Here is a 72,089-nt window from a genome sequence, read left to right as displayed (position 1 = left end):
GAAATAATTGACATTGCGCTGAACAACATCAAACGTGCCGCAGAGCGCCGGAGAAGACAACAAAAACAGGTTTGTACATGCCGTGACTTTCACGTTGGACAGAAGATATTAGTACGTACACACCATTTATCTAATAAAGGAAAAGGTAGGTGCAGTAAATTTGAACTTCTACACGCAGGTCCATATCGGATTCGCAGCATTCCTCACCCCAATGTTGTACACGTCGAAACTTTGAGAACCAAGAAATCCAAAGGGAACCACCACGTCTCCAACATCAAACCTTTTATTGAATGAACATACTTTATGATTTATCACACTGTAATGCCATTTCCTAATTTTTTTATGACCACTTATGCAATTATATTTATGTGACTACTTACTGATGATTATCGTATTTTTTATTGGCAAGTGCCCGGCAAGGTAAGGTTAGCAGGTCGCTTTTCTTGTCGTTACACATCAGACCGTGCATATTTGTCCAAATGAATTTACACATTATATGACCATTTATGCAATTACATTTATGTGATTACTTACTGATGACTGTCGTATTTTTTCTTGGCAAGTGCCCGGCAAGGTAAGGTTACCAGGTCGCTCTTCTTGTCGTTACATATCAGACTGTGCACATTTTTCCAAATAAACTTACGTATCTTATGAATAATTATGCAATTTTATCTAATGACATACTAATTTTATTAAATTCTCTCTTCATTAAAGTCTTTAATTCTCGCCTCTACTAACTACACAACATACAAGCTGAACTCAAAGAAGGTCACATTTCCTGTCATCATTTTTTTATGTATATACGATTCTTTCTATATTTTGTTTCTATGCACTATGAAATAGTTAAGATGTAACACACACCAGTTGACTTGGACATTTTTGCCCTATGATATCTCAACATCGTGACTGTTTTAAATTTTTTTGCTGCTGCATTGTGATATTCTGTGTACATTTTTGCATTTGAACACTGTCTATATTTTTTTCACATATTACGTTTTCTGTCATGTTATGCTGTATGCTTGATTATGTTACCATAAACCAGTCATTATTTAGTGAATATATGATGTAAATGAAAGATATTAATCTTTGTTCATCAAATTCAGAAAGAAATGGTGCGTGTAAAGGAAATAAATTAAACAGAAATGGAATTTCACCTACGGAATAAACGAAAGAAGATGCAAACCTTATGAGGAAGAGTAAATGAATCAGAAATAAAAAGCATTAACAAGAATATACTATACACGTCGTAGAATAGCAGTCTTAACTAATTTTTTCTTTCAGAATACGAGGCGATTGATGCAGGCTGTCAGACAGAACTTAACATATAGTTTTAGTGATGAAATATGATAGAAATAAGGAATAGTTGTATAATGAGTAATGAAGTGATTTTTTGCAGATGATAATGGATGATGATGAATAATGATGAAGAATATGCTACTATGGATAATGAAGTTTTTCTTTACAGGTGATGATAATAATGGAATTATGATAATGAAGAGATGGATAATGAAGTTTTTTCTTTACAGATGAGGATGATGTTGAGGTTTATGTATTTATGCTATGTAGTTATTTAAGTATTTGTTGCGGTTCGTTTTGACAGTATATGTTATATTGCATAGTATGATGACTGAAGGTTTTGGAAAGGACAGCTATGGAACACAATTTTATACACATTTCATTACCTGTTAATTCGAAGTTCACTGCTTTCAGGATAAAATGCGTTTCTTCTTTCAGTCTAATAATCCATTTTTGTATATTTTGCAGGAGAAATTATTCATTAAATTATTGTGGTATAAATAGTTGTTTATTAAACCTATGTCGTTTATGAATGTGATCACATATACTCTACTTGTTTCATAATCTTGCTACAGCTGACTCATGACGAATGACGTTACACATTTTCATTTACAGCAGCAACCCAAAAGCATTTTTTTTTCTATCCCCTGTAATTACGCAACGCAATGCATTGCTAGCAAAAAAAAAAAAAAAAAATATAATAATACTTTGTAACTAGGAAATGAGTGCCTATGTTCTCTGTAAATCATTATATGAAAATTATTATGTAATGACTCTTGATGATTTGTAATTAGAAAATGAGTACCAATGTTGTGTGTAAAGCACCACATGAATATAATGACTTCTGATTATTTGTAATTGGGAAATGAGTACCAATGTTGTCTGTAAAGCACCACATGAATATTATGACTTCTGATGATTTGTAATTAGGAAATGAATGCCAATGTTCTCTGTAAAGCACCACATGAATACAATGACTTCTGATGATTTATAATTAGGTAATGAGTGCCAATGTTCTCTGTAATACGCCACATGAATATTATTATGTAATATAATTAGGCAATGAGTACCAATGTTCTCTGTAAAACGCCAATCTATGAACATTATTCTGTAATACTACATACATGGTACAGAAATGTTCAATAACTGGGCAATGAATGCCGCAAACTACTAATGTAATTCTCAGTGAAGTCTAGTATGTAACTTAATGTCCTTCACCTTCTGGCCTGACTACCCTGAATTACTGCAATATCCGTTTGTCCTGTACATCCTCATGCTCGTGCAGCACTATATTTGGTTCTTGCACTAATTCTACGTTGGTGTACCTTACAAGGTCGTGGTGTTGACACGACATGCTGTCCACCACCTTGAACGATGGAGACGTTATTATGGTCCCACTGTTTGGTGTACCTAATGTAGTACCAAAATGACAACATTAAATTACTACGACAGATCAGTGTCGTGGATACACTGATTAATGCTTCAAGGAAAAGAACTGCAGATTGTTTCACTTGGCGTTGTGCTACAGTAGAAAGATATGGACTTTCAGTGCACTTGCGTGTAACCTAAAGTGCTACAACCATGATGCAATCCTTCCCTTTCCTATCCTAATGCTTGTAACATAGTAGAAAAAAGTATATACAGTCCATGTACATTTGTGTCATTTGTTAGTATGATTTGTATTCATTGCCTTTACATTTTGTGATTTCCTGATATGTTCACTACTTCAGTGCGTGTGCACCTTTGTCATTTTTCTAACATGATTTCTGCTCATTGTATGTACATTTTTTTTATTTGCTGATATGTTCTAAACTACAGTGCATGTGCACTTGTGTCATTTTGTTAATATGATTTGTATCCATTGTCTATACATTTTTTTGATTCGCTGATGTGTTCTGTATTACAGTGCGTGTACACTTTCGCTATTTGTTAGTATGATTTGTACTCATTCTGTATACATTTTGTGATTTCCTGATATGTTCAATACTTCAGTGCGTATGCACTTATGTCATTTGTTACTTTGAAAATCACTAGCCACATTCATCCCCCAATAGCAGAGTTCCCAGACACTTCCTATACTTCGCCCATGTTCATCTAGATGAGGTGGGACCGCTTCCTCCATCAGATGGCCAGCGGTACATATTTACAATGATTGACGAACATAGCGATGGCCTTAAGCAGTACCTATGGACAACATTTCCGCGATAACATTAGCAATCACTTTCATATCACCCCGGCTGGCGAGATTCGGCTCTCCGCTCCATATCACCACAGACAGAGGCTGACAGCTCGAGTCAAATTTGTTCACACAGTTGGCGAAGTTCTGTGGCATATTTCCATCACAAAACGACCAGTTATCATCCGGCCAGCAATGGCATGCTTGAACGTTGGCATCGAACGCTGAAGGCTGGGCTAATGTACCATTGGACATCTTGGATGTCTGCACTACCCATACTCCTGCTGAGTCTACGAGCGACATACAAACCTGATATAGAGTCCTGGGCAGCTGAATTGGTTTACGGCGAGACACTGTGCCTATCAGGGGAGTTTGTCGACACAGGCCTACTGTCAGAAACGGACGATCGACCAGAGTTCCTTCGCAAGTTACGGGGACATGTAAGCCAAATCAAATCAACAAAGGTTTCCAGGCATGGTTGCCCAAAAACGTTTCTGCATAACAATCTCAAAAGCTGTTCGCACGTTATGTTACTTACAGACTGCTTCAACCCACCACTGCAGCTACCGTATACTGGACCACATCGCGTCCTGCGCAGAGACTCACACACGATGGTCATCACAGTAAATGGCCAACAGGCCACCATGACACTTAGCAGAGTGGGGCCGGCTTACATTTTCAAGGCGGCATCACCCACCTTATGGTCAAGAGCTGAACGTCTGACAGGTGCAACACCTCGTTTCAGCACCGCCGCCATCCACTCCAGAACTTCTCTTTCATTTCCCTCACTGCTTCTTGGATGTATAAATTGAACAGTTAAGGCGAAAGACTAAATTCTTGTCTTACACTCTTTTTAATCTGAAAACCCCTGTTGGCTGTTATGCATATTGTATATTAATCTGTTTTCCATATAGCGTATCCTATTTTTCTCAAAATTACGAACATCTAGCACTATTTGCATCATTGAACCCTTCCTCCACGTCGCAAATATTTTGAACGTGTCTTGATTTTTCTTTAGTCCTGCTCCCATAATCAATTGCAACATCAGAATTGCCTCTCTGGGGCATTTATCTTTCCTAAAGCCAAATTGATCGTTATCTAAACATCCTCAATTTTCTTTTCCGTTCTTCTGTATATTATTCTTGTCAGCAATTTGAATGCATTGGCTGATAAGCTGACTGTGCGATAATTCTCGCACTTTTCAGCCCCTGCAGTCTTCAGAATTGTCTGCATTTTCCCAAAAGTCAGAAGGTACACCAGCAGACTCATATGGTCTGCACCCCAATTTGAATAGTCGTTGTGTTGCTACTTTTTAGAGATGTCCATTTCTCTTCAACTGATCTGTCTACTGAGCTGTTCATTATCGCAAAATTGATAACCTCAGAGAACTTCCAGTGTCTTTCCATATCCCACTTGTTTGCAGATTGATTCTTACCGACTAGTCTCTTCAACCTCAGTCTGTTCTTCATTATTTCTAAACTGTGGTCAGACTCTACATCTGCTGCTGTGTACGCCTTACAATCCTATTTCCGATTTCGGAATCTCTCCATGACCATGATGTGATCTAACTGTAGTTTTCCGGTACCTCAATATGACATCGAAAAAGTACAAAGAAGGGCAGCTCGTTTTATATTATCGTGAAATAAGGGAGATAGTGTTAATTGGCAATCATTAAAACAAAAGTGTCTTTCATTGCGACGGGACCTTCTCATGAAATTTCGATCACTAGTTTTCTCCTCCGCTTTTGAGAGGCTAGATCACCGTCACAATGGTAGGAGGAAGTAGAACTCGCTGAGGCCAGGTTATCACCTGTGGGTTAAATATGTTCATCAGTAAGCCGGAGGCAGGCTGTAGGTGAAATAATGTACAAATATGTGTGAAATCTTACATCTTACGTAAGCGTGAAAGATTGAGTGGGCGTGTTAGTAGGTTTCTTGCTCCTTCACGCTGAAACTGCCGAACAGATTTGGGTGAAACTGGGAAAGGAGATAGCTTATACCCAGAATTAGTAAACAGGCTATTTCACATATACCTACACATCGAACAATGGGGTGCAGTGATAATAAAGTGTAGCCATACTTCATTAATCCAGTAGTTGACAATGAGAGCACTTAATGACTTGCAACAGACTCTTCACATAATTTCAACCCCTTAAAAACTGTTTCTCGCTGCTTATTCCCAAGAAATGATTACAGAAAAGCAGCATACTGCTTACTACATTTTGCTGTAAATGCAGTAAAACTGCCGCATTTTAAGCTTGACATTTTAAATTACCACTTCTTTATTACTAATTGTATTCGTGTCATATTTTGCAGATAGTATACACATGTACCACAGAAGGTTCCAGCAATATATCATTTCACAACACATAGTTGAGGAGATATGACGTCAAATATTCAGATGCGTGAGAAACTGCAGCGTCAATTATGAAGTTTTAATTTATTACTTCATTAATCCATTCGATACATATTTCGCAGAGAGTATTCTTTGTCACTTGTCGGGAATTGTGACCATCAACAAAACAAAAGCACAATCATCATCCACGTCTAACTTAAAAAGCCCTACTATGGTGGTGATTCGCAGTTCGACGATGGGAGCTTCTCGTTCAAGAAAAATGAATGTCCATTCTTTGCACTGTACTTCTACAATAATAATTTATATAACCTGACACAGATACCATCTAACTTTCTGTGTAATTAAATTCAATTGCTGCAATGAAATCTCTGTCTCCCTTGTGAATCGCACAACAATAAAATTTAATCATTTAAGTTCCATACATTACCACTGAATCATTTTTCCGCTCATTCAGGTCCAATCCGGATACCTTTGTTTTAAGCGAATGTAATTTCACATGTTCAGCGATACTGTGCTCCATGAAGGCTGAAATGACGTAATCAAAGTACTTTCGCAAAAGCATTCACTTTTCAGTTCTCTGTTGTGACTATAAATAGCAGGGAATCTGCATCTTGCCATTGTGGTGCTGTACGCGTCTGTGCCCCTGTATTTGCTTTTGTATTTGTATACCATTGTGACGTAGAGCTCCTGAAGCCTCAGTCACTTCTCGCCATCCTTCAAACGCCGGCCGGGGTGGCCAAGCGGTTCTAGTCGCCACAGTCTGGAACCGCGCGACCGCTACGATCGCAGGTTCGAATCCTGCCTCGGGCATAGATGTGTGTGATGTCCTTAGGTTAGTTAGGTTTAAGTAGTTCTAAGTTCTAGGGGACTGATGACCTCAGAAGTTAATTCCCATAGATCTCAGAGCCCTTTGAACCATTTGATCCTTCAAACTAGTCAGCCAGCATAGAAAAAGGTGGTCTATTGCAACTTTGAAAGATTTGCCAAATAAATAAGGCCAGCCAGAACTTGGTGATGGCTTTAACAACTCCAAAGCAATCTCTTCTGGATTTAGTGACTATTGTAAAAGTGTACCTTTTCAGCATCTTCCTGACTTTGGACTAGAATGGCACCTATTCCATAATCGTTTGCATTGTTTTGTTTTGTCTTCGCATTCCTGTTATGGAACGCTATTACTAGAGAAGGTGATAACTTCTCTTTAACGACAAGGATATATCCTTTTTGCACCTTGATTCAGGAAAATTTGGTGTCTCCATGTAGAGTTCTTCCATGCGATGTGCCCTTGTACTGAAATGTTTTGTAAATTACCAGCAGTACTAAAACAATCCAACAAAAAGTTCTCACATTATGCATGAGTGAGGATGATGCCTGACTGCATCGCCATTATCTCGATACCCTAAGAGTTTTAATTCCTGTGTAAGGAATAGGCACTTATTTTAATTCAGGAAGAGGTATACTGTACAATAACACTTAATGTGGTTGTTAGGCACCTTAAATGTTCTTCAAATGTCTATGAATAAACGACAGTATCGACTAGCTAGGAAAAACACGTTGCCCTTTTAAGATATCAAAACAGTTGTCCACCATGTGCTCAGAGGTGGCTGAATAGTTGCATAGTGCAAATGGCATATCTCTGAACTCATAGAAGCCATCAGGAGTTATGACAGCAGTCTTAATCTGGAATGCCTCATCAACCTCTGTTTTCCAGTAACTTGGCTGCATGTCCATAGCTGAGAAATACTTTGCTTCTATCAAGTACTCTAGGGTATTTTCATCGCCTGGCAGCAGGTAGACATCTTTTCCACTATTTTGTGCAGTCGTCTTCTTGTCCAAATGCAATGCTTACGACCATTGTTGGTACTTAGAATTCTTTTGTAAACCTGAGTAGCTTTCTATAGCCCCAAGCGTCTCAGTTTATGTAAGCACCTAGACTGAGAACTGGAATTCATCTCGATAGTGACATAATCATCAATGGCAACAGCAAACAACTGCTCAGGGTAATCTTTGTTATGTGTGCATGTTTGAATGCAGTTCTGAAGTTTTGCAATCCATAGCTGCAAGCGATGCCTACAAGAAGCCCTTTTAGAAAATAACACTAGCATATGTCCAGATAAAACGACTGATTCGAAGGGCTGTCATTAATAGTAATTCTTGCAATATACTCGTATGTTCCTGTCAGCTGGAGGTATTTCTCATTACGAGACCATCAGCACAATTCTTTCGTATCACGGGAATTAGACTTTTTTAGCTGGTGACAACAATAATTCGACATCACAGAAAAAGAAGTGCCCGAGTTGACTACTGCCCGAACAGGTATGTCGTCGATGATGACATCGATGAGATTTTGTGACATCTAGGTAAATTTTGTAATTATTTAACATAGTTGGCATAGTGAGAGCGATCTGCGTACTTGTATGCTGTAGATTTTTACCAAATCCTTTACTTTCCATGATCGCAATGTAGAAAACACTGATTACTAGTTTTAGATGCTTAAACGATCAGCTTCATATGAAGACACAAACATGCTTTGAGTACACCATGTGAATAGGTATGACAGTAGCTTCAGTGTTAACGTCCTTATAAGATGACAGTTCCTTAAGAACGTGAAAACTGAAAAGACGAAGTGTCTTAGATATTTTTTCATGCAGAAACCACATATTTGTATTCTGATCTGAAGATGACCATTTAAGTGGTTGAAAATAGTAATACTGATTTTGACACTGTGATCTCAGCAAATAAAAGTTTAAGAAATATATACATCCTCTTGGTAAATACCATGTGTGATTTTAATTTTTTGCGACTATAGCTACATAGCTGGTGGCATAGCTCAGTTTTACTCAAGATGGTAACTAGGTGAGTTCCTGGTACCTCAGTACGCCGGTTCAGAAATGGCGTGTTGGGAAAGGTCCTCGTCCATAATATAATGACAAACTTTTCCCACAGATCGACTATAATCGTCGGCAGTTGACTACCGAGGACATGACTCTTAGCTGGCGTATTGCACCGTAATAATCGTTGAACACCCGTCCACTTCCATGGAAGAAGTGTACGTGTCTGATGTGTCCACAGTGGAGCACCTAGCGTGTTGTCCTCCGCCCTCAAAATGTCTCATCTTCTGCACGGTATTATACTTAGTGGATGAGTTGGTCGTACCTGTGTTCCTCGTATTCTGGGTTGTCGAATGTCAGTTGCGGCATAAAGACGAGTGGGCCGAGTCTATTCTTCACGGAGTGTTTGACAGCCGGCGGAGATTGGTGCTGTAGATCGATACACCTCTTCAACATTCTATATTACCTTTTGAAACGTCCCCTTGGAAAAATTATAAATGACTGTGTTTAAACTGACACACAATATTTTTAGCGCAACGCAATCTCACTTTCAAAAATGCCTACAAAAGAATGGCCCTGACGAACAATAACCTGTACCTTTCATGAATCACTTACCTCACAAAAATCTTCGTTTCTCAAACTACTGCAATACAGCGTGCGCCAATACTGCCAGCTGAATAAAAGATTCTAACTACTGAAGGCCCTAACTATTGATAGGCATAGTTAGAAAATGAAAGATTTTGATAGAGAACAAACAATGTATTTACCTTAATAGTGTTCAAAAGTCATAATACGAGGGCAGTTCAATAAGTAATGCAACACATTTTTTTTTCTCGGACAATTTTGGTTGAAAAAAACGGAAATTTCTTGTGGAATATTTTCAAACATTCCCGCTTCGTCTCGTATAGTTTCATTGACTTCCGACAGGTGGCAGCGCTGTACGGAGCTGTTAAAATGTGCGTTGCAAACAACGGGCAGTGATCGAGTTTCTATTGGCGGAAACCCAGAGCATCTCAGATATTCATAGGCGCTTGCAGAATGTCTACGGTGATCTGGCAGTGGACAAAAGCACGGTGAGTCGTTGGGCAAAGCGTGTGTCATCATCGCCGCAAGGTCAAGCAAGACTGTCTGATCTCCCGCGTGCGGGCCGGCCGTGCACAGCTGTGACTCCTGCAATGGCGGAGAGTGCGAACACAGTCGTTTGAGATGATCGACGGATCACCATCAAACAACTCAGTGCTCAACTTGACATCTCTGTTGGTAGTGCTGTCACAATTATTCACCAGTTGGGATATTCAAAGGTTTGTTCCCGCTGGATCCCTCGTTGTCTAACCGAACACCATAAAGAGCAAAGGAGAACCATCTGTGCGGAATTGCTTGCTCGTCATGTGGCTGAGGGTGACAATTTCTTGTCAAAGATTGTTACAGGCGATGAAACATGGGTTCATCACTTCGAACCTGAAACAAAACGGCAATCAATGGAGTGGCGCCACACCCACTCCCCTACCAAGAAAAAGTTTAAAGCCATACCCTCAGCCGGTAAAGTCATGGTTACAGTCTTCTGGGACGCTGAAGGGGTTATTCTGTTCGATGTCCTTCCCCATGGTCAAACGATCAACTCTGAAGTGTATTGTGCTACTCTTCAGAAATTGAAGAAACGACTTCAGCGTGTTCGTAGGCACAAAAATCTGAACGAACTTCTCCTTCTTCATGACAACGCAAGACCTCACACAAGTCATCGCACCAGAGAGTAGCTCACAAAACTTCAGTGGACTGTTCTTCCTCATGCACCCTACAGCCCCGATCTCGCACCGTCGGATTTCCATATGTTTGGTCCAATGAAGGACGCAAACCGTGGGAGGCAGTACGCGGATGATGAAGAAGTTATTGATGCAGTACGACGTTGGCTCCCACATCGACCAGTGGAATGGTACCGTGCAGGCATACAGGCCCTCATTTCAAGGTGGCGTAAGGCCGTAGCATTGAATGGAGATTACGTAGAAAAATAGTGTTGTGTAGCTAAAAGATTGGGGAATAACCTGGTGTATTTCAATGCTGAATAAAACAACCCCTGTTTCAGAAAAAAAATGTGTTGCATTACTTATTGAACTGCCCTCGTATATATAGCAGTTCATGACATCCAGTCTTACAAATTTACTGTCTCTGATGGACACACGTCCAGATCATCCGCTCTCAAAACCGCGCCATTTCTCTCCCCACATCTACCACTGCTGCGGCTCACCTCCTAACTGCCAACGCTACGCGCTGTTAACAGCCAACTGCCCAACACTACAATATCAAACAACAATGCAAACCAGCCACAGACTGCACACAGCACAGCCAGTGATTTTCATACAGAGCGCTACATGGTGGTGGCGTCATCAATATAAGAACCTAAACAGCCTACTTACATAGCCCCCCTGCTCCCCACAAAAAATTTTGCAATTTATTTGGGCACTGGCCAATTTATATTTGTTAAAATTTTTTTCACAATTACAATAACAAAGAAATCACACACTTGTTGATACAATGTTGGTCAAAAGCTAAAATTTTCTCACAGTCCATAAAGACAGTACTGATCGTTCATCACAGTAAAATTGCAGTGTTTTTCTCAAAGTCTGGGCAATAAAAGTAAATACACATGGAAGTAGCGGATTTCCATGTAGTCTTGAAGAAGTAGTGTTGTCCTTCCAACGGAAAGACACTGCTGACTCTTGACATGCAGACCGGTAATGGGCCGCAACAGAGCAAACTCACAGCAGAGTCAGTCGAAGTTTTGAAGAATTTTGGTAGGTAGGTCATCACAGAGCAGACACAGTGTAGTCCTGCTAGAGATTACGGTGTCAGTGGGCCAGCAGAGGTGCAGACCCACTGCAGTCCTTGTAGAGATAATGGTATTAGTGGGCCATCAAAGGTGCAGACTCACTCCAGTCCTTGTAGAGACGGCCAGCAGCCATCTGTTGCGACTGTGCAGGTGCACAATCACCATCGAAGAGTCTTGCGGATAATATAGCAAGTCTATAAACCACCACTTGTGCACTCACAAAGTTTTTGGAATTAAAACGTGTGCAGTGAAATGTAACTTAATTTGAAGATCTGGTGTCTATACAATTATAAATTTACAACGTAAGAATACAATTACAAAGGTACAAAAGACATCGTTAAAGAACATAACAATACAGATAACATTTTTAGTAATAGGGGCTTTACAAAAGAACAGAAATAAACATATACATCAGTGTTACAGGAATTATGGCATAAGTAAATACATAAAAGGTCTGAATAACTTTCGAAACATCAACTTCACACGTGAGCATTAAAACAAAACAGAATAAATAATGTCTAAACATATTTACAAAGTAAATAACATACTATAAATGCAAATTGTATTTGAGGACAACAGTATTCGCCATCATAGTGAATGTAGCTGAGTATCAGAAAAGTTCTACAACATAACTCTTATCAGATAAACACATAAAGACAGGAAAAACACAAATACACAAGGGTACACAAACACATAGCGGAATAACACAAAGGACAGGTCAGGGTTTGTTTTCAGTGTGACATTTGGTACTGCAGTCCAACCCAAAACTTCCTTTCATAGATGTTTCCTCTTATTTCACTTTTTTTTAATACCTTGTCAATGCATTTCTTCCAATTCCCACAAGTCACTCTCTTATATAGTCTACACCCTCATAAGCTAACTTAAATCTACTGAGCTCAGATGCTAAACTAAGGGACGAGGCAATGCAGCAGTACAAAACAATTAACACAAACAGCAAAAAAACTGCAAATTGGCAAATAAAGCAGCAGTATATCTAAATTAGCAAAGCAAATGCAACATTAAAACTAATATAAGGCAATGTGCAGCAAATAAGAAAAATAAATCAGTAGTAAAACTGGCTTAACAGAGTAATACAAAGTGAAATATAGTAGCACTATGCCTGGAAAACAGCAGCAGCAAATGCTATAAGTTATACCTAAACATGGCAAAGCTAAAGCCGAAAGCATATTACAGGAAAATGGCCATGTTTAATACCTGTCACATCTTAACACTAGAGCAGGGCTTCCCAACCTTTTCAGCTGGCGGACCCCTTCTTCAGTCGAAAGTCCATGGCGGACCCCTAGTCAGTCAAGAGCACAGTAACTCTAAATTTCAGAGCGAAACCCATGGAAAGTGAAAGCTTCTTAATGCCACCCCCACCCCAAAGTACCAATAGTCTTCGGTTTAGAGATGAATGAAAACAACTTGAAATTAACGATCCAATTTGAATTCCCACTGTATCTAGACACTTGCTAGTAGATTTACTCCCTTTGTTCAACACACTATAGCCTGATTAAAATTACTTGGAAATTGACATTTCACACGTTGGAGCTGCCATCCTCCAAGAGCAATCAACGTCAAGTCCAAACTGTTCGCAGTTAACAAGCTGCCACTTGTGATCTGTTCATTTCCACTGATTGGCGACTGTTGTGTAAGGAGTACGCATATTTCGTAACAGTCGTGTATGTGTGTGTGTGTGGGGGGGGGGGGGGGGGGTTCTTCGTGAAATCCGAAGAAAAATGTTCAGATGTGTGTTAAGTCTATGGGACTTAACTGCTGAGGTCATTAGTCCCTAGTCTTACACACTATTAACCTATAACTTCCGCTAAGAATACACACACACACACACACACACACACACACACACACACACACACACACACACACGTGCCCGAGGGAGGACTCGAACTTCCGGGGGGGGGGGGGGGGCGGCCGCGCAATCCAGCAATCCACGATGACATGGCGCCTTAGACTGCGCGGCCGTTCCGCGCGGCTGTGAAGAAACGAGGCAGACCCATCATTCGGGATACAAACACATCACGAAAGAAAAGAGACCAAGGAATTGCCTTTAAAGGACTATTGTGACATCTGTTGTGCAATGTGTGCGAATACATTCACCCAGTTTACATGCATTTCCAAAACCGGATTTCGTAAGCCGATGTGCCAGTTCCGCTTTCGGTTGGTCAGGTAAACACGTCAAAATCGAGTCTGGAAATTTGCTTTTATAAAGCCGTTTTCCAGTTCCACAATCGATTTTCGTGCCCATGTAAACAGTTCGGAAAGTCTAGTTATTTTTATGTCTTTACGTATCTACTGAGCTGCAGCTGTCAGTCCATAGCCGGCAGCTAGCAGGTGGCGTTGCAACAATGTACCGCCAGCCGGGGTGGCCTAGCGGTTCTAGGCGCTACAGTCTGGAACCGCGCGACCTCTACGGTCGCAGGTTCGAATCCTGCCTCGGGCAAGGATGTGTGTGATGTCCTTAGGTTACTTAGGTTTAAGTAGTTCTAAGTTCCAGGGGACTGATGACCTCAGAAGTTAAGCCCCATAGTGCTCAGAGCCATGTGAACCATTTTTTGAACAATGTACTGTCAGTTGGTAGCTGGCAACTAGCAGGCGGCGTGGCAACAGTTTAGCCACAGCTTACAAATTCAACTACTACTTGGACACTAGATCGCGGCAGTCAGCCTCGACTGTAAACAAATTAGGAAAACAAACAAACAGACTCTCTTATTTCTGTATAAGAAGACAAAGCATTTCACAGAACGTAAGACTTTTTTTCTCAAAGGAAACAATTCTGGCAGAGGAGGTTTACCTTTTACAAGGTGGCACGTGAAAAGTCCTCATTTGTTTACGCTTGCAGCCAGTTGCCACGATATAGTGTCAGAGTAATAGCAAGTAATTGTAATTGAAGTATAGACAGACCATATTTTTAACTGAGAGTAAGGAATATATTATAAAGAAATGAAATTAACTTTAGAGATCATTTTAATTTTTGTAACAAAAATAAAATATCAATGCCAACGGAATTCAATTAATAATTGTTTTGTAAATGATAGAAGACAGAAACAAAATTCCTACAGAGTTATAGTTCATTTACGTTCACTGAGCATCTACGAAGAAAAATGCTTTGTTCTTTACTATAGATGAGTCTGTAGGAATAATAATGGAATCCTAATGTGATGCTTGAGGGTGCTTCTGCTGACACAATTTTGAAAAGTTGGGTTCAATTCTTGACAACTAGAGATCAGTGTCTGGTTCTGCATCTAGAAAGCTTTGGTACTTAGTTTTGTGGCCAGTATAGATCGAGAATCCAGATTCACACAAGTATGTTGTGGCAAACGGAAAGTGTACACGTTTTGCCTTTTCAACAAGGGGTTAGTATTTCTTGTTCTTCAAACGGATCCAAAAGTGTGAGTAACAATCAATGTCAAAACTTTATTTCATGGTAGGCTCTGTGGCAATTTCTATCAACAACTCATATTCATTTGATGATAGAATGTTCGGCTTTTTGGATACAGTGAATGGGTTGACCACCCATTCGTATTTCTGCAGCTTCTCATCTTCAACTGTTGGGAAATAATGCTCCAACAATGACATCAAGCTTCGGAGATGTTCTGCAATTTGATGAAACAAATTCTTCCCAAGCGCCAATGTTTTGTTTTTCAAAACCTCCTTGAGAAGAGGAAAACACTCAACCTCTTCCTCCCTGACACTCTCTGCCCAAAAATTGATTTTCCTCTTGAATGCTCGAACTCTGTCGATAGCAGTGACCTTTGTGTCACTTTGCCCTTGAAGTGAAATATTCATTTCGTTCATTTTGGAGAAAATATCTGACAAATAGGCAAGTATACACTCCCCGTCATTCATAAGGTCTGCTAATTTGGTGTTATGCTCCAAAAGGAAAGCTAAGACTTCCAATCTTAATTCGTACAATCGAGAGAATGCATTGCCACATGAGAGCCACCTCACTTCTGTGTGGAGAAGCAAGGAAAGGTGAAGGCTTCCCATATCTTCACGCAGTATTGTGAAATGTCTAGACTTCAACGGCCTTGATTTTATGTAGTTAATGATTTGAATGGATTGGCCTGAAACTTTCTTGAACGAAACAGGTATTTGTTTCATAGCTAAAGCGTATCTGTGGAGAGCACAATGACGACTGCTGCAATTCTTCGCGTTTTCTTTTATTTTCGTTATTGCTCTGAATGTAGGACCCGTCATAGCTTTTGCGCCATCTGTGCACACATTTATGCAATTAGATCATGAAACTTCGTTAGTCCTTAAAAAATCATCCAATAGATGGAATATTTCAGCACCTGTTGTGAACCTCTGTGCTCTGCACAATAAGAGGTCCTCTTCAAAACATCCAGAATATTCATAATGGACAAACTCCAATAAAATCGCTAATCCTGCAACATCAGTGGATTCATCTATTTGCAGAGAACTGAATTGTGTTGGATGCGAGAAACAAGAGTGCCTTTCACAGCATTTGACATGTCAACAATGCGTCTCTTGACAGTATTGTTTGATAATGCCAACGAAGATACAAGCTTTACGGCATTTTCGTCTAGCATGCAAGAAACAATATCATTGACACATGACTTTATGAGATTTTCTGCAATGGTATGAGCTTTGCCTGTTTTTGCCACTTGATAACTAACCAAGAAAGAAGCTTTTAATGAATATTCATTAATTGTTTTTGCATGAGTTGTCATGGAATGCTGTGAAGCAGCTAGTTCAGCACTCTTCCTTTTGAAAAAATTAATGTCTTTAGCCTGGAAATCCGCGTGAGTACGTTCAAAATGACGGCGCAATTTTACTGGAACTATTGAACTGTTCGGAAGGACTCCTGCACAAATTACACACTGAGCTTTACCCTCCTTTCTCTCCATAAAGCCCATTTCTAAATAGCTTTCGTTGCACTTAAGCTGGCTGGCTTGGGTGGCCGAGCGGTTCTAGGCGCTTCAGTCTGGAACCGCGCGACCGCTACGGTCGCAGGTTCGAATCCTGCCTCGTGCATGCATGTGTGTGATGTCCTTAGGTTAGTTAGATTTAAGTAGTTCTAAGTTCTAGGAGATTGATGACCTCAGAAGTTAAGTGCCATAGTGCTCAGAGCCATTTGAACCACTTTTTTTTTATGCTGTGACTGGTCGATAAAGCTCGCTCCGCACATGCGTTAAAGGTTTCAGCCCATCTAGCGCCATGAGCCGGCGCACAAACGACCCCCGTATTGTTGCGAAACAGTTGATTAGAGAAGCCGCATTCTCCGGCACTAAACTGTGTATGCGTTCTCACTTAGGAACCTCAAAGGCTGTTTGGGAATACGACCTGAAGTAAAAGTACACGTTTTTCACACGAAAAAAAATAGTGATGAATTTGATTTTCAAATTTTTCTTCAATAATTTTACTCATTATTTTACACAATTTGGTGAAAGGTGACCGCTGACCACACATTGGGAGGCCCTGCACTAGAGTGATGCATCATGAGAACTTACTCTAGCGACAAGTTACCAAATCGTAAAAAAAAAAAAAAAAAAAAAAAAATATTATGCAATTCCTGTGAAGGGAAATGTCTATTTATGTTCCCTCTTTTTCTTGGAAGAAGATCATAAAATTATTATTTACTGGATCTGTAGGCATAAAATAACTATATTAGTACATCTATTAAATTTTATTTTAACCAACGCTGCAGTGCAGCTAGAAACTAGATATTAAACAAAATGAGCAATCTCTCAACTAGAAAGACAATAGATGTAAAATTTTTCTCATCATTTCATTAGACATTTTAGTAAATATCATAAACTAAGAGCTCCACAGTGCAATCATATGGTTTCAAGTTTGAACTTGTCGTATTTGCGATGCTTTCTACAAAGAAATGTCAATAGTGAGGATAATGGCCTCTCCTTTTTTTTCACCTAATGGCTTTTTCTCCAGGCAGGTGGCACAGCTGTGCGCCTACGATGCATTATGTGAAGGTCACTTAACTTTCTTACCGAAATATTTACGACAGCAGTGACAGTCTCATATAACAAAAAATTAACAGGTTGAGAATTTGTGTTACAAATGTGTGGAAACAAAATCCTATAAATATAGCAATGTCCAAAAAATTTTCGTCAGCATTGTAATACATTCACGCATTTACACACATTTCATAACTCTTTAAGTACGATTCTTGGTTTCCAACATACTTTTTCACAAATCAGCATCCCTAACCACTACTCATTATTCCTTCCCTTATTACACATATACATATTCGTCGACATTCTTCAATATTTCGTCATTATAAATATATAGCATAATCAAATTCCTCATATAGCATCAGCTTATTGATCATAAACATACCTCAATAGCATAATACACATCGTCGTCGTAAAAATAACATCATAACACCTCAGTCAAATCTCAAAAACGTCGTAGCTTTCTGCAATAATGTCAAAATCTAAAAAAAAAATTCTCTGCTCATTTCAATAGTGTCATCTACCTCAAACGTACTTTAGAAATCATGATCCCATACCAAATACATCATTCAAAGCTCTCATAGTATCACAATGGTTGCGAAAAAGTATGAACAGTTCACAAAGTAAAGACGAAATACAATGTCATAAGTATAAAGTTATCGAACTGTGTAAATACATAAACATCTGTCACTGATGTAGTAAAATAAATGTTTGTCTCTCTCAGTTAAATGATCAGATAGCTGTGTAAGTCTGTGTTACAGAAATATGGTACCGGTGTGTAAAGTTGTATAAGCAAATATCATATTAGCTAGGGCTCCTTGTGCTTGCCAAACACATGGTACACAAAGTAAGCGTATACCCCCCCACCCTGAGGATTAATGTAATTATACCCTCAGGTGTTACAGATTACAGCAACGGAATGAAAAAATATCATGGAAAACCTTTGTATCATTGTAATACAAAAATCTTTAAAAATAAATGTCTTAAGTACAAAATTAATCACTCAAATACGTGTACTGCCGCGCTAAATTGTGCATCTTGTTGTAACATAATCTCTGTCATTACTTAAGGATAAAAAATGTTCCAAGTGTCGTAATTATCGTCATCTGTAAGCAAAGTTCTGTGGAAGTCAATGTATTCACCTCATCATAAACAAAAGCGAAATGTTTTGCGTATTGATATCGTAGTTATTACGTATAGCACAGTGATCAAGAAAGTACTACACTGTAACGTATTGTTGTGCTACGAAAAAGGCTGTCTCGTGGTAGCTATACCACAAAAGTTTCTACTAAAGCATGTTTTACTTTCCAGAAGAATTCAGAGAAACTGTGAAGATATAAAACAGATACAGCATAAAAGCAACAATGTAAATTGTGTCACACATTAGTAGCGTCGTGATATAATCGTGTAGCTGTCAAAGAAACCAAATACTAAGTCATCTTTAATCTCACAGAAAGTACTTCAAATAAAGAATGTCTTTTCAAGTAAACCAAAATGTTGCATTAAAATCTCATTAGCAGTATAAGTTCTAAGTATGTAAGCCTTATAGTCGTTACATAATCGTGCAACTTATAAGCAAGAATGCACACACACAATAACACTGTTTCGTCTGTTCACTATAACAATTCATTCGTAATTGCTGTCTAAATAAGTTCCCTAGGTTCTTGACTGGATAGTTAATTTTAAAACACAGGGCATGGTAACAGTTTCTAAGTGTGACAAAGAGTACTAGTAACGTGAAGTGAAAAATTTTATAGCAAAGACTAAGTTAAAAAGCAGATTATCTCTCAATAAGTGGTTTTACATGTGAAATGTGGTGCAATCCTTTACCGTTTCTAGTGGGCAGAGTTTCAACTTGAAAGTAATTATCATGTTGTACATGTCGGTAAGGAATGCTACAATTTTTCTCAAGGTTAACGTCTATGTTATTTTTCGCTGAGCCAGTCGGCGCACGTGGCTACCTGCGGTGTGAGTCATTGTCAGTCTCTTTGTTGGCGCATGTCGTTATTGGGATTTGGAGATATAACTTCTACAAATTCACTTTGCCAAGAGGGCCCAGCCCTGTTTGAATCCTGCAAGTTCTGATGAAATTCAGGTCTGTCGTTATGAATATATCGTCTGTCGTAATGTCGGCAGTTCCTGTATTTTCTTTCTTGTCGGTTAAGTGATGGAGAATTTCTCCCTGAATTATCACTGCACGATGGACCGTTGTGTCAGAAGTTATTCTGTCTCCTGTGATAATAATAGTTCTGGTTGTCATATTATCTGTTTCTGTGATTGTCTCTGTCACATTCATTACTACGGAAATGCGATATTTCTTTGTAACTACTACTCTGCCAGTGGTTGTCATATGGGTGGTGTCTGTCTTTTCCACGATTGTGTTGTAAGAATAGCCTTGTCGTGTCCAGTTATTATTTCTTTCATCCCGTAATTATGATGGATGTGACCTGTAATTTTTGTGCTCCTGTTTTCGCGTTCCGCGATAGACAGTGTCAATTTGTAATTCTTTTAAGAGTCCCTCAAAAGCTTCAATGTCATCTTTGAAACGTCCTGCCAAAATAATATGTCGTAAATGTTCAGGTAATTTGATTAAGCAAATGCGGATGAGTTCTGAGGGGCTGTACGGGTTTGAAAGATACTGATTCTTATGTAACATGTGTTCGAAATATTTGACAAGACTAGAAAATTCCGATTGTTCGAAATGTTTATCATTATGATGCTATGTTTTACTAGGTCTTGTGTAGCTTGAGACCAATATGCTGAGAGGAAGACATGATAAAATTCTCCTTCACTGTGACAATCGTGAATGACCGATCGCATTCTTACAGCTGGTTCATTCTCTAAGTAGTCACACATAAATTCTAACCTGTGCTCCAATGACCAGTTGGGAGGAAAACAATGAGAGAATTGATGAAGCCATGCTTGTGGATGATTGTCGTTGCCAGAATTCTTAATAGTTTTGAATTTACGTGTAGTTATGAACAACTTATAGTCAAAATCATCATGTCGGCGAGTCGCATATCGGTTATTGTTACTTCGTTTCTGCGGTTCAATCTCAAAATTCAGTGCGCCTTGCCAATTTCTTTCATAATTTCCGAAATGCCCTGTGTTATTATTTTGTTACTTTTCCGTATTTCTAATTCACTCTTCCCGTGTTGGAGCGCGATTTTCCTCTGAAATATGTAATTCTTGTATTACCTTTGTCAACTGATCTTGTACTTCCCGGATTTCTCTTTTGTATTGTGTATTGATTTGATTTTGATTTTGTTTGAATTTTCTAATTTGTTGATACTCTTCTGTGTCAGTGAAGGCTTCGGGTATTGTGTCATTCATATCATCATCTACCTTTGTGGATAAGTTGGTGAACTGATCCGAAAGTTAGGCTACTTTCTCCGATAGACAACTTATTTCCTCAGTGTGTTTTTCTGAACCAAGTTTCAGTGTGTCCATTTGTGTTGAAATCGTGTCTACTGTGTCCTTTAAGTTTTCCTGAGTTTTTGCAAGTTGCATAACCGGATTGGTAGATGCAACTGTGTCAATTTTAGCTTGCAATCTGTCGTGATTTTCATGAACAATAGTTTGCAGTTCTTTTATGGCTGCTTCGTGATTCTGTAATGCATTTTCATGATGCGAAAAAGTTTGGTTGGAAATGCTCACAAATTTGTGTTTTTACGTCATTACAGACTTTTGACATTTCGATCCGATTTTAAGTAACTCAGTAGTTAAACCTTCACGTGTTTGTTCAAGTGTGGTGTCTAACTTTTGAAGCTGTTGCTGTGACTGTTTTTTATTTTGTTCCATTGCGTGTAACTGTTGCTGTGTTTTCTCTGGTGTTGTTCCAACGTGTCTAACTTTTGAAGATTTTGTTCCATTGTGTCTAACTTTTGAAGATTTTGTTCCATTGTGTCTAACTTTTGCTGTGTTTGTCTCTGATTTTGTTACATTGTGTCTAACGTTTGAAGCTTTTGTCCCATTGGTTGCATTAATTGTAATAACAACGCACTGCTGTCTGAAACATGTTCCCCAGTGCTATTCGGCAGTGCATTTGGACCGGCAATATTCGCATTTTGAAAAGCAGAAAATGTGTCTTGACTTATTCGAGAAAACGGTGAGGACGCAAAACCTGAATCTACAGTATTTGCAAGATTGTGTCCTGTCATTTCGGATTCCTGAGCTGAGCTGTTGCCGACCGATCTATCGATAATGCTTCTCTGTTCACTAATTGTTTCACTGTTAACACCATTAATTGTTGCCTGGTCCATTTCCCTATGCACAGTTACCAACTTACTATTCTGAGTATTTGTTAATTCATTACACAGTGGTTCTAACAGACTACTCTCGTCTTCACTGTCAGTTTTTAATTTACTTTGGAGCCTAGTGTTACGTTTTTCACACGCCATAATTATCACGTATTTCACACGATAACAAGAAAAACACAATTTGAAGAGCAAAAACAAGAAAACACATTAGCATAGCACTGAAAATAATATCTCGTTAATTGCAAGCGCAGCTGCGAAATACTTGGTGCAAATCTACATGCATGCCAGAACTGTTTTACTGTACAACAGTGAAAGACTGCAACTACAAAGGAGAATCTCTCTACAATTACGCGCTAGCAATAAACATAAGCTACACTAATTACACAAAGTACAAGAAAAAATCAGAAGACTCCAGTGAAGGTATCCTCGGCTAAGGGTCGACATATGTAACGTCCCCTTAGAAAAAATTAATGAATTACTGTGCTGATAAACATCTTATGTTATTTGATTTTCAAACAGCTGAGTAAAACTGAACGTACTCAGACATTCACTAAAGTGACACACAATATTTTTAGTGCAACGCAATCTGACTTTCAAAAATCCCTACAAAAGAATAGCCCCGACTAACAATAACCTATACCTTTCATGAATCACTTACCTCACAAAAATCTTCGTTACTCAAACTACTGCAATACAGCGTGCGCCAATACTGCCAGCTGAATAAAAGATTCTTACTACTGAAGGCACTAACTACTGATAGGCATAGTTAGAAAATGAAAGATTTTTATAGAGAACAAACAATGTATTTACCTTAATAGTGTTCAAAAGTCATAATACACTCCTGGAAATTGAAATAAGAACACCATGAATTCATTGTCCCAGGAAGGGGGAACTTTATTGACACATTCCTGGGGTCAGATACATCACATCATCACACTGACAGAACCACAGGCACATAGACACAGGCAACAGAGCATGCACAATGTCGGCACTAGTACAGTGTATATCCACCTTTCGCAGCAATGCAGGCTGCTATTCTCCCATGGAGACGATCGTAGAGATGCTGGATGTAGTCCTGTGGAACGGCTTGCCATGCCATTTCCACCTGGCGCCTCAGTTGGACCAGCGTTCGTGCTGGACGTGCAGACCGCGTGAGACGACGCTTCATCCAGTCCCAAACATGCTCAATGGGGGACAGATCCGGAGATCTTGCTGGCCAGGGTAGTTGACTTACACCTTCTAGAGCACGTTGGGTGGCACGGGATACATGCGGACGTGCATTGTCCTGTTGGAACAGCAAGTTCCCTTGCCGGTCTAGGAACGGTAGAACGATGGGTTCGATGACGGTTTGGATGTACCGTGCACTATTCAGTGTCCCCTCGACGATCACCAGTGGTGTACGGCCAGTGTAGGAGATCGCTCCCCACACCATGATGCCGGGTGTTGGCCCTGTGTGCCTCGGTCGTATGCAGTCCTGATTGTGGCGCTCACCTGCACGGCGCCAAACACGCATACGACCATCATTGGCACCAAGGCAGAAGCGACTCTCATCGCTAAAGACGACACGTCTCCATTCGTCCCTCCATTCACGCCTGTCGCGACGCCACTGGAGGCGGGCTGCACGATGTTGGGGAGTGAGCGGAACACGGCCTAACGGTGTGCGGGACCGTAGCCCAGCTTCATGGAGACGGTTGCGAATGGTCCTCGCCGATACCCCAGGAGCAACAGTGTCCCTAATTTGCTGGGAAGTGGCGGTGCGGTCCCCTACGGCACTGCGTAGGATCCTACGGTCTTGGCGTGCATCCGTGCGTCGCTGCGATCCGGTCCCAGGTTGACGGGCACGTGCACCTTCCGCCGACCACTGGCGACAACATCGATGTACTGTGGAGACCTCACGCCCCACGTGTTGAGCAATTCGGCGGTACGTCCACCCGGCCTCCTGCATGCCCACTATACGCCCTCGCTCAAAGTCCGTCAACTGCACATACGGTTCACGTCCACGCTGTCGCGGCATGCTACCAGTGTTAAAGACTGCGATGGAGCTCCGTATGCCACGGCAAACTGGCTGACACTGACGGCGGCGGTGCACAAATGCTGCGCAGCTAGCGCCATTCGACGGCCAACACCGCGGTTCCTGGTGTGTCCGCTGTGCCGTGCGTGTGGTCATTGCTTGTACAGCACTCTCGCAGTGTCCGGAGCAAGTATGGTGGGTCTGACACACCGGTGTCAATGTGTTCTTTTTTCCATTTCCAGGAGTGTATATATAGCAGTTCATGACATCCAGTCTTACAAATTTACTGTCTCTGATGGACACACGTCCAGATAATCCGCTCATAAAACTCCGCCATTTCTCTCCCCACATCCACCACTGCTGGCGGCTAACCTACAACTGCACAACGCTACGCGCTGTTAAGAGCCAACTGCCCAACACTACAATATCAAACAACAATGCAAACCAGCCACAGACTGCACACAGCACAGCCAGTGATTTTCATACAGAGCACTACGTGGCGGTGGCGTTATCAATATAAGAACCCAAACAGCCTGCTTACACTTTTAGCGTAGGGGATCAACATTCGTGGCCGCAAGATATTTCTAACTGACATAACGTTATGTATTTTCTAACAACCCTACCACAATAAAGGTCAAAAATTAATTATGATTGTAGTGTTGCTCATGCTGCTAAGTATTGCATTTTCGAGCAACAACATACATTGTGTGGCAGGTGTCATTAGAGCACAGTTAATAAAGTCATTTCTCGATATAATGGATAAACTAGGCACTCATCTTTTCGTGTTTCTCCACACTGGTCTCGTTGTGAAGTCATGGCTCAATCGTCAAAAATCTAGATAGTGATGATTCCAAGCTCGGATGCAAATAGGCCTAGGTGTTATTCTGCGATATTCAAAAGTAGATGTGTTTCGTAAACCAGTCTTGAAGATTAAACTTTTACAAGTTAGGACAATGGTGATGTAAAAAAGTATTCATCGCTCCGAATTTAAGTTACACTTCTTTTTTATTACTTTTGTTGCAATATCACGTAACTCCTTATAAAACATCACTTCACAATATAAAACATACTTGAACATATCTTCCTCACTGTTAAAGTTCACATTTCGTAAACTGACTACAATTTGCGTCTTTTTAACATGACGACCAAAGCTTGACTCTCTAAAAACCCCTTACGCGCCCCAAAACTCAGAGTTACAAGTACGTCAAAGATCATAGTGACAAAAGAAAGACTACACATAAGAATAATATCATTGCAATATATATATATATATATATATATATATATATTGTAACACCGTATATATATATATATATATATATATATATATATATATATATATATATATATATATATATATTCGGTGTTACAAAAAGGTACGGCCAAACTTTCAGGAAACATTCCTCACACACAAACAAAGAAAAGATGTTACGTGGACATGTGTCCGAAAACGCTTGATTTCCATGTTAGAGCACATTTTAGTTTCGTCAGTATGTACTATACTTCCTCGATTCACCGCCATGATTTCATACGGGATACTCTACCTGTGCTGCTAGACATGTGCCTTTACAAGTACGACACAACATGTGCTTCATGGACGGTGGAACTACTCCTGCACATTTCAGTCGAAGTGTTCGTACGCTTCCAAACAACAGATTCTGTGACCGATGGATTGGTAGAGGCGGACCAATTCCATAGCCTCCACGCTCTCCTGACCTCAACCCTCGTGACTTTTATTTATGGGGGCATTTGAAAGCTCTTGTCTACGCAGCCCCGGTACCAAATGTAGAGACTCTTCGTGCTCGTATTGTGGACGGCTGTGATACAATACGCCATTCTCCAGGGCTGCATCAGCGCATCAGGGATTCCATACGACGGAGGGTGGATGAATGTATCCTCGCTAACGTAGGACATTTTGAACATTTCCTGTAACAAAGTCTTTGAAGTCACGCTGGTACGTTCTGTTGCTGTGCGTTTCCATTCCATGATTAATATGATTTGAAGAGAGGTAATAAAATGAGCTCTAACATGGAAAGTAAGCGTTTCCGGACACATGTCCACACAACGTATTTTCTTTCTTTGTGTGTGGGGAATGTTTCCTGAAAGTTTGGCCATACCTTTTTGTAACGCCCTAACACCCTATATATATATATATATATATATATATATATATATATATATATATATATATATATATATATATATATATATATATAAATCAGATCTGAATGTTGTCACAGAAATATGTTAACTATTTTACAGAAACACAGTAGAATATTGCTGGTATCGATAGGTTGAGGTGAAGTGTCGTAATGGTTACGTAATTCAAGTACCATTACAATCTCTTCTCTTACCACTTGGCGTATGACCGATGTGACATCATGGTGGTCTTCCAAAACTGCCGTGCGGACCACATTCGACAGGTGGTCATACCTCTCTTTTTTCTGTTGGTTTTCCTGGATGTGCTGACAGAACTTGATGACTTCCTAGGTAGTTATCATTTATCAAAAGATATCTTCTGCTAGTCTAGAATTTTTCAGCTCCTGTCATATTGGGATTCCCAATGTGGCGCAGGACCAAAAAATTAGGTATATAAGACTGTGTCGTTTCCCCGTGACATTGTGACCTGTTCTTCAGTTGTTCTTCCGCTACGAGGACCACTGCTACTGACTAGCTTATTTATGTTGTTCTCCATCCAAGCGAAAGTATACATTTTCCAAAACATATCTGACGACTCGGCCGAGTCTTTCAGTCATTTTTTCGAGTCTTTGCCAGCGTCCTCGGAGAACATTGATGGATGCCAGATGTGTTGCTGACATATTGCTGGCTTGCAATCCGTTAATCTCATGATTATGCGGGCTTTGGGATCGAGGTATGACTATTCGGGTTTCTGTCAGTGTTAGCGATAGCGATGGCTTTTAAGTTGCGTTGTTAGAGCTACAGTATCTCCACCAAATAATGTCTCGTCGTACCCATAATGTAATCGAAATCAGAAAGCAGGATCGTCAATGAAGTACAACACTTAGCTGTGAACGAACGTTTATCACAGACATCAACGTAGCGGCAGAACAGTATTCCTGGACGGCTGGTGCTGCTATTTGTACAAACGCCAAGTATTCCAAATAATGCGAACGTTATTACAAACACAAGAGTTTTCGAGAACCTACTAGATATGTTACGTACTGACTATTTGCTGGTGATCGGGTTGGAACTGGTGACCTGCCGCATGTCGACCACTCGTTTCACAATGCAGCGAGCTGTGCTGAATGTAATGTGGGGTAGCAGTTTGCATCGATGGCTGGCGTGCTGCCGACCGTCATTTCTATTCCGATCACCGTCGAACAAATACTATTTACTGTTTCAAGAATCTCCTCGAATTTTCTTTCGTTTACAATGTTTCGATGATCTTGAATAATCGATGTCTGGAAATGTATAATTAAGGATTGGTTTTATTTTCACGTCTTATAAATTGTGGTATATTAAAGAGGTTTAGTTAGTTTTTTTTTACCTATTTGCAGGGTGTTCCAAATGATCATTACAGTTTGTATCAAGTCTATTTCAGAAGTGGGGATCGATAGAAATATGCCGTTTACTGCGTAATGTTCACACACAATCACCTAATGTTTTGTTTTGTTTTGCTTCTGCAAGTTAGCTATTGATGGAAATGTGCAAACCCCTAGCAGATGGCAAGATCTGTGGAGTGGTTGATGGAGGCACATTACTGAAGCACATCACCATCACGTGAGAGGTAGAGTTCCGGGCGTCCGAGCGTGAGTAATGCAGCTGTGGAATTTATGCAACAGGCATTTATGCGGAATCCAACCAAATCAGTCCTCCAAGAGTCTCATCAGTTGCATCTACCGCCAAGCGCAGTGAACAGGGTGCGACAAGAGAGACTGACGCTTCAGGTCCACAAAGTGCAGTTTCTGTGTGCACTTCAGTCTGATGACGGGCCATAGCGGAAAGTACTTGCCATAGAGATTCTAAGTCGCATCGGCGACGAGCCAAACGATCTGCAAAAGGTGACTCTCAACGACAAATATTGCTTTCATGGGTCCCAGATGGTAAAGCAAAACAGTGTGATGATCTGGATCTATCAGAGCCCCTACTTCAGCACGGAAATCGTGCACGACAATTCAGTGTTAAATCTTTAGTGTGGTGTTTGTAGTCTGCTTCATGACAGTTTGGTGGGACCGTCCGTCTTTGCAGTGGCGTCAGTAACCTCGACTGTTTTTTCTGGATATGTGGAACAGTTGGCTTTTCCACAGGTCGAAGAACTGCAGCCTGACATCATGCCGCAGCAGGACGGTGGTGCCTTCCCTCGCTGGGTTTCGATCGTCGTTAAGGCTTTGGACGACGCATTTACATGTCCTTAGATTTACAGAGAAGGACTCATTTTCTGGTGCCAAGATCTCCAGTCCTCATTACATGTTTTCCTTGGGGCTTTGTGAAGGATGCTGTCTACCAGACGCAGGCGCGGGGCCTGCAGGAAGCACCAGCTCGCATCAGAGCAGCAAACGCTGAGTTTAATGAGAACATGAAGCCCTGATATGTAGCGGACCGGAATGTCGCTCAGATATCTCTCATGCGACATATGGCGTGTATATTGAAATGTGTGAAACGGCTACTAAAACTTCAGGAATCTGTGAACATAATGCCTCAAACTGCATCATTCTACCTATCTTAAATATTTGTGATCGAAACTACGAATGTCATTTTCGTACACCCTGTGTGGAATGGTTGTACTTGACTATATAAGGAAGGTTTTAGTTCAGAATTTACTTATATGGATGTGCCTCTGGTCTTGACTCCTCCATGCTTGTATGTTGGAACTTCAGCTCTATCACAATCGGACCAGTGATCCTGCAATGTCACTACGTGTAGCGATCCTAATGCATGTCTGTCTCTTGCATAACGTTTGATGAATATTCATGACAAGCTCTTACCAATCCTACCCCCGCAGTTCTAAACTTACTGTTCACCCACTTTTAAGTAGAGATGTCGCTACTCTCGAACGGTGCACGACTTTGCATCAACTTCTTCATCGCTAAACAACAGAAATGTAGCAGTGCTGTTGACTAGAACACACTGAAGGCTGGAACTATAGTTATCCTTCAGTAATGGAATACGATATTGCAGTGCCTGTGTTTTTAAGAAGTACGATTAATTGTTCCTTCGGACATGTATGCAGGTACTGCGACGACTACAGCCGGTACGCAATACAGCAGAAATATTCTTGCTGCGAATACGGAAACCTCAACCTGTAGAATGAAATGACGACATCGAAAATTAGTGGTAGGCTGGAACTGGATATCCGGTTTCTCGCGAGCGGTCCTCTTACACTTTTGTCTTCATTTTGTTCGTCACTGCTCTCGTTATTGGTTTAGGCCGACGTCACATGACACCCCTTCAAGTTCTTCGTCGAAATTTTCACTCAAGTTTTTATTATCGTTAATTGCAGATGGCAGCTAGCCCTTGGACCGAACATGCCGACCTGGCTTTTTCGATTATCCGTGCACACTTCACAGCCAGACCCAAACTTCCATACGTCGTTTTCCATGCGTCATAAACCTGAACTACGCTTATCGTAATTCCAGCACAGGGGATACATTTAATCTAAAGTAGCTAGCCTGGTATCGGCGGATAAATATAATATTATAGTACCTGTGTTTGTAAGAATTACGATATAATGTCCTTTGGGCAGGGTTGCAAGTTCTAGTTTGTACACGCATGCATGTCCGAAAGAATATTACATCGTACATCTTAATAACACGGGCATTGCCATATCGTACATATGCGCAGACACCATGCTGACAACTTCCGATTAAATGGATCCTCTGTACAGGTAATTACAATAAATGTATGAGTTCACGGTAATGAAAGATGGGGGCCGACATATGGAAGTTCAGGTCTGGCCGTGAACTGCTTACGGATAGCCGAAATTCTTAAGGCGACTGCTCGTCACAAAAGTGAACCAGGGTTCGTGCCCTGGTCCTACACGATTTTTCACTGTCGTCGTTCTATTCTACAACTGGAGGTAGCCCGTATTTACCACTGCGAATACGTTTCCTGTATATAATAAAGGGATAACTTTTTTTCTCCTCGAGTACATTATGACAGAAATTACAATATTTAAGAATCATACAGAGATAAAGAGTTCGTAATCGACGCATCTAATCGTCCAGGTTCCATACTTGTTTTTTTTATTTCTTCAAATTTCATCCACTGTGTACCTTTCTTTTCCTATTGGCAGTCGCAGCTGTGGCAGTATTGACGTATGTTTACGTTTGTTAGTGACAGTCTCGTTGAATGCGGCATGTCGTGAATGTAGCATTACGAATTTTGTCAGCACTCGGTGTGATATTATAAAGAACTTCATTCCCTCTAGGATTTATCACTACTCGCTAACAATGGGATGCTTCAGTTTTATTTTTCGGACTGTATTTACCACGTTTTGATGTGATCTAGTATTTAATGGTAATGTTGCGTGTCTGTGTCAATTGAACTGCGCGTAGGAGACAGCGTGCAATTTGCTCGTCTATGACAAGCGAGAATTTCCTAGTGTTTGCAATCTTCGGACGCTGTTCAGAGTCACACAGTAATGTTTCGAACATTGTACTCGAACAAATACGTATCGATTACATGCGTTGTAAACAAGCTAATAAAAAGAATGTGGCAGTTTTGGGTTAGAAATGTTTGCGGATATATGACAGCATTATGAACGTTATTGCATATTGGAAAGTCGATTTCGTATGTTCTTCTGTAACGACATTTGGAATTGGTCTCGCAACGATGGCGCTCGGATACAGCTCAATCAGACACATCGGCCTTCAGATGTTGCATCTGAATAGAAACAAACCTTTAAAGAAGTAACAGACGTATCTGATAGGTGGAAGCTATGTATCATTACGTGGCTAAAAGAAAATAAATGCCATATTTTCACGAAATTTATTATAATTGACGTTGTGAGAGCTCTGTCAGTGGCTATTTGCAACGCATGATGGTTTCATACCAGCATAAACAAGTCATTGCAGCTTAGGGCGGACGGTTAGTCGGTATGCAATGAATATACTAACTAGCTAAGCATTTAGATCATGTCATTACGCAAACAAGTCTGTTGGTTAACCTTTAACAAACGAGTCATACGCCGGCCGCAGTGGGCGAGCGGTTCTAGGCGCTACAGTCTGGAACCGCGCGACCGATACGGCCGCAGGTTCGAATCCTGCCTCGGGCATGGGTATGTGTGAAGTACTTAGGTTAGTTAGGTTTAGGTAGTTCTAAGTTCTAGGGGACTGATGACTTCAGATGTTAAGTCCCATAGTGCTCAGAGCCATTTGAACCATTTTGAACGAGTCATACAGTGGACACCACACTCATGTATAAACGAAAGGGAACTGCACCAGATTTCCAGTTGCAAGACAGCAATTGTTCTACTTTACCAGGAGGCAGTAGTAAATTGAAACTGGCATGTGATGACACGACGTTTGTTTACAGCGTGAATGAAGTCCAAGTGCTAGGGAAAGCAACCAGCTCCATCCAACGCAAAAAAAAGATGGCTCTGAGCACTATGGGACTTAACTGCTGAGGTCATCAGTGCCCTAGAACTCAGAACTACTTAAACCTAACTAACCTAAGGACAACACACACATCCATGCCCGAAGCAGGATTCGAACCTGCGACGGTAGCGGTCGCGCGGTTCCAGACTGTAGCGCTTAGAACCGCTCAGCCACCCCGACCGGCCCATCCAACGCAGAATGAGTTCATTGCTGTGGATTGAATAGTTGTTAACATGACTTGTGAGACTCCAGGTCCATTCAATGATATACTATTCAATTCTTAGCATGTTATTTTCAATGAAAGACAGGCATGGCATGATGCTGCAGTGAAGGAGCGAGTCTGAAACTCGTTCACATGGGAGTCGAGCAGCCGGGGTGAGAATGTAGCGCAAATGGTCAGACGCCAAGCATACGGTGCGCTGTCATTGTAAATGGTGAACGATAACTCACAATATCAACAACATCACTATGTTTCCTTATGGCTGTATGTATCTTTTACCGTCATTTATGCGAGCATATCATCAGACGGTAGTTCGGGAACGTCTCTCAGTAATTTGATAATTACTATTAAAAATGCAGTTTGATCTCCCTTTTCCCGTATCAATGCTGCCTACCTTGAGTGTGTGTTGTTACCTCTATTACATACTATAAATGTGCAACAGTTACGACTGCTGTTTTAGCTTGGTTATATGGTTTAAAATATTGATTTATACATATGTTCATGCTGTATTTGGCTGCTGATTGTTGACATTTGCGGCGACGCGATGTTAATTGTCAAGTTGTCGATACGACTTGTATCGCTGGCAGACAAAGACAGTTTCGGTCGTCCTTAACGTCTGAAAGTAACGTGGGGAGTGGCTCAGCCAGGTTACAACGTTCAAAGCAACCGAGTACATATCTGTATTGATCAGCCAGAACATTATGACCACGTATCTAGTATCGGGTATGCGCACATTTTGCACGGATAACAGCAGCGATGCGTCGTAGCATGGAAACAGTGAGGCCTTCGTAGGTCACTGGAGGGAGCTGGCACCACATCTCCACGAACAAGTCACCTAACTCTCGTAAATTCCGGAGAGAGGGCAATGAGCTCTGACGCCACACACAGGTGTGTTCTTCCGGGTTCAGACCCCGCGAGCCGGCAGCCAGGACAACTGCATCTCGCCACTGTGTTCCTCAAACGACTCCATCACGCTCCTGGCCTCCTGCCATGGCGCAGTATGTTGCTGAAAAATGCCACTGCCGTCGGGAAACCTGGTCGTGTGGAGGAGTGTACGCGGTCTGCAATCAATGTACAATGGTCCTTGGCCGCCATAGTGCCTAGCATGAGCTCCACTGGACACATGGATGCTCACGTGACTCTACCCCAGAGCCCCTGCCAGCTTTTACATGATTCAAGAAGCTGTTCCCCCGCAAGACGACGCATTCGCACGCTCCCATCGGCACAGTGAAGTTTGCATCGGAATTCATCAGAACTTACAACGCTCTGCCACTGCGCCAGCGTCCAGTGCCGACGACCACGTGCCCATTTCAGTCGTAGTTGCCGATGTCGTGATGCGTGAGTCGTCGGGTGCGGAGGCCCGTCATTAAGAGTTTGACACACTGTGTGTCCAGACACACTCTGCCCAGCATTAAAGTATGAAGTTAGTTTCGTCATATTTTGCCATCTGTTTTACCAGTCTGCCCACCCTTCACGTCCGACATCTGTAATTAGGGGTGATCGCCCAAACCCACAACATCTGGACATGATTCCAGCTTGGTTCCGCTACGTGTTGAAGGCACTCACAACGGCACTCCTCGAACACCCGACAAGTCGTGGATATTCTGAAACGCTCGTGCCGAGCCTCTGAGCCATCACAATCTGCCCAGTCAAATTCAGATCGCGCGCCTTCCACATTCTGCACGCGGGCAGAATGCTCACAGGTACTACATGCAACGTATGTGCGTCTAACTGGCAGTCTTTGCTCGCATGGATGGGTTTATATCGAAAGCAGGTCGGTGGTCTTAATGTTCAGTGTATATATCGTGAAATATGTTTGAATGAATCAGTGTTGTTTAAATTATTGTGATGTTCTGAAGACGTTAAAAGGCCATTTTATCATATATTTCTCAATTAGGTGTCGATCAGAAACCTAGTGCCGCTGAGCCACCTAGTAGAAAAGGCATGGAAGGTCGTAATGACGACTGTGGAGGACAGAAACGATTATAGGTCGTCGCAATAGGAGCCATCTAACATTATAAGCTTGAAATTAGTGTACTGCGCTGTGTATCGAGAGACATTTGCTGTCACGTGGCTTGAAAGTACCATTCTAACGAACGGTTATTGTGTTGCATCATAATATGAATGTACTATTTGCTGTGTTGTGGCCTGTGGACAAGTAAGGTTAGAACATATTGTAAGACAATTGATGAGGCCGGTATTAGTGACTGCTACCTAGTGCTTAGTTTAAGAAAGATTTATCTGTTGTTTAAAGAATCTCTTGGTGATTTAGAGTATCATCTACGCTGTCACTTGTTTACTATTACAAATTTCTTTAAATGTCTACATCACGGTTGGCCAAATTGTAAGCGATTCTATTTTAATAATTGTGCCTTGTACGTATAAAGTAAGTAGAAACGTAATCTGGGAGTCACCGTTCCTGATACAGAACTTGCGGTGAAGATTGCTTTAGGAAATAAAGAAATGTTACATTGTGATCAAACTGTGAAGCTCATCTCTCGATCCCAGTACCACCACTTCTAAAATCTTTACAAATTAGCTGCGTACAGTTTATTTTCAGAAAATCTGCCTTTTATTCTCAACCGATAATTTTGCACTGGAGAAAAACTTCTTCACAATCAGTTAACAGTGTAAGTATTGTGTCAGAACTTGCATAAAATGGGTTTTAGAAAGATTCTGTTGGTATGAACATTACTCAACATTACGAAAACTAGACGAGAGGCAAACCAAACCTCAAAACTTCCTCCCCCCCCCCCCCCCCCCGGACTCAAAGTATTAGTAGTTGATCCACTGTTCAATTCACTAGGTTAGTGGATTCACTCGATAAGAGCTAACCTATTCATTCTCTAGATGCTAACTATATTATGAATACGTTAATATCCAAAATTTGGTTTATCGAAAGGCGCTGAACAGCCTCTAAAACAAAACTCTCACAACAAATCAAAGTCGAGAACGACGTCATTGCAACATACTTCAAAATCGATCGGCGCACAGATATATCATAAATCGAAACATATAGGCGTAAGAGGTATGTTTCAGTGACATGGACCCCTCCTCACTTTTCGCAAAATGCTCTGCGGATACCTCAGTTCCAGTGTTCAAACAACGTAGGTCGAGAACTGAATTGTCAGCGACCACATAGGCTGCCAACGCCTTCTGCCTAGAAATTTAATAGTTGATCAGGATGTGTAACAATCAATAGAACCTTAGTGAGCACATCTGTCTTAAACAGAGAAATATGCCTCTACTAATGCATCATAGTATCGCTTAGATTATTCATTATGACGTTGGATGTCATGAGATCACTTTACCTACACAAAAACTGACATGCTTAGAAACGTGGTACACTAACAAGGATTAAAAGGTTTATTTAACACGAACCATCACCTGACCTTCTTTTGCATTCGTTCCTAGTAAGGCGCAGGAACATCCAACGTTGGACCACACCAAGAATGCAGTCTACTGATCAATCTATACATCGAAGAAGCGTCGGTACATCATGGTCTTGTGGTTAATGTTGCTGCCTGTCTACGCACGGAACTGGGTGTATTTATTGTTCTCATCATCATCAACGCGCAAGTCTCCGAAGCGACATCGAATAAAACGCATCAGACTGCTGAACTTCTCATCAGAGTAATCGAGCTATCTACACCTACGCCTTCAAGGATAGCTAGTTTCACAGAAAAGTTCCACGTCAGACTGTTTCGCATTCGGTTCCATGCCATCACATTCCATAAGTTATCACTTCGTTACAACAATATGATTCTATATGCATTCTTTAAGAATGGGTACCTAACTGACTGCCCTGCACAGTTTGTAACTTCCATCTTCGATTGTGACGGAGCGAACCTATGTGATCACTGTGGCAAACCATTTTTCGTTCGGTGTTCATGGTACACGTTAATGGCCTGCCTTGAACATTTCTTGATTCTCGACGATGTCCAATTTGTAAAATGTAATACATTCATCCTATAGCAGGTTCATCTCTGCACCTCCTGGACAGTCACTGTCTGTCGCCTTCCTGCTGCATATAGTGAGTCATTAGCAGCTAATATTTTTCCTGTCATGTTTGTTAACACAACATTTTCAAATGAGCCTTACTAAAGACTGAAATTGAAACCTCACTCTCAAGGGTTCCCTTTTCAGTTCAAATTGTCACTCCAATTTTGCACTTCCGTTTGCCCTGAGTAGACCCACCCCACAACAGTAGACCTCGGCGTGGTGCTACATACATCATCTCGCTGATAAGCATGCCCCCTAGCGGAAGTGGAGTGCCTGGTCGACACTAGTTAATACGAGTTAACTGCTGGCTGAGGTGAGAATTAAAGCACTCCATGAAAGAGTTATTTCATGGGGCACACGTTAAAAGTCGATGTTTCACTACGATATCTCAAAGCTGGTGATACAAACTGAGTAATCTCTCCTTTGAGACACACATGAAGCTTAGTTTTGAAAACCCTATTTAGCGAAGTTACTGTTATTTCTATATTAATTTCTTCAGTGATTCATCGTGTTGTCTTTCGCTGCGCATCAACCGGTTCTAAAATTGCATTCTTCGTTTGTGCCTTATAAGTGTTTTCGAGACACACTTTCATACTTCATGCACTATGTTCTCCCTTCAGTTGACGATGTTTTCTGAACTGGTAACTAACAAAACAAGTTCCTCCGATGGTTCGTGTACATTTACCCCAACATACAGTCCTACACCTAGTAATGGATCGTAAATGGTGAAAAACTTTTCCATATCTGCGGCGAATTATTAATGCCGACAACAGTATAAACTGCCTCCAACAATTGGACGTTCCGTGCTACGGACGCATCTCTCTGGAATAAGTAACCAAAGATGTATATTGGACGACTGTGTGAAGGGATTACAGAGATCGTACGTGTTTTATGTTGGACAGATTTTGCTATTGTTATGCGGCGCTATTAAGCTCCATTGTGAATGTTTAGTGAGTCGATGGCACAATAAACAAATTCAAGAAAATAATACGCATTCAAGGTGTGTATTTATCAATGTATAAAAGATTTGACGAACATTTTTCAGATATCACGTGATGTAGATCGATCGGAGGTGCAGTGTGGAATGATGGTGCGAGCCTGCATCTTTTCACGGTCAATATTCTTCGAGAGAATATCTCAGGAGCAATAAACTTTTCGTTGATAAAGTTGGACAGATCAATCCATACGCGCCATACAAAATGGCACCTAGTTGTGCCGAAAGATCTTCGTAGCGAAATAAACATTTTAGAGATTTCAGGTAGAGCAGTTCCGACGAGGAGTAACAGCGAGATCGACGCTGCGGGACATATATCTAGCTTTCCTGTGGTATTTAAAACCAAAGACTTATATTCTTTAGCTTTTAGAAGACTGAAGCTAAAATCTAAGTAAAACCACTGGAAATCATAACGAAAATACAAAAAATAAATAAGAAGCAGAGAATTTTCTTAAAGAAAATTTCTTAAATTAATTGAAATATAATGAAACCTTTGTCCATTTTGGAAATCGAAATCTTTCGCTCTTTTTGCTAAGGACAGATGGCGGGTAGTGAGTCTCCAGCCCCGATTCTTCTTCCAGGTCTGGACTTCAGATATCGTGATTCAGTGTAGAGGACACCATAGCACTGTAGTATGTGTTCTTTTGTGCTCCAACAAAAGTTGAATCAATACACTGTTTTTCAGAGCCTTAAACAGCTTTACTTAATCTGAGTAAAAGTTCTTGCTGAAATCTTTGAATCCTGAGGATGTTGACGCTTTATTTTGATTTCTCGGTTCTATAACTTCATTCACCCCTTAGAAATGATTTATTCTGCGGTACCAGCTCTGTCAGCCATTAAATGCACACTTTGAAGGAGGCATGCAGCAGATAGCAGCTACGAGGGGTGCTGAAAAGTAAGATCTCCGCATTTTCTACCTGGAAACTCAAAGTTTTTTTTAAAAAATAAAAAAAGTTAATAGTCTTCATCTCTCTCCTTCAGTCCTACATATTTATTTCTCAATATAGTCGTAATGGCGACGAACGCATTTCTCTCAACAAGAGACCGGTTTGTTGATTCCAACACTGTAGAATGACCGACTGTTTTCACGGAGCTACAGGATCAACTCTGCCTGCACCACTTCATCACTATAAAAGGAAGCCCTCGAGGGTGTTCTGTAAGTTCTAGGGACAGATGAAAATCGGATGGTGCCAAGTCAGGACTGTTCGGAGGATAATCAATGACAATGAAACCATGGTGTCGGATTATAGCAGATGTCGCAGCGCTTGTGTGTGGGCTGGCATTATCATGCTGAAAGAGAGGATACTCCATATATTTACTTATTTATTTATTTACACGTCAAGTTCCGGAGAACAAATTTGACGATCAAATCTCCAAGGTCATGGAATGTGTCAGTACATGAAATAACGTAAAAGTAATAACAGATAAAAATAAAATGTTTATGAGCCCGATAAAAGTCAATCAATAAAATTAAGTAAACGTAATCAACAATATAATAAGAATCAGCTTACGTTTTCAAGGGACTCCCCGACAGAATAGAAGGAGTGACCCATGAGGAAACAATCTTTGAAAGCGCGAGGATTACTGCAAAGATTTTTGAATTCGAGTGGTAGCTATTTGAAATTGGATGCAGTAGTATACTGCACACCTTTCTGCACAAGAGTTAAGGAAGTCCAGTCCCTATGCAGGTTAGATTTCAGCCGAGTATTAACTGAGTGAAAGGTGCTTATTCTTGGGAATAAGCTAATATTGTTAACAAGAAATAGCAATAACAAATATGTATATTGATAAGCCAATGTCAAAATACCCAGACTCTCGAACAGGGATCGACAAGAGTTTCGTGAACTTTCACCACTTATTGCTGAACCGCCTGTCTCTGAGCTAAAAATATCCTTTTAGAATGGGAAGAGCTACCCCAGAATATAATACCATAAGCCACAAGCGAATGAAAATAAGCAAAGTAGACTAATTTCTTTGGCGAACAATCACTCACCTCATATACCGTTCGAATAGTAAAAATGGCAGCATTAAGTCTTTAAACAAGATACTGAGTGTGGGCTTTCCACAACAGCTTACTACTTATCTGAACACCTAGAAATCTGAAATGTTCAATTTCACTAATCATATGCCCATTCTCTGAAATTAAAACGTTAGGTTTTGTTGAATTGTGTGGTAGAAACTGTAAAACCCGAGTCTTACCGTGATTTAGCGTTTATTTTCTACAAGCCATGTGCTTAGGTCATGAACTGCACTTTTTGAAACCGAGCCAATGTTGTACACAACATCCTTTACTACGAAGCTAGTATCATCAGCAAAAGGAAATATTTTAGAGTTACCCATAATACTAGAGGCATATCATTTACGTATATAAGGAACAGGTGTGGCCCCAACACTGATCCCTGGGGCACCCCACCATTTGACTGTATCCCACTCAGACCCCACTTCACAGCCATTTTCAAGTCAAGATTGTGAATAATGAGCTTCTGCTGTGTGTTGCTAAAGTAACAGTTGAACCAACTGTGAGCTACTCCCCGTATTCCGTAAAGTCCAACTTCTGGAGCAATATAATGCTTATTAAAGCCTTTGATACCACCAATCAGAAGTGACTGTTGATACATTACTAGAATTGCCAACTGTAGAGTGTTCTAAATGTTAAAATAATTTTCTCTTTCAGAGAAGGCCTCACCTGTATCTAAGATCTATGTATGTTCAGCATTTGGAGAGGTCTCACACACCACAAACATTTGACCGACCACGAACGGGAATTCTGTACACTGGCAATGGCGTATTTGGATTAGAATTATATACATATTTTTGGTTGGCCTTTATCTATTCTAGTGAAATATTCTGTAACATCCTGCTTGAGACTAGGCCGTTAATTGAGTTGTTCAAGATGATGATGATGATGATTATTATTATTATTATTTTATTATTATTATAGCTTGATCTGAAGCTCTTAGTGACAAATTGCTAATGTTGCCTTCACCCGTTTTTGTATTTTATGTTAGGCCTTTCTGTATTTACACAACTGTTCTGTGCTTTTAAACTTATGAAAATTGACTTAATTATCTTTTAGTTACTTTTTTGCTTGAGGGCTATTCATTTTTCGATCTTAACTTTTATCCTTTGCTGTTATGAGATTGTTTTGTTGAACAGATAATGTGTTGTTAATTATGGAATAAGACTTAATTTGCTCAGCACCTTACTGCTCGCTAAACAGCTCCCTATCGCTTCAGTTCTGTCAGGCCTCGTCTTGCACCAGGTACGCACCTGAAGATGGGAACGTTACGTATTTAGTTTTTACTTATGTTCTTAGTAGTACATTTCTTAAATTCTTTTCGTATTTTTCCTATTTAAAAGATGTAATTAGTGTTTTTGTAACTGTAAATAGTAGAGTCATGCAGTCAGCAGCACAGCTGTCATTTCTTCTGAAGGTCTAGCTACACAGTTCGTGTGAGGTCATCTTTCATTGTATTGATATGTAAGAAGTGTAGGTAGTTGCATACCTAGGTTTCTGTCTGTGCTTTTATAATAAATTCTTAAGTTAATAACACTAAGACGGGTAGGATGTTTGCATGCTGTGTGCGGACGCAGGAGGAGCTGGTCGCAATTTCGGAATGCTAACTAAGCAGATTGAGAAGGATGTAGGTTGAAGTAAGTACTGGGAGATGAAGAAACTTGCGCACGATAAAGCAGCATTGAGAGCTGCATCAAACCAGTCTCAGGACTGAAGACCACAAATACAACAAATATGCTTTTGACTATGGTCAGCCGTCTCCAGTAGAGATGGGCAAAACTGTTCTTTTCAGAGATTGGATCAGAACTGTTCACTCCCTGAAATGAATTAGCTCTTTTTCATGACTCACCACTCATTTACAATAGAAAATAAATGGAAGGCACATTGCCCTTTAAACTTGGTTTATTCCAGTACTATACCTGTATTTTGATCTTATCTGATCCTATTTTGAAGTAACACAGATAATGAGTAAGAATTTTGTATTGTTTATTGAAATTTCCACGATATGACAAAGTTTTGGATTGTTGATTTATTTTGCACTATCGTGGTTTTTTGGGTGATCGGAAAATGTTGTAACTTGAGATTTACATTAACAATTTATTTGGCTATAATGTATTAAAATTTCATTAACCTCATACAAATACATCGCAAGCCATATATTTTTAAAGTGAACGTCTCCTTCCGAAAACGCCTAAAATCGCAAAATCCGTACCAGAATAAGAAAAAAAAATATAAATTTGACTGTAAAACGAAAGTGCTGCATATAGCCTTACGCAGAATAAAACAAGGAAAATATTGGTGTATCACATTTTGCGATACGTTTATCGGTTCGCTCGTAATTAAAGCGTAAATTCGAGTGTCCATAATAAAAATCCTATAGTAAGAGGAGTCGTCAGGAACCTAATCTAATCAGTTTAAACAAAGAAAAATAAAATAAAAACAATTGATGTATACATAACATAATAATGTAATATACATAGCGGTATTACTACGAAGAACAATATCCAGTAGAGACGAACTCCGATGCAGAGGCGCTGAGTCGAGCAGGTCGAGCCGCGAGCTGTATTACTGCGTGAGCTGAGACCGCAGAGACCAGAGTGACACCTGAGTCGCTTTTCTCAACGCTCTGGCTAGAGTCGAGATGGTGGGGCGAGCGTTGAGCGGGCGAGTTCCGAGGGTGGGGGGGAGCGGTGAACTCACCCACTCCGAGACAAATCGTCCGTTCCCTTGCGAGCAGGTTGTTGCAAGTAGTTCCTATGTTACCCGCTAGGTGGCTCTCTGTCCTGTTGCTCGCATCAACTGCCCAGAGGGCAGGACGTGCGACTGAAACGATCGCCGACAGAGTGCGATGCGAAGTTACGCTGCGCCAGACACTGCAGGCGGCAGACGACGCACAGAGATGGCACGGCATATGTGAAACACAAAATCCAATGGGGCACTGCACAATGCAGGCAGCCAAGGTAGAAGCAGGGCAGAGGCCGGCGCTGGCTGTGTTGTGTGGCGTGCACTGTGCTCTGACCAGCAGAGGCGCTGCTGATATGCTCCGTCTCTCTCTCTCTCTCTCTCTCTCTCTCTCTCTCTCTCTCTGCCGTGGGAAACGTTTGGAGCATTAGTTCAAGAGCGGATCCCCCATCTCTAGTCTCCAGGCTGCTGCCTAGGGGTACAGCAGTGGCGGAGCATCTGGCACGTCGCATGGGGCACATCGGATGTTCCTTGTTTCGCACACGGACTCTGCTGCCGAGGCACGTCCTACTGAACCGGACGTGGTAGATCCGCCCTCACAACAGTGACGGGTGGTAATGTGTTCGCGCAGCTCTGTAGTTGTTACAATCTTTTCTGTTTCCATGTTTAAAGATTGGTGTGATTACTGCTTTTGTCCAGTCTGAGGGAACCTGTCCCGACTCCCAGGCCATTTAAATTATCCTGTGTAGCCATTTAAGATCTGACATTCCACTGTATTTGATGAGTTCCGACTTAATTTCATCCAACCCAGCTGCTTTATTGCACTGCAATCTATTGACCATTTTCTCCACTTCCTCAAATGTGATCCTATTTCCATCATCATTTCTATCCCATTCTACCTCGAAATCTGAAACATTACTGATCGTATTTTCACCTACATTGAGCAACTCTTCAAAATATTCCCTCCATCTGCCCAAGGTATCCACAGGATTCACCAGCAGTTTTCCTGACCTGTCCAAAATACTTGTCATTTCCTTCTTACCTCCCTTTCGAAGACTGCTAATTACACTCCAGAATGGTTTTTCAGCAGCAGTGCATTACAGCTGACAGAAAATTTGTCTTTTTTAATGTGGTCGAATTTGAGTGTTGCAGTGAAGATATTTGGTCCAGTATAACAGGTCTAAGTGAAATCAAGTCAACTGTTGGAAGCTTTCACCTGCCATTAAATTCCATTGTGATAGTGCTAGAGTCATTCAAAGGAAGTCTATGGTCATTGGCGGGGAAATATGCGGATCATGCAATATTAGTTTGAGGCAACTTCAGTTTATCGTATACAAACTGAGGCGTCTATGGATTTATTGCAGGGCGCACAGACAGATAAACTTGCGAACTACTTTTCAACGCGTTTCCAGAAAACTCTCTTGAGCAGCTTGTTCGACAGCCCACACACAGTGGAAATATTTTTTAACCTTGTAGCTACAAATAGCCCTGGTCTTGCGGACAGCGTCAGTAAAGGGACAGGGATTAGTGACCATGATTTCACAACGACTATGGTTACGAATGTTAATAAACCAATCAAGAAGACTGGGAGAGCATTTCTACTAGAAAGAGCAGATGAGCAGTTGTATCATCTCACATAACCAATGAAACAGCGTTATTTGATTCAAGCGTGTTGGACGTAGAGGAATTATGTGCAAGACTTAAACGGACTGTAAATCGCGTTGTGGAGGAGTATGTGCCGAGAAAATGGATTAAGGGCTTAAAACTTCCACCGTTGTTTAACAACGAAATTCGGAAAACGCTGAGGAAGCAACGGCATTTGCAATCTCGGATGAAAAGAGAGCGGGCAGTAGTGACAGGCAAAAGTTAGTAGATAATTGTGGTGCTGTAAAAAGATGTCGAAGCATACAACAACTACAATCGTCACACCTTGTCAAAAGATATTGGCGAGAACTCGAGGTGCCGGCCAGTGTGGCCGAGCGGCTCTAGGCGCTTCAGTGTGTAACCGCGCGACCGCTACGGTTGCAGGTGCGAATTCTGCGGCCGGCCGGTGTGGCCGTGCGGTTCTAGGCGCTTCAGTCTAGAACCGCGTGACCGCTACGGTCGCAGGTTAGATCCTGCCTCGGGCATGAATGTGTGTGCTGTCCTTAGGTTAATTATGTTTAAGTCGTTTTAAGTTCTAGGGGTTGATGACCTCAGATGTTAAGTCCCATTGTGCTCAGAGCCTATTGAACTCGAGGAAATTCTGGTCTTACTTAAAATCGCTGATCGGACCTAAGCCTCCAATACAGTCACACTTCAGCAGTCTGGTGTGGTGGTAGGAGGTGGCAAAAAGAAATCCGAAGTTTTAAATATCTCATTTAAGGAAACTTTTATACAGGAGAATCTTACGCACATATCGTCGTTTGACATACGACGAAGTACCATACGGATGACACAGAAATAAACATCCACAGAGCGCAACTGAGAGAGCTGAAAGTCAGCTGGTCAGGATGGAACCCCAATTTCGTTGCACGAAGAACACACTACGGCTTTAGCACCTTTCTTAGCTTGCCTGTGTCAAGAATCCATCACCCAGTGTGAAGACCCATGCGACTGGAAGAAACAGGAAATGACTGCTGTATATAAGAATGGTTAACGAACGAACCCGAAAAATTACATACCATTATCCTTAACATCAGTTTGTTATAGAATTCTTGAACATATTTTCAGTGTGAACATCATGAATTTTCTTGGGACGGAAAAGCTGCTGTCGACGAATCACTACGGTTTTAGAAAGCATCGCTAGTGCGAAACTCGGCTTGTCCTTATATCAAACGATATCCTGCGAATTACGAGTGGAAGGAGAATATGTGGATTTCACATTTCTAGATTTCTGAAAAGCATTTAATATGATGCCCCACTGTAGACTGTTAACGAAAGTACGAGCATACTGAACAGGTCGCGAAATATATGAGTGATTCGAAGACTTCCTAAGTGACAGGGCTCAGTATGTTGACCTGGACGTCAAGTGTTCTCCAGAAAAAAAGGTATCGTCAGGGGTGCCCGAGGCAAGTGCGACAGGAACGTTATTATTTTCTATAAACATAAATGATCTGACAGACAGGATGTGCAGCAATCGGTGGATGTTTTCTGGTGATGCTGTGGTGTACAGGAAGGTATCGTCGTTGAGGGACTGTAGGAGAACACAAGATAACATGGACAAAATTTCTGGGCGCTATATGTAGGAAAATGTAATTCAGTGCAGACAAGTAGAAAAAAAACCTCGTAATGTTCGAGTACAGCATTAGTAATATGCTGCTTGAGACAGTCACATCGATTAAATATCTAGGCCTAACGTTTCAAACCGATATTAAATGGGAAGAGGTAGTAAAGAGTGTAGTAGGGGAGGGGAATGGTTGACTTCGCTTTATTAGGAGAATTTTAGGAAAGTGTGGCTCCTCTGTAAAGGTGACCACATTAAGGACACTGGTGCGGCCGGTTCTCGAGTACTGTCCTACTGTTTGGGATCTGCAACAGATCGGATTGAAGGAAGACATGAAGCTATGGAGAGGCGGGTTTCTAGATTTGTTACGGAGATGCTGGAGGGAAGGCGACGTTCCCTGCGAGGAACACTACTGAGGAAATTTTAGAGAATCGGCATTTGAAGCTAACAGCAGAACGATTCTACTGCCGCCAACGTACATTTCGCGTAAGGACCATAGAGGCAGTATGAGAGAAATTAGGGCTCATATGTTGGCTGTCGTTTTTCCTCCGCTCTGTTTCAGAATGAAACACGAAAGGAAATTACTACTGGTAGTACAGAGTACCCTCCGCCGCGCACGGTACCCTGGCTTCCAGATTATGTATGTAGATGTATGTAGATCTATGTAGATGTAGAATACGATGCTCGATTGGTTTTGCGGATCGCACGATGCTGGAAGTTCGTGCACTCTGGCTACTGTCGTGCGTTGACTTCAAGAGAGTCTATGGAAACTCTACGATGACGGACGAGCGACGGGCGAGGGAGAACGTTTCAAATTATTCGCAGGTAGAGCGTTTTCTGGTAGCTTCCATGTGGGTTCACATCTCTGTTGTTCTTCATGGCCTTTTCGCAAAAAGGACATGGGAGGAGGCAAGATATTGGTTGTCTCTTCGAGGAATGGACGCCCTCTGTGCTTCAGGGACATACCGTACAGTGATGCAGAGCGTCTATCTTGTAACGTCTGCGACTGGAGTTGGCTTGCATCTCTTCTGACGCTTCTGTGCCTGCGGAACAAACCTGTAACGAAACAGGTAATCTTCTTTGGAGCTTCTCTGTTTCCTCTGTCAATTCTATCCCAGGTCCCCCAATGACGAGCAGTATATGGTGCTGAATTTCCTTGGATGCACACTGCGATGACCTCTGATTTGCATAGCTACAATCTGGACCCGACGTCTTAATTCTCGAACGGTGCTCTAGCTTTCACGTCTTTGACGATACATTTCAGGAAGATGAAGAAAGACTGCTTGTTAATTATGCTGTCCTGCCCTACATAATTAGAGACGGTGTTTGTATGTTGTGGTGGCCAGCACAGTCTTCAGAGCTCTCAGTCATTCAGAAAATCTGGTTACGGCTGCCAAAGAACTGGCACCCCATCACTGGCCGGTAACTACGACTGACGATCTAGCGTGCAATGGTGTTCTCGTATCTGTCATCCAACCTCATTTATTCTCGCTGTGCAGCTGGGTTAGAACCAATGCCAGAGGTGGCAGCCCTGTGTAGTAAATTTCGCACCAAGCGTTCCTTCAAAAGCCCAAATATTTAATTACGCATTTCTACTGGTATTCTATATACGCACAGTACTGCAAATTCCTTTATTTACCAGTCTCCCTGGTCTTTCAGTTTTAAAGACTAGTAGTGCATTTAGGATGCCAGCTAGTTCCTTTGTTTGAATGTATCCAGTGCTTACGTTTTATGCTAAGCGGTTGTTAGTCAGTTTAGTGAACATACTATACATGTAGCTAGCAGTTTGATAACCATTCGAAGATGCACTTTATTTGATATAAGGCGTATAGAAAAGTGTACAGTGAACTCTCATTAATTCAGACTGCACTAGTCCGTAATCCGACATAATTCAAAGAGGTTTTCTTTACGCAAAATGAAACTCCGCCTGATAAAACAGAACGGTATTCGTGCTAAACTTATTTTTTGTAAAATGTTGAACACACACCCTCACTTTCCATTTGCCCCATCCATGATAGATAATGAATAATGAGTTTTTCTTTCTTGGTCTCCAGCAGACAAAACGTCAAAGCCTGCTCACTTTGCTTCTGAATGTGCGCATTATGAATTGTATTAAATTCCTTGTCTTCGATCACTTAAAAAGCTTATTAATGTCCTGTGCAGTACAATAAGTACGTTACAATAAGTACGTTAACCGAGTTGAGTTTTTGGGGTAAATCAGATTCGTTAAGGTCAGAATTGAAAATGGGAGTATCTGGTAAAATACAAGCCGTTACTTTAGCCAAGAGTGTTGTTACAGGATGTTTCAGTGTAAAATCTATTTTTTGCAACATTAAGGAAATTTGCATTTGAGCTTCGGACTATGAACTAAGACAGGTCAAACAAGCCGGAAATAGGAAATCGGACATATGGGCCAAAACTGTCCACCGTTGATGATTCTGTGTACAAACTGTACCAACAACAAAGTTCGCTCAGAGTTCCCATAAGAGGCCTCAACGAAAGGAACTGCAGGTAGATAATGGCAGAAATCAGATTTCAAGATTTCCTCGGGATGAGTTTTCAGATTCCATTGTTGGCACAATGTCACTTAACAGAAAAGTATATAGGGAAGCTTAAATGCTACCTGTTGAATTAAATACTGTTTTACTACTGGTAAATTTGTCTTCGGCACCGGTCTATAACGTAGGCGAAACTTGCCGTTCTCGGAAACACAGCCAACAAGGAAAAGTGTTCAACACATGCAGTTAAAGCGAGTAAGGAACAAATCACTAGTCTTTCGTATGCAAATGCTGACGGTTCGCAAATTTTAAAATCGCTCATAACTGGGAAATCCATACCGATCAAAGACATTATCCAGTGTCTGCAAGTAATCAATGAAGCTAAGAAAACGACTTGAGTAACCAACACGTTATTCTCTAAGTGGTTCAAGAACGATTTCATCCCTATCCTGATCGGTCTCTGAGTGAGTCAAGTTGTGACATGGCTCTTACATTTTCTGTTTCATTTTCGGCAAACTATTTCGCCGGAGCTTCGTTGAGTGTACTAGATACAGGGTGTTGCAAAAATGACCGGTATATTTGAAACGGCAATACAAACTAAACGAGCAGCGATAGAAATACACCGTTTGTTGCAATATGCTTGGGACAACAGTACATTTTCAGGCGGACAAACTTTCGAAATTACAGTAGTTACAATTTTCAACAACAGATGGCGCTGCAAGTGATGTGAAAGATATAGAAGACAACGCAGTCTGTGGGTGCGCCATTCTGTACGTCCTCTTTCTGCTGTAAGCGTGTGCTGTTCACAACGTGCAAGTGTGCTGTAGACAACATGGTTTATTCCTTAGAACAGAGGATTTTTCTGGTGTTGGAATTCCACCGCCTAGAACACAGTTTTGTTGCAACAAGACGAAGTTTTCAACGGAGGTTTAATGTAACCAAAGGACCGAAAAGCGATACAATAAAGGATCTGTTTGAAAAATTTCAACGGACTGGGAACGTGACGGATGAACGTGCTGGAAAGGTAGGGCGACCGCGTACGGCAACCACAGAGGGCAACGCGCAGCTAGTGCAGCAGGTGATCCAACAGCGGCCTCGGGTTTCCGTTCGCCGTGTTGCAGCTGCGGTCCAAATGACGCCAACGTCCACATATCGTCTCATGCGCCAGAGTTTACACCTCTATCCATACAAAATTCAAACGCGGCAACCCCTCAGCGCCGCTACCATTGCTGCACGAGAGACATTCGCTAACGATATAGTGCACAGGATTGATGACGGCGATATGCATGTGGGCAGCATTTGGTTTACTGACGAAGCTTATTTTTACCTGGACGGCTTCGTCAATAAACAGAACTGGCGCATATGGGGAACCGAAAAGCCCCATGTTGCAGTCCCATCGTCCCTGCATCCTCAAAAAGTACTGTTTGTTTGTTTTCAGGAGTTGGTCAGTGCGTGTCATTAGCAACGGCTAACATCCCCAGAGAGCTGGGTAGTCTTCGCGAAGTTGGGCTGCGGCTTGCTCTGTGCTTTTGGTGACAGACCTGGTACCAGCGTGGGAAAGTCTCCTGCTTTCGTTCAAAAATGTTGACATATCCAGCCGAGTAAGTCGCTCCGGTACTGTGCTTTCCACAAAGAGGCTGACCAATCGAGGAGCCACTTCTCCAGAGGAGTACCAAGCTCGTGTTTCTTAATCCATGTTTCGTACACCAAGACTGAGAAGTTTAACCTGCATACCATGTTTCGACAAACAGTAAACGATATTGTCTTTCACTACCATGGCGCCAACACTGAGTAGTCCTTCCACGAAGAATTTTGTTTTGAATGTGAGCAGTTCAGGGTTTAGAACTAAGATGCTGCGCCTTTCCTCTCCTGGCCACGCCTGGTGTTGATCGCTGCACTCCAGGTTATTTTTGGGGAAATTCGTCGCAAACGCTGAAGGACGAATCATTTTCTGGGCACCTCGCTACTTAGTAACTGCCACGCGACCACCGATACTAAATTTGTTATAGCTTGTTTGCTCCTTTTGTCACATTAACTTTAAATTCGCGAGATGGCCAGATGAGGAGACGCTGCTGCGTTTTCTCAGTACAGCCTCCCACACAATTTGGTACCTCACCACAACAACGTTAGTGTCATTTTATATTTTCATTGCGCTTTTCGAGTCGGACGCAAAATCTCCAAGATTGGCGATCTTTTACAGAAGCTCGAAATTTAGCGCCGAGTTCAATGCGAGGTACTTATAATAGTTTCCGCAACGAAACTTTGTCTCAAAACCTGGCAGAAAATCCAGAGAGATTCTGATCGTATGTGAAGTATGCTAGCGGCACACAGTCAATGACATCTCTGCTCGATACCAATGGAAACGCTATCGACGACAGTGCTGCCAAAGCAGTGTTACTAAACACAGACCAAAGAAGCCGAAGTAAATATTCTAGAATTCGAATTAAGAACAGCTGCAATCATGAGTAACGTAGAAATGTTCTTGGAGTAGTGAAGCAACTTTAATCACTTAACAAAAGCAAGTCTTCCGCTCCAGACTGTATACCAGTTAGTTTCCTTTCAAAGTATGCTGATACAGTAGCTCCACACTTGACAATCATATACAACCGCTCGCTCGACGAAAGATCCGTACCCAAAGATTGGAAAGTTGCACAGGTCACACCAATATTCAAGAAAGGTAGGAGGAGTAACCCACTAAATTGCAGAATCATATCGTTAACGTCGATATGCAGCAGGATTTTGGAACATGCATTCGAACATTATGCGTTACCTCAAAAGAACGGTCTACTGACATACAGTCAACACGGATTTAGAAAACATCGCTCTTGTTAGACACAACTAGCTCTTTACTCACACGAAGTGCTGAGCGCTGTTGGCAAGGGATTTCATATTGTCTCCGTATTCCTAGATTTCCAGAAGGCTTTTGACACTGTACTGGGACATGTTATTTGCGTCCCACAATACGACAGGAAGCAGCACGGCCATAATTAAACATACACAGCTTGTGTTAAACAATGTTTATTAGCTTGCACAATTTAAACACAATAAAATCAATCAATTTAACAAGCACAATAAATTTTTTCTTAAATCCTTGTTGAAATCGGCATAACAATTGCATAAAACATTAAGAAAATTTCTCTTGATAAGAATACTTAATACAATCAAGACTTGACAAACTCTTAACCCACAAGACTATCCTGTACAATGATTTCTCTTTTTCAATATCAATTCCCACCAATGTAGAACATTAAGGCATAACGTATTGAACCCATGTAACAATAAGGCAACTACTAAAACTTGAACGCTCGGCAGTGAAGACACCGGGCACACGAAGTTCTAACGAAGGAATAATCCAGTTGATGGCAGTACAGGTAGGCGTTAATTAAATTACAATTAATAAAGAGACAGCACCTCGGCAACTTTACATTCCCTGAAAACATAGGAAAATGAAACCCTCCTTTATAAGAATGAAACTTCACAATTAGCATACAAGGCACAAATATGATAGAAATGACTGATAAGGGAATACAGAATCAGAAAGGTGGAGCCTCCAGCAATCTAATCGGGCACTAATTACAGTTAGCCGGTTTTACAATTTTAAATTCATTATTCGAGCGAAAGGTGCATCCGCCAAGACGGCAGAGGAACGAGCTACAAAGATTAACGACCTGACAGAGCCAGGAACAAAGAGAACAGCAATACTCAACAACGAGATCGAGACAAAAGGCCACGACACATGGAACCCGGTCTAACGAATCACAATTCCACTGGCAACGGGCAAGTTGTCAAGCCCCGTGCCACGTTTCATCGTACCGGAGGAAATACCGGGTGATCAAAAGTCAGAATAAATTTGAAAACTTAATAAACCACGAAATAATGTACACAGAAAGGTAAAAATTGACACACATTCTTGGAATGACATGTGGTTTTATTACAACCCAAAAAAACCAAGTTCACTAAATGTCCGACAGATAGCGCTGGACAGCAAAACGACAGTAACTGCTACCGTGACGGGTGTGAGGTACGCCGATATGTTATAGAATCGCATCATCCACAGCGTGTGTGATAAACACCTGCTGGAACGTACGATGTTTATGCAGGATGGCGCTCCACCCCATATTGCTAGATGCGTGAAAGATCTCTTGCGCGCGTCGTTTGGTGATGATCGTGTACTCAGCCGCCACTTTCGTCATGCTTGTCCTCCCAGGTCCCCAGACCTCAGTCCGTGCGATTATTGGCTTTGCAGTTACCTGAAGTCGCAAGTATATTGTGATCGACTGACATTCTAGGGATGCTGAAAGACAACATCCGACGCCAGTGCCTTACCATAACTCCGGGCGTGCTTTACAGTGATGTTCACAACATTATTCCTCGACTACAGCTATTGTTCAGGAATGATGGTGGACATATTGAGCATTTCCTGTAAAGAACATCATCTTTGCTTCGTCTTACTTTGTTATGCTAAGTATTGCTTTTCTGATCAGATGAAGCGCCATCTGTCGGAAACTTTTTCAACGTTTGTATTTTTTTGGATCTAATAAAACCCCATGTCATTCCAAGCATGTGTGTCAAATTGTACCTCTCTATCTACATTATTTCGTGATTTATTCAGTTTTCAAATTTATACTGACTTTTTTATCACCCGGTACACTGCGCGCTCCGCCCGACTGAAACATAAATCAACTATAACAGCACACTTGCGATTGCACATTCAAACTAGATAAAAGAATAAAACATAACATTAAACACTGAAGTAGGGAGGCTCGTGAATATATAAAGATTCACGAGCCTCCCTACTTCAGTGTTTAATGTTATGTTTTATTCTTTTATCTAGTTTGAATGTGCAATCGCAAGTGTGCTGTATATATATATATATATATATATATATATATATATATAACCTCAACCCTTAATTCATTTAAACACTGCAAATACGCGAAAATAAGATATTTCCTTGAAACATAATAGGGACAGCTGAGTATTACCTTAAACGAACAATAGCCCCTCAGAACTACACTTGCATGGACTAGTATTTCGTTACTGGTTAATTAAGGTGCAAATTCTGGTACTTATCATCAAGGTTACCTCAATTTTGGATGAACCATCACTCAATAATGAGAAGCTCACCCTGTTTCCTTATGTCTATCTACAGATCCGTCATCAAGTAGCAGTAAACGAAGATGGAAAGCCCAAGCTCCCTTATCATGACACGTGTGACGTAACTTTGACACATCAGACTCGTCACTGAAGACAACATTAGGTAACCATTAAACATACACAGGGTGTTACAAAAAGGTACGGCCAAACTTTCAGGAAACATTCCCCACACACAAATAAAGAAAATATGCTATGTGGACATGTGTCCGGTAACGCTTATTTTCCATGTTAGAGCTCATTTTATTACTTCTCTTCAAAACACGTTAATCATGGAGTGGAAACACACAGCAACAGAACGTACCAGCGTGACTTCAAACACTTTGTTACGGGAAATGTTCAAAATGTCCTCCGTTAGCGAGGATACATGCATCCACCCTCCGTCGCATGGAATCCCTGATGCGCTGATGCAGCCCTGGAGAATGGCGTATTGTATCACAGCCGTCCACAATACGAGCACGAAGAGTCACTACCTTTGGTACCGGGGTTGCGTAGACAAGAGCTTTCAAATGCCCCCATAAATGAAAGTCAAGAGGGTTGAGGTCAGGAGAGCGTGGAGGCCATGGAATTGGTCCGCGTCTATCAATCCATCGGTCACCGAATCTGTTGTTGAGAAGCGTACGAACACTTCGACTGAAATGTGCAGGAGCTCCACCGTCATGAACCACATGTTTTGTCGTACTAGTAAAGGCACATGGTCTAGCAGCACAGGTAGAGTATCCCGTATGAAAACATGATAACGTGCTCCATTGAGCGTAGGTGGAAGAACATGCGGCCCAATCAAGACATCACCAACAATGGCTGCCCAAACGTTCACACAAAATCTGTGTTGATGACGTGATTGCACAATTGCGTGCCGATTCTCGTCAGCCCACACATGTTGATTGTGAGAATTTACAATTTGATCACGTTGGAATGAAGCCTCACCCGTAAAGAGAACATTTGCACTGAAATGAGGATTGACACATTGTTGGATGAACCATTCGCAGAAGTGTACCCGTGGAGGCCAATCAGATGCTGATAGTGCCCGCACCCTGTACATGGTAGGAAACAACTGGTTCTCCCGTAGCACTCTCCATACAGTGACGTGGTCAACGTTACCTTGTTCAGCAGCAACTTCTCTGACGCTGACATTAGGGTTATCGTCAACTGCACGAAGAATTGCCTCGTCCACTGCAGGTGTCCTCGTCGTTCTAGGTCTTCCCCAGTCGCGAGTCATAGGCTGGGATGTTCCGTACTCCCTAAGACGCTGATCAGTTGCTTCGAACGTCTTCCTGTCGGGACACCTTCGTTCTGGAAATCTGTCTCGATACAAACATACCGCGCCACGGCTATTGCCCCGTGCTAATCCATACATCAAATGGGCATCTGCCAACTCCGCATTTGTAAACATTGCACTGACTGCAAAACCACGTTCGTGATGAACACTAACCTGTTGATGCTATGTACTGATGTGCTTGATGCTAGTACTGTAGAGCAATGAGTCGCATGTCAACACAAGCACCGAAGTCAACATTACCTTCCTTCAATTGGGCTAACTGGCGGTGAATCGAGGAAGTACAGTACATACTGACGAAACTAAAATGAGCTCTAACATGGAATTTAAGCGTTTCCGGACACATGTCCACATAACATCTTTTCTTTATTTGTGTGTGAGGAATGTTTCCTGAAAGTTTGGCCGTACCTTTCTCTAACATTCTGTATAAGCACACAATTGCACCTGTTTAAATCGAACACACACCATATACTCCGCCTAACGGTTAACACAAGGCGACGCTCCGGCAATACCACGCGCAATAAGGATGCGCACCAAGTAAGGGCCCATCTCCCGATCGTGTTGTAACAGCAGCCGACAGACCACACAGAGAGTTCCTGCTGCTTCGACGCTGCAGACTTAAATAGACGAACCCGCGATGAACAACCGACTCGCAGCCCGCCAAAGCAACACCGATGGCAAAGACGACACTACAAGAAAGGTGTACTGGCGCCAGCCGCACAACGTATCATGTACCACACAAACGGCTTGTAATGAAGTTGCGAGCCCCTGAAATACCGTCTTAATTATGTTAATGGATTTCCTGTCAAAGAGGTCACAGTTCGTAGTAACTGACGGAAAGTCATCGAGTAAAACGGGACTGATTTGTGACGTTTATCAAGATTGTTTATAGGCCCTTTGCTGTTCCTTATCTGTATAAACTTTATAGGAGACAATATGAGCAATAGTCTAAGGTTGTTTTTCAGATGATGCTGTCGTTTATCGTCCAGTAAACTCATTAGAAGATCAAAACAAATTGCAAAAATAGATTTAGAAAAGATGTCTGATGGTGCATTAGTGGCAATTGACCCTAAAAAATGAAAAGTTTGAGGTCATCCACATGGATGCTAAAAGGAATCCGTTAAATTTCGGTTACATGATAAATTAGTCAAATCGATACTTCAACTAAATACCTAAGAACTACAATTAAGAACAATCTACACTGGAAAGAACGCACAGAAAATGTGGTAGGGAAGGGAAACCAAAGACTGCGTTTTATTGGCAGGACAGTTATGAAATGTAGCCGATCTACTGAAGACACTGCCTACAACACGCTTTTCAGTCCTCAGTTAGAATACTGCAGCGCTGTGTGGGATCCTTATGAGATAGGATTGACGGAGTACATCCAGAAAGTTCAAAGAAGGGCAGTACATTTCGTATTATCACGAAATAGGGGAGATAGTGTCACTGAAATCATACAGGATTTGGTGTTGACATAATTAAAACAAAGCCGTTTTTCGTTACGGAGGAATCTTCTCACGAAATTTCAAACACCAACTATCTCCTCCGAATGCGAAAATATTTTGTTGACGCCGACCTACATTGGAAGAAATGATCACCATAATAAATCAAGTCAAATCAGAGCTGGATATAGGTGTTCGTTTTTTCCGCTCGCTGTGTGTGATTGGAACGATAGAGAACTATTGTGAAGGTGGTTCGATGAATCCTCTGCCAGGCACTTAAATGTAATTTACAGAGTATCAATTTAGATATAGATGTAGAGAGCATTGATCTATGTTAATTTCATGTAAATTAGGTCAATCATTAGGAGAAATACATACTCGTACCTCAAACCCCTGAATTAGATTTCAAGATATCTTACTTCCTACACCTTTTCGATAGCTACGCGACCTACAAACAATAAATATACACTACTGTATTCCTAAGCTGTTGCTCTCACTGTGGCGATGTTTTAGTTGTGCACAGGGGCCAATCTTTACTCAAAGATTTGAGAGAAGAGAACGAGCATTTTACTCGCTCGTCATGTATGACTGTGCAGGGTGATTACGCAGGAGGGTCTGAAAAGCTTGTAAGTGTGCTGTAGGGACAGATGTGCTGAGAAATAAAACTTCTATTCGCTACGCCGTTCCCGGCTTGATTAGTATTCAAGATAGCCAATCAGGCCGTTGTGAACGCGAAATCAAGCTGCCCACCAATTGTAACTAGTGTTGGCTGTTCTCTAGGCTTATATGGTAGCGCACGAGACTTCTCAGCCTTTGGCTCGGGTTCGATCCCAGGTCCAATTTTTGTATTGCACTCTTGTTCGGCTTTACTAAACCAAACGAAGCACACGTTTTACGACACAGTCTCTGGTGGGTCGCTTGAATTTGCACACACAAAGGCCTGATTGGCCAACTTAAATGTTAATTAAGTCGGAAACAGCCCAACGTATCGATTTTTTCTTAACAGCTATTTCTCTCCACAAGTCACCCTGAAACATCCTTACATGCTTTTCAGACTGCTCCTGACAACCCTGTGGAATCACGGAAGACGAGAGAGAGCGAAGATCATCCCCTTCTCTGAATTCTTTATGTAAATGGTCGTTGAGTTTGTCCTCTGCGCGCAATGAAAGCACCGCCATGGTGAGAGCAACACGTTAACATTGTTAGGAGGTACCAAATAATATGGAAGGACGTACTGAAAAAACGCTGTAAGACATCATCTGGATGGTTCGCGAATTTAAAATTCGTGTGACATTAAGAATCCACAAATTATAACCAGCTAAGCTACGATGGTTGCGTGACAAAGTTATTAAGTAACGAGCTGTCCAGAATACGCTTCGTCCTACAGCAGCTGTGCCACGTTTCCCCAAAAATCAGCTAGTGTGCACCGATGAACACCAGACGGTGGCCGGGAGATGAAAGGCCCAGAATCTTAGTTCAAAACTTTCAACTGCTCACATTCAAAAGAAAACTCTCGATGGGGGGACTACTCAGCGTTGTTGCCAATATGACGAACGACAATATCGGTTACTCTATGTACCGTAGGTACAACCACAACGGAGGGGTATCTGTTGAGAGGCCAGACAAACGTGTGGTTCCTGAAGAGGGGCAGCAGCCTTTTCAGTAGTTGCAAGGGCAACAGTCTGGATGATTGACTGATCTGGCCTTGTAACAATAACCAAAACGGCCTTGCTGTGCTGTTACTGCGAACGGCTGAAAGCAAGGGGAAACTAAGGCCGTAATTTTTCCCGAGGGCATGCAGCTTTACTGTATGATAAAATGATGATGGCGTCCTCTTGGGTAAAATATTCCGGAGGTAAAATAGTCCCCAATTCGGATCTCCGGGTGGGGACTACTCAAGAGGATGTCGTTATCAGGAGAAAGAAAACTGGCGTTCTACGGATCGGAGCGTGGAATGTCAGATCCCTTAATCGGGCAGGTAGGTTAGAAAATTTAAAAAGGGAAATGGATAGGTTAAAGTTAGATATAGTGGGAATTAGTGAAGTTCGGTGGCAGGAGGAACAAGACTTCTGGTCAGGTGACTACAGGGTTATAAACACAAAGTCAAATAGGGGTAATGCAGGAGTAGGTTTAATAATGAATAGGAAAATAGGAATGCGGGTAAGCTACTACAAACAGCATAGTGAACGCATTATTGTGGCCAAGATAGATACGAAGCCCACACCTACTACAGTAGTACAAGTTTATATGCCAACTAGCTCTGCAGAAGTCGAAGAAATTGAAGAAATGTATGATGAAATAAAAGAAATTATTCAGATAGTGAAGGGAGACGAAAATTTAATAGTCATGGGTGACTGGAATTCGAGTGTAGGAAAAGGGGGAGAAGCAAACGTAGTAGGTGAATATGGTTTGGGGTTAAGAAATGATAGAGGAAACCGCCTGGTAGAATTTTGCACAGAGCATAACTTAATCATAGCTAACACTTGGTTTAGGAATCATGATAGAAGGTTGTATACATGGAAGAACCATGAAGATACTAAAAGGTATCAGATAGATTATATAATGGTAAGACAGAGATTTTGGAACCAGGTTTTAAGACATTTCCAGGGGCAGATGTGGACTCTGACCACAATCTATTGGTTATGACCTGTAGATTAAAACTGAAGAAACTGCAAAAAGGTGGGAATTTAAGGAGATGGGACCTGGATAAACTGAAAGAACCAGATGTTGTACAGAGTTTCAGGGAGAGCATAAGGGAACAATTGACAGGAATGGGGGAAAGAAATACAGTAGAAGAAGAATGGGTAGCTTTGAGGGATGAAGTAGTGAAGGCAGCAGAGGATCAAGTAGGTAAAAAGACGAGGGCTAGTAGAAATCCTTGGGTAACAGAAGAAATATTGACTTTAATTGATGAAAGGAGAAAATATAAAAATGCAGTAAATGAAGCAGGCAAAAAGGAATACAAACGTCTCAAAAATGAGATCGACAGGAAGTGCAAAATGGCTAAGCAGGGATGGCTAGAGGACAAATGTAAGGATGTAGAGGCTTATCTCACTAGGGATAAGATAGATACTGCCTACAGGAAAATTAAAGAGACCATTGGAGATAAGAGAACCACTTGTATGAACATCAAGAGCCCAGATGGAATCCCAGTTCTAAGCAAAGAAGGGAAAGCAGAATGGTGGAATGAGTATATAGAGGGTCTATACAAGGGCGATGTACTTGAGGACAATATTATGGAAATGGAAGAGGATGTAGATGAAGATGAAATGGGAGATATGATACTGCGTGAAGAGTTTGACAGAGCACTGAAAGACCTGAGTCGAAACAAGGCCCCCGGATTAGACAACATTCCATTAGAACTACTGACAGCCTTGGGAGAGCCAGTCCTGACAAAACTCTACCAACTGGTGAGCAAGATGTATGAAACAGGCGAAATACCCTCTGACTTCAAGAAGAATATAATAATTCCAATCCCAAAGAGAGCAGGTGTTGACAGATGTGAAAATTACCGAACTATCAGTTTAATAAGCCACAGCTGCAAAAGACTAACACGAATTCTTTACAGACGAATGGAAAAACTAGTAGAAGCCGACCTTGGGGAAGATCAGTTTGGATTCCGTAGAAATACTGGAACACGTGAGGCAATACTGACCTTACGACTTATCTTAGAAGAAAGATTAAGGCAAACCTACGTTTCTAGCATTTGTAGACTTAGAGAAAGCTTTTGACAATGTTGACTGGAATACTCTCTTTCAAATTCTAAAGGTGGCAGGGGTAAAACACGGGGAGCGAAAGGCTATTTACAATTTGTACAGAAACCAGATGGCAGTTATAAGAGTCGAGGGACATGAAAGGGAAGCAGTGGTTGGGAAGGGAGTAAGACAGGGTTGTAGCCTCTCCCCGATGTTATTCAATCTGTATATTGAGCAAGCAGTAAAGGAAACAAAAGAAAAATTTGGAGTAGGTATTAAAATCCCTGGAGAAGAAATAAAAACTTTGAGGTTCGCCGATGACATTGTAATTCTGTCAGAGACAGCAAAGGACTTGGAAGAGCAGTTGAACGGAATGGATGGTGTCTTGAAGGGAGGATATAAGATGAACATCAACAAAAGCGAAACGAGGATAATGGAATGTAGTCGAATTAAGTCGGGTGTTGCCGAAGGTATTAGATTAGGAAATGAGACACTTAAAGTAGTAAAGGAGTTTTGCTATTTGGGGAGCAAAATAACTGATGATGGCCGAAGTAGAGAGGATATAAAATGTAGACTGGCAATGGCAAGGAAAGCGTTTCTGAAGAAGCGAAATTTGTTAACATCGAGTATAGATTTAAGTGTCAGGAAGTCATTTCTGAAAGTATTTGTATGGAGTGTAGCCATGTATGGAAGTGAAACATGGATGGTAAATAGTTTGGACAAGAATAGAATAGAAGCTTTCGAAATGTGGTTCTACAGAAGAATGCTTAAGATTAGATGGGTAGATCACATAACTAATGAGGAAGTATTGAACAGGATTGGGGAGAAGAGAGGTTTGTGGCGCAACGTGACCAGAAGAAGGGATCGGTTGGTAGGACATGTTCTGAGGCATCAAGGGACCACCAATTTAGTATTGGAGGGCAGCGTGGAGGGTAAAAATCGTAGGGGGAGACCAAGAGATGAATACACTAAGCAGATTCAGAAGGATGTTGGTTGCAGTAGGTACTGGTAGATGAAGAAGCTTGCACAGGATAGAGTAGCATGGAGAGCTGCATCAAACCAGTCTCAGGACTGAAGACCATAACAACAACAACAACAACATGTCAAAAGAGGGGTACGCAACTGAACCTTACCAGTCCTGGCATACAAAACAAGAATTAACAAACACAACATTCGTACTGTCTCTTCCTCGATTTTACTATTCCCAATAACAAATTTTCGTCTTATACGAGGGTCGTTCAATAAGTAACGCCCCACATTTTTTTAAAAAGCCATTCATATACACAGATAAACGTCCTTGTTGGTACTTCACATTTGATGTTTGTTCTGTGCGCCCATGAAGTTTCGAACCGTTCAGGCAGATGGCAGAACGGTAGTACAGCGTCAAAATGGCGTATACATACGACTCACGTTACAAGCAGTCTGTTGTTATTGAATCCTTTGTGCAGAAAAAGAAACCGTAGTGAACATCCACGAACGTTTGTGTGCAGTGGATGGCGATGCTGCTGTTGATAGGAGTACAGTTGGGCGATGGGTAAAGAAAGTTACAGCCTCAGGAAATGCAGAAACAGACCTCCATGACAGACATGCTCGGGACGTCCCGTCACAGCCACTGCTCCAGACATGCTGAATTGTGCGGATGCCGTTTTCCGTGCCGACCGGAGCATCACAACTGACAATTGACTCTACAGTTGTCGGTCAGCATTGTAAGTGCTTCTGCAATGATCGAGACTCTCGGATACTCAAAGAGGTGCTCACAATAGGTTCCACGAATGCTCACAGCGGACCACAAGACTGAAAGAAAGGCCACTTCATCTGAATCGGAGCGTTTTGAGACCGACGGAGATCGTTACGTGAGCCGAAAGCTGGATGCACTACTTTGCGCCAGAAACAAAAAGGCAGTCCATGGAGTGGCATCATCCTCATTCACCACAAAAGAAAAAATTCAAGACAACTCCCTCTGCCATAAAAGTCATGGTGGCAGTTTTCATGGATTTTGATGGCGTTATTCTCGTGGATATGATGCCACGGGGTCAACCATCAATTTAGAGGCATATGTGAAGACACTGCATAAACTCAAGAATCGTTTCCGGCGTGTTCAACCGGACAAGAAACCAGCAGAAATCTTACTCAAACACGATAATGCACTCCCACACACAAGTCTGAGAACCCAGAAACAGATCGTCAAATTGGGTTGGACATTATTGCCTCATCCACCCTACAGTCCATACCTGGCACCGTTGGACTTCCACCTCTTTGGGCCGCTTGAAGACTCTCTAAGGGGAACACACTTTGAAAATGACGAGAGTGTCAGTCATGCAGTGAAAACATGGCTACGCCTACAGGACAAGAGTTGTTACCAACAGGGAATATATGCTCTTCCAAGAGGGTCAACCATCAGTTCAGAGGCATATGTGAAGACTCTGAATAAACTCAAGAACCGTTTCCGACGTGTTCGACCGGACAAGAATCCAGCAGAAATCTTGTTCGAACACGTCAATGCACGCCCACACACAAGTCTGAGAGCTGTCACGGCTGATACCAATCCGTCCAGTAGACGTTTGCGACACTGGCTAGTGCAGAATTTGGAGGTCACTGCAGAAAGAAATCTAACTAAACAACCGTTATTGCGTTAAAAAGGACGGAGAGTGAATGTCTTCAAGAGATTTCTTGAATGTCAGTTGGAGCGATAAAGCATAATTTTTGCTTTTGATTTTGATTCTAAATAAATGTATAAAGTAAAATATCTTATGTTATTTATTTTGTTGAAGAATCTGCTGCACTTGCAGCTAAGGTGCCAAAAAAGTTTACGATGTAGTAACGAAAGTGATGGGTTAGCTATATTCACATATAGATATGTCCACAGTATCGCTTACGCAAGGTATAAGCAGGAAGTGAATTGCCGGAACTGTCATTTGAAATGAGTTAATTCATGTGAAGAGGTTTCCAGTGTGACTATAGCCGCATGACCGGAGTTAACAGACTTTGAACGCGGAGTGGTACTTGGAACCAAAAGCATGGGCTATTCCATTGTGAAAGTCGTTAGGAATTTCAATATTCTGAGATCCGTAGTGTCAAACGTGCACCGAGAATACCAAATTTCAGGCATTACCCGTCAACACGCACAACTCCTTCACTGAACGACCGAGAGCAGCGACGTTTGCGTAGTGTTATCGGTGCTAACAGACATGCAACACTGAGTGAAATAACAGCAGAAACAAAGAGGTACATACGATGAAAGTATCTGTTAGAACAACGCGGTGAAATTTGGAGTTAATATTCTATGGCAGGAGAAGACCGACGCGAGTGCCCTTGCTAACAGCACGACGCTGCCCACAGCGTCTCTCCTGGGCTCGTGGCCGTATGGTTGGACAGTAGACCACTGGAAACCGTGGTCGGGTCAGATGATTCCCAGTTTTAGCTGGTCAGAGCGACTGGTATGTTTCGAGTGTGGCGAAGACCCCACGAAGTCATGGACCCAAATTGTCAACGGGGTCCTCTGCAAGCTTATGGGCGTGGCCTGTAATTTACATGGAATAGCCTGGGTCCTCTAGCCCAACCGCACCGATAACTGACTGGAAATGTTTATCATGGATTTTCTGTGGATGACAGTGCGTCATGTCAGAACATCCTGGACAGTTCAAGCAAATTATTTAGCCACCCACATCGCGAGACATGAATTCCATCGAACATATGTGGGATATCGTAATTCTGCACCGGCAACACTTTCGTAGTTATGGATAGTTCATTATATCTGCAGAGGACTTCCAATAACTTTGATGAATCCACGTCACGTCGGATGCCGCACTACACCGGCACAAGAGGGCCCGAAATTTGTTACCTGGCCCTTTTGTTATAGTTTCTCTATAAAGTGAAGCAGAATTACAAATAAAGTTGTATGACGAAAAAGTTACATTGAAGTATTTCTAAATATGATAAACTGAATTGATAAATATTTTGAAACACATATGTCGTTTCGCATTTTTATGTAATTATTTGAACTAGCCCTCGTACTAATAAGAGCCTGCATGCGCATTATGAGCTAAACACTGATTTAGGTAGCGGAAGCCTGTAGAGGTATCAAGATGATTTGTGTTATGAACTGAGTCTTCTAGTTCCTGCTGCCTTATTCTGCCTTCTTATCCGTTCCCTTGACAGCAGTCACTACCACACTTTTGACTGCCATGAACAGTACCGCCTAAGGCCACAAACTTGCAACTCCAGCGATTAATCTGACGGTCTACGTTTCTCGATACGATTCTGCCTTAGTTAATTTAACTTACAGTGGGTTTTAACAGCATCGCCCTCACGGGAACATGTAATTTTATGGCGCAGTTAAAGTTAAGCAGCGCTTAATACACAGACAATTACCAGAGAGGCTCACACGTTCACTTAAATGGCAGGGACCAAGAGACAGACACTTTCCGTATATTTTATGACAACGTGTACTTTTTTAAAATGTGAATTCCAGTTTCAGCACGAGTATTTAAATCACTCATCAAAAAGTCTTTATGACACGAAAATAATATAAAATAAGATAAAATTTTCCAGAGAAAGACAACACTGGAAAACTATAGGCTATTTCACAAAACATTAATTCAGTAGCAGCAAATGAAATAGACGTAAAGAGCTGTGTCAATAAATTATTCATGAAAAACCGGTCGACCCCACTGAGAAAGCCTCATCGGAAATGAAAGACCACGGCATCACACTTAGAAAAGATTGTTGAATATCAGATTGATCACAAAGCCATCACGTAGTAGTAGTCCGCTAAGGTGCAAACGTTGACTTGTATAATATCTCGTGCGCTTAAAATTTAAATCCATTCAGAAAAGAGCATACTGAAAGAGAACGCACCTTCAGGAATTTGACACGAAAGTAATATAATAGGGCAATGAGAAAAAAAGATGTAGATATCTGGGAACAATTGTACACCAAGATCATCTAGAAAGCTAAAACTCGTCTTGCCGAAGGAGAACACGAAAGGCGGGATTCAGCATATGAAGGTTTGGAGGAGCGAATGAGGGCCTTTGACATAAAAGCACCTGAAACTAAACAGTACTTTCTCTAGATCAAAACGCAGTTGAAGGAAATAATCAAACAAAGAGAGCACTTGCAAGAGAAATTATACTACATGGAGAAGCACGGAATACAATACACGACAGTTGTACAAAATCGTCACTTTAGACAAGTAGTCTTTAGGGGATCTGCGACAATGTTTGTCAGTAATGAATAACAACTGTCTTGGTGGGTAAATTTTTTCTTTATTTTTCATTCCTCATGACGCGATTTGGTATCACCCTCATCAGATCTGTGGTACAAAATTGTAACATAAGGCAAACTAGAACGAAATACATTACAAAGATACAGAGAAAATGAGTTACATACCCTACAACGATACACAGTTTCTTGTAATTTATAGATTCCTTCAGAACATCAGTGCCCCAACTGGGCACAACAAGATCTATACCACTAGGCTGCGTTAGAGACTTTATGAAAATACTAATGACAACGGACGTATCATTGGTAAGTCAGTGTTTAATTCAAGAACACGCAGTCTTAAAAACCATACATGGTACATTAAATTGCGGCCTAAAAAATCTGAAGTATTTAAATCATCATTGCATTTACATCATAATTTTGCCAAATGCGTTACATTTTCAACTAACAAACGTTTAACACCAGACATTTAAAATGACACAGACAGTGTTTTATCAAGCCCTGGAGGGGCATAGTGCGTGACAGTGAATGATGAAACGTTAACAGTTATAAATTATGGGAAAAAGGGACAGGAGCCTTTATTACGACAACGCAATGGATACCACTCATTTATTTGAAACGGAATGAGGAGCTAATGAGAAAACATTAACAACCATACGTTACATATCACGTACTAGGTCTCATGATGCCAATATCCATGAATATTAAAAGCAACAATTATATGGTACATTTAGTCACGAAAAATTAACACATAGCTGTTTTCGGTATGTAAGCTGTTCTTACGTTACAGTCCTATACTATCAAACAATTACAGTGTAATTTCTACTGTAAATTAAACTGAGACACGTACTGCTATTCTATAATAATTATGTATTAGGTCTATAGCTATGACTCCGCAGTTTTTTCTTGAAGTTCGAGGCTTTATTGTGAAAAACGTGGAAATATTTACGATTCACAGTATTGGCCATTATTGGCCACTACTCTCTTCAATCTTTTGGCCAGCATATGAATCCCACGACGGAAGAACTAGGCGTCTTTTGGGGACATCCATGAATCTATCCATGGAGAATATAGCGGAAAAGGTAGAATTTCCCATTTCAACGTTTTAAAGTATGGAGAGTTTTGGGACGTTGAGTCGAGCACTGTCACGCTGCAAAATCACTTTTTCATTTCCATTGCTGTATTTTAGCAGTTTGTCGTTCAGTACTTGGCTCAAATACATCAAATGCTTTCTATAACGATCGTCTGTGAGAGTTTCCGTCGGTTTCAGTAGCTTAGAAAACCTTTCTCTTCCGTATCCATGCTAATCTTCGACGTCAAAATTACCTTCTTGAAGCTTGAAACTATTCTATACACGTTCTCTCATAAATGGATGACTGACCATTAGTGTTACCCATCATTCAATTAGCAACAGCCACAGATTTCTTCATGTCAGTGCAGAAAATCAAAACTTCCCGTAAGTGACGTAAGCTGACATATTAAATCAAGAATTACTCTATGATACAATCACAAAGCAACTAATAATTAGATAGCGTTATGTTTACAAATGCCTAAGCTTACCACCTGCATCACCACTTGCCGCTACTGCCATCTATTGCGAAATGGAGGAAGCAAAGTTGTAGACCTAATAACAAAGCATATACTTCCAGAGATTAAAAACAGTACTCTAAATGCTGTAAAAAGCCATCAGACTGACTCTGAGGGACAAAATAGAATTAGAAAAATGGGAGGGAGGAAGCAAGAGCGTTGATTAATACCAGCTAATGGGGTGCTGCTATCCTATTTGGAACGGAGTGCAGCACATTCAGTTCACATCGATAACCGCAAATTGTCATTCATGGCTCAATCAAAGAAGATAAAACTTCATCCGATCACTAATTATTACTAAATATAGCACACATCGCCGAATAAGTTCTAAAATGAAGAAGAAAGGAAGCATGGTCATTTATCATGAAAAACCGCTCGGGCGCCGTTCTCAACTCAGAGAGACTGCGGCGCATTGGAGTCCCTTGTTCCTTCGTACGCATATAAATAAGTACAATATTATGGTTAGGTTAGGTTTGGTAAACCAGTTTCTATACGTACTAACGTTGTCGAAATGCGACGGTTCTCCTAAATTAACACAGACAGCATTATCCCAAGTACCATAATATTTATAGAATGACGAGCATACCTCCAATACGGAAAATAAGTTTTTTAAAATAAAAATTGATAGAGCTAAAACATACTCCATAACGTAGCATAAAGTGTACAATGCCGGTAGTGAATACGGAGCAACAAGCCACAGTGCTATGGAAAAATTCTGTTATGATGACCCTACTTGTAGCGCTACATTTTATTGGATGCAGAATGAAGTGAGAGTGCATTTGGGAAACCATGTGGACATCAAACAATCAGTTAACACAGTGATACTTGGCAGTTACGTAATAAAGTAATAAGAAATCAATTTGAAATAAAAACCACTTTAGTAAAGGTTTTCGCTCTTCAAACGAAAAAGAAAGAAAGAATACACCGACGGAGAAAGAATCACAACACGAAGGAGAAGTTGTGCAATATAAACGGAAGTTTCCAGGAGTGTTTTTACATCTGAAAGTTGACGTCTGTTCAACGTTCACGCCAGTCGCATAAGAGTGGTTGAAAGGTGGCTACACTGAGCCACAGCGCCAGAAATCGCGCCAGAGAGTGTTGTTCCGCCGCCTCCACTGGCAGTGATTATTGAGACGTAGCGGCAAGCAGTTCTTACCGAGAAGTTGTGGTGGACACTGCTTGTCGTGAAGTCAGAGTGAGATGTGGTAGTGGAGAGTGTTGCTCCATGTTTTATGCAGTGGTTTGATGGGAGAGATAGCAGATGTTATTCCAATGGAGATATTGTAATGGTCAGAGTGCTTTTCGTCAATATATATGAAGGTAATAAATATTATGTTGTTTATTTATTTGTGTGTCCTGAATAATGTGTCATTACAGGTTCAGTCAACAAAGCATCTGGCTTGTGTTCTTGTATTAGAGTGTAATTTTGGTTTTCTTGCACAATTATGGTATTTTTAATTTTCTTTTATCACGTCAGTATAATTGCTATTTAAAAATTCTTGTCTTGTTGAAGAAGAACCGTGCCAGATGTGCGTTGAGTCATACTACCACATACAGAACAGCTACACTTGTGCTTTGTTGGTTTCGTAGGTTTTTATAGTTGCTGGGGACTTAATTAGTTAACTGTGTTAACGAAAATTTTCTTACAATCTTTGTTGTCATTCTAAGCAGTCAGATTGCGTACTAAAACTAGTCAGGGCCAGCCGTTTACGAGACTTGCGGAATCGGACATGTTGTTGTTGTTGTGGTCTTCAGTCCTGAGACTGGTTTGATGCAGCTCTCCATGCTACTCTATCCTGTGCAAGCTTCTTCATCTCCCAGTATCTACTGCAACCTACATCCTTCTGAATCTGCTTAGTGTATTCATCTCTTGGTCTCCCTCTACGATTTTTACCCTCCACACTGCCCTCCAATGCTAAATTTGTGATCCCTTGATGCCTCAAAACATGTCCTACCAACCGATCCCTTCTTCTAGTCAAGTTGTGCCACAAACTTCTCTTCTCCCAAATTCTATTCAATACCTCCTCGTTAGTTACGTGATCTACCCACCTTATCTTCAGCATTCTTCTGTAGCACCACATTTCGAAAGCTTCTATTCTCTTCTTGTCCAAACTAGTTATCGTCCATGTTTCACTTCCATACATGGCTACACTCCATGCAAATACTTTCACAAACGACTTTCTGACACTTAAATCTATACTCGATGTTAACAAATTCCTCTTCTTGAGAAACGCTTTCCTTGCCATTGCCAGTCTACATTTTATATCCTCGCTACTTCGACCATCATCGGTTATTTTACTCCCTAAATAGCAAAACTCCTTTACTACTTTAAGTGTCTCATTTCCTAATCTAATTCCCTCAGCATCACCCGACTTAATTTGACTACATTCCATTATCCTCGTTTTGCTTTTGTTGATGTTCATCTTATATCCTCCTTTCAAGACACTGTCCATTCCGTTCAACTGCTCTTCCAAGTCCTTTGCTGTATCTGACAGAATTACAATGTCATCGGCGAACCTCAAAGTTTTTACTACTTCTCCATGAATTTTAATACCTACTCCGAATTTTCTTTTGTTTCCTTTACTGCTTGCTCAATATACAGATTGAATAACATCGGGGAGAGGCTACAACCCTGTCTTACACCTTTCCCAACCACTGCTTCCCTTTCATGCCCATCGACTCTTATAACTGCCATCTGGTTTCTGTACAAACTGTAAATAGCCTTTCGCTCCCTGTATTTTACCCCTGCCACCTTCAGAATTTGAAAGAGAGTATTCCAGTTAACATTGTCAAAAGCTTTCTCTAAGTTTACAAATGCTAGAAACGTAGGTTTGCCTTTTCTTAATCTTTCTTCTAAGATAAGTCGTAAGGTCAGTATTGCCTCACGTGTTCCAACATTTCTACGGAATCCAAACTGATCTTCCCCGAGGTCGGCTTCTACCAGTTTTTCCATTCGTCTGTAAAGAATTCGCGTTAGTATTTTGCAGCTGTGACTTATTAAACTGATAGTTCGGTAATTTTCACATCTGTCAACACCTGCTTTCTTTGGGATTGGAATTATTATATTCTTCTTGAAGTCTGAGGGTATTTCGCCTGTCTCATACATCGTGCTCACCAGATGGTAGAGTTTTTTCATGACTGGCTCTCCCGAGGCCATCAGTAGTTCAAATGGAATGTTGTCTACTCCCGGGGCCTTGTTTCGACTCAGGTCTTTCAGTGCTCTGTTAAACTCTTCACGCAGTATCTTATCTCCCATTTCGTCTTCATCTACATCCTCTTCCATTTCCACAATATTGTCCTCAAGTACCTCGCCCTTGTATAAACCCTCTATATACTCCTTCCGCCTTTCTGCCTTCCCTTCTTTGCTTAGAACTGGGTTGCCATCTGAGCTCTTGATATTCATACAAGTGGTCCTCTTCTCTCCAAAGGTCTGTTTAATTTTCCTGTAGGCAGTATCTATCTTACCCCTAGTGAGACAAGCCTCTACATCCTTAATCGGACATACAGCTACAAAAAATATTTGCATTCATATTTATTTTAATTGAGCCCCCATGCATGGTGCTAGTAGCGTCATTATGAAGATACACATCAGTTTTTCTTTAAATACAGGCTGTAACGGTCGTGAGCGATAGTTATCTTTGAGATTCGACGTAGTGATTTGACGTTAGTCATGAATGCCTTTAAGGCTACAAAGACGCCATTATCAACACCTCACGGAGCTGAGCCAAGTCATGTAATAGGACTACAAGAAGCAGGGTGTTCCTGCATAAAGACTTGGCAGGAACGTAGCCACTGAACACGATTGCTGTCACCGGGGCACGGGAATATACAGTAGCAAGTAGACCAGGCTCCGGACGGCCACATGCCACTACCCAGAGGGAAGACCATAGTGTTCGGGGTTGGAATCTGGATAATCGTACTGTATCTGTAGTAACAATTTGAGCAGCCGTTGGCATCACAGTTACAGTACGAACTGTTACAAATCGGTTACTTCCAGGAGACAGACGCCCAGTAGCGTGAATTCCACTTATGAAACGTCCCCTTAGAAAAATTTATGAATTACTGTGCTGATAAACCTCTTACATTATTTGCTTTTCAAACAGCTGAGCAAAACTGAACGTACTCAAACATTCACTAAACTGACACACAATATTTTTAGCGCAACGCAATCTGACTTTCAAAAATCCCTACAAAAGAATGGCCCTGACTAACATTAACCTATACGTTTCACAAATCACTTACCTCACGAAAATCTTCGTTACTCGAACTACTGCAATACAGCGAGCGCCACTACTGCCAGCTAAATAAAAGATTCAAACTACTGAAGGCACTAAGTACTGATAGGCATAGTTAGCAAATGAAAGATTTTGATAGAGAACAAACAATATATTTACCTTAATAGTGTTGAAAAATCATAATATGCATAGCAGTACATAACATCCAGTCTTACAAATTTCAAAACTCCGCCGTTTCTCTCCCCACATCCACCACTGCTGGCGGCTCATCTGCAACTGCGCAACCCTACGCGCTGTTAACAGCCAACAGCCCAACATAAAAATGGTTCAAATGGCTCTGAGCACTATGGGACTCAACATCTATGGTCATAAGTCCCCTAGAACTTAGAACTACTTAATCCTAACTAACCTAAGGACATCACACAACACCCAGTCATCACGAGGCAGAGAAAATCCCTGACCCCGGCGGGAATCGAACCCGGGAACCCGGGTGCGGGAAGCGAGAACGCTACCGCACGACCACGAGTTGCGGACCCAACAGCCCAACAGTACAATGGCAGACAACAATGCATACCAGCCACAGACCGCACACAGCACAGCCAGTGATTTTCATACAGAGCGCTACGTAACGTTGCCAATAAGAAAACATAAACAGCCTACTTACACACTGACCCCAAACCACTGTCACCTGCGACTTCAGTGGTGTCAAACTATAACTCATTGAAATCAGGGTGGTAGACTGTTATGTTTTCTGATGAAAGCTGATTCTGCCTCGGTGCCAGTGATGGCCGTGAGTTGGTTAGAAGGAGACCAGTCGATGGCCTGCAGCCAACGAGTCTGTATGCTGGACATGCTGGACCCATACCATTTCCATGATTCTGTTACAGCAGCAGCACTCTCGTAATCATCCCATGCACCCTGATCCCAAATTTGTCAGTCAGTCCGGTGATTAGACCCGTTGTTTTGCCATTTATGAACAGCATTTCCGGGGGTGCTTTCAAACTGTATAATGCTCGCCCATATACCGCTAGTGGAATCCAATATGCTATACAGATTGTCGACAGATTTCCTTGGCCTGATCGATCACCAGGTTTGCCTCCAATGCAGCACATATGAGACATCATCGGACGACAACTCCACAGTTATCCACAAAAAGCATTAACCGTCGTTGTATTGACCGGTCAAGTGCAAAAAGAAATGATTCAAATGGCTCTAAGAGCTATGGGACTTAATATCTCCGGTCATCAGTCCCCTAGACTTAGAACTACTTAAACCTAACTAACGTAAGGAGATCACACACATCCATCACCGAGGCAGGATACGAACCTACGATCGTAGCAGCAGCGCGGCTTCTGACTGATGCGCCTAGAACCGTTCGGCCACAGCATCGGGCTGTCAAGTGCAACACGCATGGAATTCCATTCCACAAACTGACATCCGGCACCAGTACAACACAATGCATGCACGTTTTCATCCTTGCATTCAATATTCTGCCCCTTACAACGATTATTAAGGTACCAGCATTCCACATTTGCAACGGCTTATCTCACACTGACATTAACAGTTGGTCCTGCAATGTTAATCACACAAATATGTTAGCTACACAAATTCATTCCCGAAATTTCAGTACTCCTCCTTATTTATTTTTCGTATTGTCACATTTATCGTTAGTGCAGTCAACCTGTGACATAGTGATGATTTTCATAAATTACAGTATTGATCATACGTGATAGAAAATGAGAAACCAAGAAACTCACGTCACTGATAATAGTTATTATGTAAGCCGTTCTTACTGGGCTTCTAGGTACTGAATTTTAATAGGAGTAAATCACATGTTACAACAATTACGAAGTTTTGAATACAAAAATTGAAAAGTTAACAATACATACTCTATACATTGCTCAGTAAAACCCTCAGATTTAACCTTCAACGTATTGAAATAGACATAAAATAATATTGATTTGGCCAATCAGATTTCTGTCACTTGTCTGGAAAAGATTTTACTGTTTTTAAAGAATACTTGAAGCTTTAATTCTGATACAGTCAGATGTTAAGAGAAAAGATATTAAGAGAAAAGATCAGAGGGTACATATGTGCCACAGAATCTATGTTATAGCAAGCAAATGTAAAATTGCTCTGACAAATCACAATTGCGGGGAGCTAACTCGAAGATTCTCTGAGCCGGCCGGAGTGGCCGAGCGGTTAAAGGCGCTATAGTCTGGAACCGCACGACCGCTACGGTCGCAGGTTCGAATCCTGCCTCGGGCATGGATGTGTGTGATGTCCTTAGGTTAGTTAGGTTTAAGTAGTTCTAAGTTCTAGGGGACTTATGACCACAGCAGTTGAGTCCCATAGTGCTCAGAGCCATTTGAACCAAGATTCTCTGAGACAAGTCCGTCCTGAATGACGTGCAAGAAACCCAAGGCTGATTCCTGCGTAAACACAGACTCTTAGGCACATTCGAAAGTTGAAATCCTCGGAGATATTCTCAGACTCATAAACAGCTGGACATCTGGAGAAAATGAGACAATCGCGCAATAATTGAAAAAAAGTTGAAAACGCCCGAGAAGGTTGAGAGGATAAACGTAAATAACTGTCTTTCT

This window comes from Schistocerca cancellata, chromosome 3, assembly GCF_023864275.1.
Source record: "Schistocerca cancellata isolate TAMUIC-IGC-003103 chromosome 3, iqSchCanc2.1, whole genome shotgun sequence".
NCBI classification, from domain to species: domain Eukaryota; kingdom Metazoa; phylum Arthropoda; class Insecta; order Orthoptera; family Acrididae; genus Schistocerca; species Schistocerca cancellata.
The sequence above is the reverse complement of the archived record's forward strand: the minus strand, read 5'-3'. Positions refer to the sequence as shown.